This window comes from Muntiacus reevesi, chromosome 1 (assembly GCF_963930625.1).
Source record: "Muntiacus reevesi chromosome 1, mMunRee1.1, whole genome shotgun sequence".
In the NCBI taxonomy this organism is placed as follows: Eukaryota; Metazoa; Chordata; class Mammalia; order Artiodactyla; family Cervidae; genus Muntiacus; species Muntiacus reevesi.
This window is the reverse complement of record NC_089249.1, coordinates 280006383-280078471: the sequence shown is the minus strand read 5'-3', so window position 1 is coordinate 280078471 and position 72089 is coordinate 280006383.

Here is a 72089-nt window from a genome sequence, read left to right as displayed (position 1 = left end):
ATTCTTTACTGTCTGAGTCAGCAGGGAAACGCTATCTTATCTAATATTTTCTATTAGGATATTTATGAATATCATTTACTAGACCCACATATCCTATATTCTCCCTATCACAGTACACTGACCCTCAAAGATAGTCAATACCATCACATGGAAGCATATGAATAAATGAATTAGTGATCAAGCAGGGTTGCTTGTTGCAAAGAACTAAATGGTCTTGTTTACTTTATATATATCTTAGTCAGGCTGTATCTCTTAAGCTTACTGCACATATTACTGGGTGTGATTAAGAGGAACATCTGTTTTTTTAAAGAGCATGGGTGAGTGGGTGAAGTCACTCCATCGTGTCCAATTCTTTGTGACCCCATGGACTGTAGCCCACCAGGCTCCTCTATCCGTGGAATTTTGTAGGCAAGATTACTAGAGTGGTTGCCATTTCCTTCTCCAGGGGATCTTCCCGACCCAGGGATCGAACCCGGGTCTCCCGCATTGTGGGCAGACGCTTTACCATCTCAGCCATCAGGGAAGCCCTAAAAGAGCATGCTTAACATGAATTCTATTAGGGGCCAAAGGTCTTCAACCCATGAGAGGGCAGATGGACAAAAGTTTGGTTTAAGGTGCCAGAAGGAGATAGGCTTCTGAATTAGAGATTTCAGTTTGTTTTATCTTCAACTGGATAAAACTCCATATGCCTCAAGGTAACACCTTGGAAAGCTCTATTTAGCCTTGCTTTTCCTGTTCAGTATTTAAAGTTGTGCTTCAGAAGGCAAACATAGGTGCATGATTTTTGTTTAAGTGATGAATGCAGAAGTTTAATCTTTCATACTGTTACTTTATTTGAATTATTTTTAAAGTTTCTTTTCTCCTCTAGTTTATAAGCAAGCCAACGCCGTGTAGAAAACAAATATATATATATATATACATGGCTTTAAGAAAATTATGATAATATATCATGTTCAGATACTAATAAGAATATTTTAGACCACAATTTTTCTGAGTTCAAGATCAAAATACACTCCATACCTTTTTTGTGTGTGTGACTACACACTTCATTGCACAAAAAGTGAGCTAATACTAAATGAGATGGTGAAAATCTGGATTGTGTGATGTTCATATGCTTTACACAGCAGAGGCAGCTGTTGGTGCCAGTTATGTAGTAATAATCTTGAGCATCTGCCAAAAGAATAGAACTAAATTTGACTTGATAGCAAGTAAGACGTGCTGCTCAGAAATTAGGTCTCCCTGGACAAGTGGTGCCCATTTTTACTGTGTAGATAGAAATTGGAGCCAAACAATCAAATGGACAAGGACACAGTGACATCACTTCTGATTATTTTAGGTCTAACAAAAGTGTAATCTTAAATTTCTAAGTTTTCAAAAGTTCTCTGAACTTTGCAAATGACTAGTAAATGTATGATTTAGATGTATAGGCCCATTTATATCAAATCACCATGTTGAATATACACACACAAGAAATAAGCTAAACCTACAGATTGCCTCACTTATAATAAAATATAGCTACCTCTTTAGGGGAAATTAAGCAGATGTTTAAAATTTTTCAACAAATTTCAAAAGTGACTTAAGGCAGGAAATGAGTAAAATTATATCCAATTTAAGCTTTAGGAAGTCTGTAGACAGACTATAATTAACCATTATTAATGCAACTGGTGTAAATGATACAAAACTTCTATCCAGACAGATTTCTTCCACTGGCTGGTCCTTTTGAATTTCAGCAAGATGAAAAATGAGGAATCCTTTTATATTCTATGGTCATCCATCTCCTTTTGAGCTCTGGTCCTTTCATTGATTAATTTATTTGTATAAATTTAAACTTTTTTTAGATAGTGGGAAAAAATTCAGATAATTAGCCAAGGAAAGGAGTCTGATTAATAGTTGGTAATCTGAGAAATATTTAGCCAGTTGTGTCACATATTCTTATCTGTAAATTATGAAAAATATTATAAATTCAAAATGTCAAATCACACTGGATGCTGAAGGAAGTGTTTTATGTTTGTGTTGTTTTATTAAATAGGGTCTGTAAATTTCCACTTCTTTCATTGTTGGGAGGGACAGCCATGTGATGACTTTTGAAATGCCCTTCCCGATGGTTTCTTGAGAATCTACTGCTTTGCTTCCACAGATTAAGGCTGTTGAATAGTCTTCTGTATTAGTTTGCTAGGCTTTCCATAAAGCTGAATGGCTTTAACTGCAGGATTTATTTTTCTCACAGTTCTGGAGCCCGGGAGTCCAAGATCAAGGTACCAGTAGAATTGATGTCTCCCAAGGCCTCTCTCTCCTTGCCTTGCAGATGGTGTCCTTCTCGCTGAGCCCTAGATGAAAATAGAAGCCCCTGACAATTCCTTAATTTCAGCTTACTGATATATTGAGCAGAGACCCCTGCTAACACAGACTGCTCACCAGGGAAAGTGTGATATAAATTTGTGATATAAATTTATAAATTTATAAAACAATTGTTTTAAACCAATAAGCTTGTGGTGATCTGTTGCACAGTATTGAAATCTAAAACACTTCTTTTCAGACTAGACCACTTGGCCATGTTTAGATAGGTTTAGGATCATCAAAATTTGGGGGAGGGTCCTGGAATTCTACCAAGTATCTTATAATGCACAAGGCAACCCTTCAAAGCATAGGATTATACGGCCCTAAAAGTTAATAGCGCCAGGCTTGTGAAGCCCTAGATTAGGCTATTAGAATCATTTCCAACTAGAAGAAGAAGCCAGTATTTGAGTTAGAAACTTGAGAATATAAATTATTTTTTAAGAAATAAATTAGAGATTTTTAACTAGTTGCACATATTTTCTTGGTGATATCAGTATATCATTGAATACTGCCTACCAGAGACCATTACTTTTAGGGCTTCCAAATAGAATGTGACACTTCTTACATACAAGGAATAAGTTTTATTTTGATATTAATAAGAAAATTTTCACTTATATGAGAGCATAAAGAATCATATAGGCTTAGACCATTTTCCTCAGGATGTGTGAAATGTTTGATTTTTTTTTTCCCTTTGTTGTTTAATTTCTGGAAATATTCTTATACATTTTGCATAGTTTTCAGTAGTAGCTTTTAATCGGTAGAAATAACTTAACATTTGACTTCTGCATTCCCTTAGCATTTCATTCCCTTTCTCATCAAGAAAGATTCCTAGGTCCCTAGTTTGAAAAATCTAATGTATGCCACAGATTCCAAAGTATGTGGGTGGCATGAACACACCAAGAAGAGATCAGCATACCTCTTATAATTTCAAAGAAAAACACTATTTAGAAACTTGAAGACTTACATAATAGAAAGATTTGTAATAGTAAGTATATAAATAGAAACTAGAGTTGGTGACATGCTTGGGCCACTGGCCACTTATATCCCTTGAACATGATAGATTAAACATTAAATATGTTTGGAGTCCATTTTCTTCGGCACTGTTCTTACATTCTTGATACTCAGTAAGACTCTAGGATTATCACAGTTTTTTGAGGTGAATTTAAAATAATTTTAAAAGTCCCCAGGAAGCACAGAATTTCTGTGGTTACCGTCAACTGTCAGTCAATGAGATCCCACAATACAGATCCTCTGTCATTTGGTATGAGCACCAACACTCACTTTCTGACATGAACCATCAGAACATTTAATAGAGAGCAGATAAGTGAGCATGAAGAAGTCATTGTGACAGACTGCAAAAACATGTTGAATACCAAGGGGATAAAAGCAATATAGAAATCCTGATCCTTGTTATTCATGAGTCTCCACTATCAAATCAGTATTACAAAATAAGATCTCCCTGTCTTCTTAGTCATATTCTCAAATCTCTCCAAAGACAAATATCTTATGTTTTGTGGTTATTCTGTTCTATTTATAATTAGAGTAGCTTACAAGGAGAATAGAAAGGCAAATAGCAAAGAAATAAGTAAATGTGAAATTTTATCCAGAAGTGATTTATGATAACCTCAGCCATCTCAAATTTACTAAGAACCTAAAGTATCAAAAGATTTACCAGAGCAACCAAAATAAATGCTAGCATATCCATACATGAATAATATGAACAAGCACATGTAGCGTTTATTGTAAGTCCTATCGAGTTCAGAGTGCTGTACTTAGACACTAACTCACTTAATTCTCATGGCAACATAAGATAAACGTGATGTTTATCTTTGTTTGATAAATTAGATAACAGAATCAGGAAGAGCTTTGGAAACTTTTTGGAGGAGTCCAGACGGCAAAGGGGTAGTAAATATTCAAAGTAGAGTCCTTAGTTTTAATAACTTCAAGTGGTTAATCTCCAAATCTTTATTTAGTCTTTATTCAAGCATGTATTTAGTGTTTAATGTTTATGGTACCCTCAGCTGACTGCTGTGGATAAAGAGAAATAAGAGAGACATATAAACCAATAAAGACTTCCCTGGTGACTCAGATGGTAAAGAATTTGCCTGCAATGCAGGAGACCCAGGTTCAAATCCCCAGGTTGGGAAGATCCCCTCGAGAAGAGAAAGGCTACCCACTCTGGTATTCTTGTTCAGACAGTTCCATGAACAGGGGAGCCTGAAGGTCTACAGTCCATGGGGTCACAAAGAGACATGACTGAGCAACTAAGAATTTCACTCTTCAGAAATCAATAAGTCTCAGTTAGTATGTGTTGTGATGTGAACACAGAGGGCTTTATGAACACTTGACAGATAGCAAGAGGAAAAACAAGAAGGAAAATTAACATAAATGGTTCTATATATTTCAACTTCACATTGTTTTATACCATTTGTTCTTATTTATGTCATTAATTATGTTCATAATGATAGCCTTAAGTTGCCAAGGCAGATTTAATATACGTTCACAAATTTTTGGTTAAAAAAGAAGACAGTCCATTTATAAATGTTTATTCTCTATAGCTTATTCATCCTTTGGACCAAATACAATACTTATTTTTTTCTTATACTTTGGAATTGTTTTCTTTGTGGTTGCTCCGTGGCTTACCACATATATTTTTGTTTATCAGAATCTTCATATTTATATCAACTTTTATACTAAATTCCACTGAGATGTAGAAATGTTACTCATATATAGCTTTATTTTTTATTTCTACTTTAATCATATTATCTCCCTATATATTTTATTTATATATGCTGCAAAATCAACAGTACACTCATGAACTACTTTGCATAATTTTGTGTCAATTATGGAAGCTGAGAAAAGAAATGAGAACAAGTACATATATATACATTTTGTTTTATTTACCTTCTTAATTACCATTTATAGTTCTCTTCACCTTTCCCTGTGGGTTTGAGTCATCATCTTGTTCTTATCCCACCACCTTTGTGCTTCTTTGATAAACATATTACATTTCTATATATTATAAGCTAAACAGTACAAACATATACATATTATACAATATGAGGCAATTGCTTTTTTAATCAATTAAGGGAAAAGGGACAGCATATGAATTTACATCGTATTTTGTAGTTATGTAATTACCTTTACCAGTACGCTTCAGTTCCTCTTGTGGATTTGAATTTCCATCTAGATTTTGCTTCCAACACAAAGAGTATCTTTAATTATTTCCTGCAATTTCTTTGCAATTACAAAGATTGTCTCAGTTTTATTTACCTGGTAATATATGCTATCTTCACATATGAAAGGTAGTTTTACTGATTATATGGTTCTTGGTTGGCAGCTGTATCCTACAGCCCTTTGACTATACCTTCCCATATGACCACCAAGGGTTCTCATTAGAAGTCAGGTGTTAATATCATCGTAATTGGTGAGTGATTTTTCTCCTTCTGCTTTCAAATTTTTCCTCTGTCTTTCAGTATTTTTACTATCATGTATTTGTATATAGATCTCTTTGCATTGATCCTATTTTGCAATTGGTTGAGATTCTGTTATATATAGTATAGTATTTATCAGCAAATTCAGGAATATTAAACACTTTTTAAAAAATTTTTCAGTTCTCTTCTCCTTTCATTGTGGTACTTTCATTATATTATGTTGGTCCTGTTAAAGGAGTCTCACATCTTCTCTGTGGCTCCATTAAATTTTTCTTCGTTATATTTTCTCTTTATTCTTCAGATTGAATAACTTCCATAGATATAACTTCAAGTTTGCTGATGTTTTATTCAATTTGAATTCTATTATTTTGTTCCCCTAAAGAATTTTGAATTTTAAACACTGTACTTTTCAACTCTTGAATTTCCTTTGCTTTTAAAAATTATCTCTAATTCTTTATTCATGTTTTATATTTGAGGCGTTGTCATATCTTCCTATTCTTCCTTAATCATGGCTTCCTTTTATTCCTTGAATATACTTATAATGATTACTTTGAAGTCTACCCATTAAACCTGACATGTTTCTGTTGTCTTGTTTTTTTATGTGTTTGCTTTAACATGTATAAGTCATAGTTTATGCTTCTTGCCTTTCTCATAATTTGTTGTTGAAAACAGGACATTTTCAGTAATGTATTTCAGCAACCCTGGAGACTGGTTTCTTTCCTCTCCATGGCTTGATTTCTAGTTATTTGTGTGTTTCTTTGAAACTTAGCTATTTTGATAAAATTAATTTCTACTATATTGTTCAGCTTTGGTGTCCTTGGGGGGTACAGCCTTGAGAATGTACCAAGTCACCCTGAGATGGCAGTGTTCTGACACCAGCAGGCCTATTCCTAGTTTTATTTTCCTTTTTATCTCTGGTGGCCTAGATGGTCTGTGCTTTAACTTGTTGTTCTTAATTAAGCATAATGCTTTCAGTGTCCTTACAAGGGAACTTCCCCAAACTTTCTTTCAGATAAAATTGTTAACCTTGGGGATAAGTTTGGAGCTCTCTCTGTTTTTGTGGATTTCCTCTCCTTCTGGGAAGATCCTCTAAGCCACTACTGTGCATCACCTGCCACTACAGACTCTGGTCCCTGGCGGCTAGCCTCAGCAGCATGCAACATCTACCCAAATGCAGGCTGGAGTGAAGGCACTCACCCTAGTGTTCTTGGCTGGCCATGCCTGGGGTAGAACCTCTGTCCTATGTGTAGGGATTTGGTACAGGAAAGGAGGGCCTAACCTAATGGACTCACCAAGCACTTGGCTCCTTCAACTTAGTGTTAAAGGGGGTAAGAAATGCTGGTGAGCAGACCTTCACAGATACGGTAACTCCTGACTTGGGGGGTGAGGACAGAAAAATCTGTCTTCTTGGCCACAACTACCCAAGCATTTGCGTGTGTGATTTGTTCAGTCATGTCCAACTCTTGGCGACCCCACGGACTGTAGCTTGCCAGGATCCTCTGTCCATAGAATTTTCCAGGCAAGAATACTGGAGCAGGTTGCCAAGCCCTTCTCCAGGGGGCCTGCCCAACCCAGGGATTGAAACCAGGTCTCCTGCAAGGAGGGCAGATTCTTTACCATCTGACCACCAGGGAATGTGTAAGTATAGCCTCCATCATGTTAACCTGGGTGATGGGGGGCAGGAAGAGGATTGTCACTCAAATGCATAGACTTCACCTGTTCTTACAGAATTTTAGGAGACTTTCCTAAATTAATACTTGCTTCCTTTAATACAGTGCTCTTAGTGTTTCTCTAGGTCAGTTTATAGAAAATTTATTTGTATCAATGGTTTTCACCAGATTTTCTCGCTTCTTTAGGAAGAAGTACTGCAGAGCTCTTCACGATGCCATCATTGTTTAAAGAATCCTTTCAGCTATCTGATTATTTCATTAATATGAATAACAATGTCCTTCCTCAATACTGTGAGATAAATGAGGTATAACCATAAATGCATATAATCAACTTAAGAATATTCTAATTTTATTTCTCTTGATCAAAACGCAAAATAAAATGAAAGACATAATAGTTCTCTAATCCAGTTTGCTATTGCCAGCAATTGGGTTACGTATTTATAATATCATTTATAAGTTCCACACCATATCCCTGAAAATTCATTACTTGCCTATTGTTATAATTTTCACATTACATTGCCTTTATCCCCAACTGCCCACCCCATCCCTATCATCCCACCAGCCCACAGAGGTTGTTTCTTTCAGAGTACTTTGAGGCATTTTTTAATCATCACCAATATCATTATAAAAATAATTCTTTTTATCCCTGGAATTTCCCACTCAATTTATTTTTCCCCTGGGTTGGGCATGAAGAACATTCGCCCAACTTGCTTGATAAATGAATTAATAAGTATTGGTTGGGGGTTAATTTATTCTATAAACAGTGATGTTGTTCAGTCACTCAGTCATGTCCTACTCTTTGTGATGCCATGGACTGCAGCAGGCCAGGCTTCCCTGGACTTCACTATCTCCTGGAGTTTTCTCAAACCCATGTCCTTTGAGCCGGTGATCCCATTCAACTATCAAATCCTCTGTCATCCCCTTCTCCTCCTGCCTTCAATCTTTCCCAGTATCAGAGTTTCTCCAGCGAGTCAGCTCTTCACATCAGGTGGCCAAAATATTGGTATTTCAGCTTTAGCATCAGTCCTTCTAATGAATATTCAGGGTTGATTTTCTTTAGGATTGACTGTGTTCGATCTCCTTGCTGTCAAAGGGACACTGTTCAAAAGCATCAGTTCTTCAGTTCTCAGCCTTCTTCATTGTCCAACTCTCACATCTCTACATGACAAATGGAAAAGCCTCAGTTTTGACTGTATGGAACTTTGTTGGCAAAGGGACCTCTCTGCTTTTTAATACACTGTCTAGGTTTATCATAGCTTTTCTGTCAAGGAGCAAGCATCTTTTAATTTTGTGGCTTCAGTCATTGTTCACAATGATTTTGGAACCAAGAGTGATAAACAGTGTATATTTTGGAACCCAAGAGCATAAACAGTAATAGACACTTGCTTTCAGTCAGTTATTATTCTAACCACAGGAATTGAGGAAACTCAATGGGTGATGAGGCATGATTCCAGTTTTCAATGAGCCTATTTTGTGGCCAAAAAGAATCTAGATTCTATTATATTTAAAGGGAAAATTTTTGTAATGAAAAACAAAACATTTTCAAATTTTATAGTTGGTGCAAAAACGAGTGGTCAGTTTTATTTGGACTGGAAAGCTGCTTAAGAGCATAACAGTGTTGTTATATCTTGGCATGCAGCTTCAGGACTCCAGGCATAGTAGCAAGTCACAGGGAGCTTCTGATGAACAAATAGCTCCATTTGACTGATGGCTCAGGGTTATGGAAGTCGCATGTGAAGACAACAACTCTAGAGTGTTCGGCAGGGAGCAGGTTATGTTGAACTCTTCATACTTCACTAAGAATTCTTCACTTTACCTAGCAGGCAACAGGAAGCAATTAATTAATGATTTGAAGTTCACAGACAATGGGGACCACATTTTTATTGTTGTTATAAGTTTTAGATTCCCTCCTGCAGTGCAGGAGACCCCGGTTTGATTCCTGGGTCGGGAAGATTGGCTGGAGAAAGGATGGACCTCTCTGTCAAATTCTGAGAGCAAATTCATCTAGACTAGTTCATAGACTAGAGTGAAAAATCTGTGTAAGAGGCGTTTACCTGAAATAAGGCAGTGTCAGCAGAGACATGGCAGAAAGACGTAAAAATTGTTAAAAGGTAGAGAAATGGGGCTATGCTAACAGTTATGTACAGACTGAGAGGAATAAAATATTTGAAGACAAATTCTAGGTTTATGATTGTGTAACACGAATGATGACGATGTAATTAAAGTGTATTGATTTTTGGAGGAACATTAATGCTTTTAGTTGTAGACACTGTGGTTTTGATATACCCATGGGACAGCAGCTTTTCATTTCTGGAAGGCAGTTCAATATACATGTTTATACTGCAAGGGCAAAGTCTGTGCTAGAGATATATATTTTAAATATTCACACATAGGAATTCATGATGTTGTGAAAGTGAAGAAAATATCAGTTTAAAAATTTGATTTCTAAAGAATAGAATGCCAAGGAAAGCTACATTTAAGGAGAAGCCAGATGCGGACTCATTTGGAAAGTAGCCTACCTTTCCTACATTAACAATTATCTGAAGTTTTTTTTTTTTTTTCTTTTAATTCAATAATTTATTAAATGATGAAATCTAGCCCCTGATTTATTTTAATGTCGAGAACCATGATGGTACATGCAAATGCAAGTAAATAACTCAGAAAACATTTGTATGGAAACTATTCACATTATATCAGAGAAAAAATTAATAAAAAGTATTATTTTTAAAAGTATAAGTACATGTATGTATCTGTGATTAAACAGTGGCTTCTAAACGTCATACTTAAGTATATTAACAGGTATATCTAATGTATTTGCAAAGACTACAATTCAAAATGTCTTAGTAAATTCTCCTAAACAAATTAAGGCATACGCTGATCTTCATTTATGGCTATTTATTAATTCTTTGAAGACTTATATTCTATTACATTCTTATGAAAATTTTTATTTGTAAGGGAGTATGTATTCAGGAGATTAGATAAGTCATTATATGAGGTCATGTAAGTAAACAAAAAAGCTTTTTAATTTTTTTTAAATAATCGTTTGAGAATCTTAAAGTAATTAAAGTATTTTGCCTACATACCAGGCCTTGTGGTATGGGATGGTCCATTCTTGACAGTTTGCAGTTCGTTACAATTTACGATGCTTTATTATTATGTGAGATAGCATTTTTTTAACTCACCTAGACTTTGGAATTCATAGAATGCAACTGCTTTGTCTATATTTGACCCATAATAAGAGTAGCGGAGATTTTATCAAGTTGTGCTTGACTCCCAATCCCATCTTTTTCTTCTCTAGTGTCCTGACATCTAACTGGGTGGTCTGGCTATAGATAAGACCAGAAGAAACAAAGAGAATGTATGTAAACCATCCTCAAAAAATCCCTTGTGCTGCTCAAAACATTTATTACATATGGTTTTTCATTAATAATAAGGTTTCTGAATAATTGTGACATGGCCAAATATTTCTCCACTGTTTGAAGAGCTAGCAGGTTAAAATTTGACTTGTTCTCTGAGACTAGATAGGTGAATATGGGTGTGTGCATGCGTGCTGAGTCGCTTCAGTGGTGTCTGACTCTGGCGTCTCAGATGAGCGGAGAGGTGGGAGGGAGATTCATAAGGAAGGAGTATATGAATCGACATAGCTGATTCACTCCTTGTACAGAAGAAACTAACAAAACGTTGTAAAGTAATATCTCAATAAGTTAGAATATATATGCATATATTATGTATAATATATATGTTTATGTTTATACATAAGCAGGCTTCCCTGGTGGCTTAGCTGGGAAAGAATCTGCCTGCAATGTGGGAGACCCAGGTTCCATCCCTGGGTCAGGGAGACCCCCTGAAGTAGGAAATGCCAACCCACTCCAGTATCCAGCCTGGAGAATTCTTTGGAAAGAGGAACATGGAGGGCTACAGTCCCTGGGGTCGCAAAGAGCTGAACACAACCAAGCGACTAACACACACATATCCGTAAACATAGGTGTAGGGGTTTAAACAGAACCTTTGCTATAGTCTTTGCTAAGTACAAATACTTAAATGCCCAGAGGTTGACTGCATTATACACTCTGCCAGACTGCTTTTCCTCTGCAGAACTGAAGCTAATGTATCAAATGTTGTTAAAAGGAAGTAACACTCTATAAAAAGACTTTCTAAGTATTACAAAGTAGGAAGTGAATTAGAACAAGAAATGAGAGAAGAGATTTTTTTTCTGCTAGGCCTATTCTAACTTCCTTACTCTTCCTAGAGTAACACTTTTGAGACACTAGAGGCATCATCTTGGGACAGTTGTTTTGAAAAGATTTATGTTAAAAAGAACACTACCCTTAGCGCATTTATTTTGTAATAAAAGTTTTACTTTCAGCACAAGTATTGTCAAAGCTGGATTAGAATAAATTTTGTCCCAGTTATTCTCTTATGTAACTGACTGAATTAAATAGAACTAGACACATTAGGGGAAAAGTGTGTGTGTCTGTGTGTGTGTGTGCACACGCCTATATGTGTGTTAAAGAAAGAGGAGTACTATAATATGTCAACTGTTCCAATACACTCTTAGTATCTGCAGCTGTAAAAATATAGGTATAACTAATTACCTTGCAAATGTTTGAAATTTTGCGTTTGTATGTAGGCTGTACACTAGGATACTTTTTTAGTGAAAACAGAACTCATGACTGACTAAAGGAAGTGTCTTGATTTGATGAACATTCTGTTTGCGCTAAAATACATGATATGATCAAGGATGAAAATTTGAAAGGGCTGAACTTTTAACGATAAAATAAATATACTTAAGTTACAAGACTCAACCTTCTTCCTTTTTGAGTTGGAAGATTTCCATAAGTATGCTTGAATTTGAAGACCGCACAACGAGGAACGATTTTCTGTAGAGGCTTTCTCAGAAATTCTACACAGAAGAAAAACATTGCATGCCATATATGGTGACACAGCACATTGCCTATTTTTGAACCAGATAGAATAGAGATAAAATGATGAAATGCAATAGTACTAGTATACTTAGCAATATGTCAAATAAAACTATTAATATACTTTCATCCAATTATTTTGTGTGTTGAAAATTATTCTTGCTGGGACAAAAGGATTTGAAAAACGGGACCTGACTATAGAGGTTTATGAAAAGGGAACATTTTTTATAACTAGTGTTATATCCTTTATCTCACCAATGTGAAGTGATGACCCTGGGGATTGCAGGCTGCCCAAGTTTTCCCAAACAATACCTAGAAAGTAATGGACCAGGGTCAGTAGTACTGTGTAGCCAGAAACATTGTTTCCTGTTCCCAGCCAATGAAGTGTGTTTTTTTTTCCCCCTTTTGGAAAATATGACTATTTTCCCTCATGATGCATAGCATATGTTTTTGAAAATTACAAGATGAAATAGCAATTTTAAAATATCTTGAAAGAGTTCTTTGTTATAGTATTCCCTTAAGGAGTTTAAAATATTTTTTTTTTTACTATTGATATGTCATATCTATATTTCTGTATATAAGTATTCAGTTCAAGAGGGCAGCCTGATTCTTTGCACCTAGAAATCCTATTTCATTTCTTGTCCTTCACTTACCCCTCTCCCCTTCAATTGGTAAAATGCTGCTATGATGTCTAAAAATTCATCCTCAGGTCTTCATGATTATTATGTTCATGCTAAATAATTTATGATTCCAGCATTTTTGCTTGTTGACCCATTCTAACGTTCCATAGTTTGGGGCACTTTCACTGGTTATTTTCTTAGCTGAAGTTCTCCTGCTTTTCCTGTCAAGTAATTTATCAAAAGCCATTTCTATTTATGAGTGACCTTATGGATTGTAGCCCACCAGGCTCCTCTGCCCATGGAATTCTCCAGGCAAGAATGCTGGAGTGGGTAGCCATTCCCTTCTCCAAGGCATCTTCCCAACCCGGAGATTGAACCTGAGTCTCCTGCATTGCATGCATTCTTTACCATCTGAGTCACCAAGGAAGCCCTCTCTTATGAGGATTTCCAGATTTTCTGGGTTTTTCTCCTCCTGTGTGGTTTTATAGCCCTCTACACATGCTTCTGTTCAGCATTTTTATGCTGTCGTCATTATGTGCCCAGGTGTGTCTGGAACGCCTAAGCACCTGGAATACACACGCTACTCCAATTCCTGGGCATAATTCTGGGTACCAAATCGGCGGTGAAAATGCTCAGTGATGAATGAAGGAGAACAAGGCATATGTAAAGAGAGAGGATTAGTGTGCATGATGGAGATTTGGAGAGCACTCATAAAGGGACCGCGTTTGAAAAGATGAAGCCAGGGTGCAATTGAGACTTGGCCCACTATTGCCTGTTACCTAGATTTGTCTGTGGAGAAGAGGCTATTGTCAAGTAGAAAACACTGTTTTCTTCTTACACCTGTAACTTAACCTGTGTTCTTTAATATAAGACAAATCAAGACATAATATTTCAATCAGTGAATAATGTGTATAAGAAATTCATTGAGTAGAAAGCATGTTTCCCCTTACAAAGAAGGAAATTAGAAAAACTAGATTGGAATTAAAGTACATTTCTATGATAATTTCTAAGGACATAATTTATTAGGAATGAATCATAATTTAGATCCATATGTTTAAATCTGGAATTAAAATGGCCTATATGTTTTAAAGCCTAAAAACATTGTGTCAAATACATCGCTAACCTAATGGAATATTCAAGAAATGTTAATTTAAATAAAAGTAATAAGATTTTGAAAAAAACTCAGTGACCCCCAGAAAGACACAGGCTGTGTTTTTCTTCCACTTGGTTATCTAAGTATGCCTCATGTGTTCTAAACTCTCTGAATACAATTTGACCCTAGTCTATGATAGAAATAAGAATGCATATAAACAAACTTAATATAATTTGGTAGTTTCAATGCATAAAATCTAGAAAATATGTATTATGTATACCTATATATCTAGTTTCTATGGTGACCTGGTCACTTGGAATATAGTTTTGCATAAACAATAGTACACAGTCATCACTTTGAATTTCCTGACCTATCTTTTCTGCTTAAATGCTGCATTAGCAGATTTTAGTAGCTACTGTTTAGCATATCTTATAAATTCTGTTAATGTTGTCTGTCTGGAGCTCGACAGTTACTTCAGAAAATAAAAGAGGTTTTACTTTACTTGAAAAGTTTTACTTTAGCTTTAAATAAACCATGAGATTACAGAAAAATAAATATGAAAGATGCTGTAAATTGCACATTTTATTTAATTGCCCTAACTTTTAAACTAAAATGAAGAAAAAAGCAAGCATTTCTATACAGTATCTATGACGTTATGGAATAAAGGCATTTGAGGTATTCTTTAAAATGAACATGGTGTTTCTATAGCTAGCCTTAAACTTTCATATTTATAATGTCAATATAAAGTTTAGAATGTCAAAAAGAACACTGGACCAGAAAACCGGAGTCCTAATGTCAGGCTTATGTCACTTATATTTTATGACACAAGACAGTAAACTTTCCAAATTATCAGCTATTTTATCTATAAAATGATGAGCAATAAAACCATAAAACATTTTTTTCTACCTCTCTAATTCTGTAAGTCTAAAGGCCTATATAAACTTCAAGTGAAAATATGTCATGTATTATTAAAAATCGTAAAGACTGCATGTTTTAGAATACCAAAACTAGAGTAAAAATAAATATCCCTAGCAATTGAGGAATGTTACATGATCTATGACATATGGTGTAATAAATATTTTGTTAGTAAGTGATAAATATGTGGATTGTGTATATAAAAAGAAATGTTTGTGTAGAATAGCATGTTAAAATGCTACAAAGATTGATCACACTGAAGACATCTGTGTAAAAAATCAGAGCTCATATACTAAGGTTCAAAGATGTTGAGTTAAAATAGTGTGTTAAAAGTGTCATTTGCTTTTTACTGCTGTTATCTGTTCTATTATACTTGATAAATATGTAGTTTAAAAAAGAATGCTATAACTGATGTCTTTTTTGCAATATTAATAGCAAGGAATCGAGGCAAAATAAATTGCCATGTTTTTAATTGCTGAAAAAAAAGTACTGTGAGCTGAGTTTATCCTCGACTGGGATACACGAGTAGGAAAATACAGTATCTTTAAGATCATAAAACAGTTAAGAGGATATATGTCTGTGTCAGGCTACACGTCTGACTACCTAGGTGAATACAAACAAGTTAGTTAATCACCATAAAGGTTGGCTATGTCATATGAAAATGTGGAAAGTAACATAAAATGTCCCTCTAAAATCAATTTGAAGCTCCTAGGTAAATGAATGTGATGTTTTTATCATAAAATAAAAAGTAAATACTAAATATCCAATAATACATGTATGTATGCTTGATCGCTAAATTGTATAAAACTCTTTGTGACCCCATGGACTGTGGACTGCCAGGCTCCTCCAGCCATGGGATTCTCCAGGCAAGAATACTGGAGTGGCCTGCCATTTCCTTCTCCAGGGGATCTTCCCGACCCAGGGAGCAAACCTGTGGCTCCCGCCTTGTCTCCTGCATTGCAGGTGGCTTCGTTACTGCTGAGCCACACGGGAAGTCCAAATATTCAATATCATACTACAGTTCACTGGATAGAAGATAGAGGATAGGTGTTCTTGCTTCTAGAGATACAGAAACACAAATTTTGTGATACCATCCTAATATTAAATAAATCATTTGTTTCATTCAGTTTTAGTGGCTTTTGCTACGTAACTGTTAGAGAAGTGGGTGAAGTTAGAGTGGGTGATATACGTAATGATGTTACAAACATCATTTAATATATGGAACATACAATGAGATCTTCTTGACTTGGCTTCTCTATATATTGCCAAGATGTATACAGATGTATACAGTTTCAAATGTATTTGAAACTGAAAGTCTCCGTGTCCGACTGTTTAAAACCCATGGACTACACAATTCAGGAATTCTCCAGGCTGGGATACTGGAGTAAGTAGACTTTCCCTTCTCCAGGAAATCTTCCCAAGCCAAGGATAGAACCCAGGTCTCCCACATTACAGGTAGATTCTTTACCAGCTGAGCCAGCAGGGAAGCCTTGATTTATGAAGCACTTACTTCCCTGGTGGCTCAGATGGTGAAGAGTCTGCCCACAATGCGGGAGACCCGGATTCAATCCCTGAGTCAGGAAGATCCCCTGGATAAGGAAATGGCAACTCACTCCAGTATTTTTGCCTGGAGAATCCCATGGATGAAGAAGCCTGGAAGGCAACAGTCCATGAGGTCACAAAGAATCGGACACAACTGAGCAACTAACAGACTATAATGTATTTATAAGGCAGGAAAGCATGTGAATACATATCTGCAACAGTCATAAAGAAAGATGCCAGTAACTCTCAGAATTTGACTGATTTCCTTAGGAATATTGGATGAAGTGAAATGGCTATAAATTGCAATAAAGGAGACTTAGTAACAAGAATCACTTGACACCAGAACTATATAAAAATGCCATGCAGTCATTTAATCCTGAAGTTTTGTTGAAAGGAGTAAATGAAAATATAAGATTGAGTGACTTAATTTGTTAGTACATTCATTATTCGGGAATGAGAGAGTTTATGGGTACGTAGGCAGAGATGGTTAGGAGAAAAAATAAGATAAACTAAGAATTTCTATCTATACCTGAAATAAACCCCAAGGGATCTAATATCTTTATATTTTTGTTACTTAAATCTTAAAAATCCAGAGTTGCACGTGCGTGTGTATGTGTAGAATAGAGTCAATTTATTAACTCCTGGAAATCAGCCACTTTTTAAAAGAGAAATGCAGAGGAGAATAGATAAGGTTACAACTTAGTACTTAAAAGTAATCTTCTTGGAAGTATAACTATAGTTTGGGCTCCCTTCATCATTCTTTGTGTAAGAGAAGCAAAGGAAGAGAAATAGACCCATTGGAGATAACGAAATGTATGTGATAATCAGAAAACCAAGGGTAAAGAATTTTGTATCTCCTTGCACATGATCCATCTGACAGAATGGCATTATTAAATTTTCATCAGGAGTAAAATTTATAAAGTGACTGGGAAAGACAATGTACATAAATTAGGCATCTATCTATCTATCTATATATGTATTTTTTTTTCCCAAATACAGGGTATTTAATGCTTATTTGCTTTGTTTAAGGAAGAAAGAGATAGCTCAGGTAGACGTGCCTTGTTTTGACTAACAATATCCCAAACCTTCTGGGGCTCTACATGCTCAGTCACTCAGCTGCGCCCAGCTTTTTAGGACCGCATGGACTGGAGCCCGCCGCCAGCCTCCGCTGTCCATGGAACTTTCCGGGCGAGAAAACTGGAGTGGGTTACCATTCCTACTCCGGAGATCTTTCTGACCCAGGAATCAAACTCATGGCTCTTGCCTCTCCCGCAGTGGCAGATGGATTCTTTACCACTGTGCCCCCTGGGAAGACCCTCTGGGGCTCTATTGGTATCTCCATATTCAGAAGTTACAAAAATGTCCTATCTCCTGTGTAGATAGTCAAAGAAGGCATTTTTGCACCGATCTAAATTCCTATTGCTAACAATATGTTAGAGTTCAGTGACATTTTAGGTAATTCAAAGGTGTATTATTATTTTTAAATCTTTGAAAATTGAAACTCCAGATAAGCACTGTGTGTTTGTACTCAAGTTAGAGCTCTGTGCCAACAGACTTAAGATCTCCATTGAAATATCGCTTTTACAGACAATACAAGAGCCAAATCCCATTGATTTATTTGTCAATTATTTTATTCTACTGAATTCTGATGTTAAATATCGCCTTATAATAGCTTAAATATCTAGATGGAGAATATAAAACTCCAGTTCATAGAAAATCATCATAGTGATTGTGTTGATAGTATTTGGCTTACTTTTGAATATTTAAGATTCAGTGGTCAAAATGTATAAAACATTTATTCAATGGAGAATTAATACTAATATAGATGACCAGAAGGAACCATATGTATCTTGCCTAGAAAGTTCAGAGCACAAGTGAAATATGCTGTCATTTCAGTTACATCCAATTCTTTGCAAGCCTATGGACCATAGCCCACCAGGCTCCTCTGTCCCTGGGATTCTCCAGGCAAGAATACTGCAGTGGATTGACATGCCCTTCTCCAGGGATCTTCCCAACCCAGGGATCAAACCCATGTCTCTTACATCTCCTGCATTAGCAGGCAGGTTCTTTATCACTAGTAGCACAAGAGTATAGAGGTATATATATAACACATTAATTCTCTATCTAAACTCTGTAAGTATTATTCCATTCATCCCTTCCAACCCAAAGATGCCACAGTCACCAAGAAGATACATACTGTTGTATCTGTATACATCTGAAGATGTATCCTGCCATACCTTTTTTAGCATTGTGATCACATCAACAAATGGTACTATATTGGAAAAACTAGATATCCATGTGCAAAAGAATGAAACTAGACACTATCTTACACCACTTGGAAAATTAGCTTGTAAAGGATTAAAAGACTTAAACATAAATCCTGATACTGTAGAATCCTTGGGGAAAACACAGTGAAAAACTCCCTGATATTGGTCTTGGAAATAACTTATTTTTGCTATGTCACCAAAAGTCAGGCAAAAAATCCAAAGTAAATAAATAAAACTACATCAAACTGAAAGACTTCTTCACAGAAAAGAAAACCATCAACAAAATGAAACGTCAGCCTCCAAAATGGGAGGAAAATATTTGCAAGCTATATATCTGAGACATTTGAAAGAAAAGACTCATATATTATATATTTTATAGTAGTGATTTATATTTTGGACTTAAGTCTAGTGAGAAAAGAAAATGAATGATTCTCTATATGAAGCCACATTAGGATAATTTTGCTTTACAGTATAAATATGAAATAATTCAGTTGTGACTAACAGTTCTTTTGAAGTACTCCTTGCTTGAACTAGATGGAAACTGATATCATAAGAAACAACAATATTTGTGGGAGTAAAGTGGGTGGAACACCTCCTTTCTAAACTTTTGTTGCTTATGTTTTTACATTTTCTAGTTGTCCCGATCTACCTTTTTACCATATTTTAAATAAGTCTGAGTTGTTCTGTTTGTTAATTAGTTTTGCTTCTTTTGAAACACCCACATTTGAGGAAGAAAAAAAAATTGACAATGTTTAATACTTCATTGTTCATATCTTATTTTAGGCTGAGTAAAATTTACATCAGGCAATATTTTTCCTGAAGGCATTGAATAATTTTCTTCATTAGCTTGCCCTCCTGCCAATAACTAAATGTTCCTATCTGTGATCTTGAAAAATATTGCAATTTGAACATCAACATTTTCTTTGCATATATGGAAGTTTTAGTTTATTCCAATTATAAAGCATTGATGTATTCCAATCTCCTTTGACCTAAATTATAACATTCAAGTTATGTTCTTTTTGGATGACACTAAACTTCTGAGTGTTTAATTACTCTACTGATGTCTAGCTGATATAATTTTCTTTATATCAAAGAATTATATAATTTGTCAACCTTTTTCCTCCAAAATTACAACCTAAACAATTGTCCCTAAGTAACTGTATACTTTAAATAGACTGCTTATGGCTATCAAAGCATGAACTTAATTAAAAGCAATATCTCAAAACCGTAATGTAAGTGGGTGGGAAAGGATATGAATGATTTTACAAAAGTTTTTTGAACAAATGCATCTCGTTAAATCAAGCCAAATAGTTCTCAGCATGGAGGGTTATTAAAAAACATCAGAACTAAAGACTAATATTCACAGAATATAAGAAACATGCCTTAGGTATACTGGTGAGTAATCTAACAACCAAAAAAGAAATCAAATAATATGACAATTAAAAAATTAAGAAAAAATATTTGCAAGTGCTAAAATGCTTACTTTATGAAATGTTAATCACATCTACCCTTAAGAAAGGGCAGGACTGTCATCAGATATTAGTTCTTTTGAAAATTGTCATACTTCATCTCTCTTTCTCTCATCTGTAAAATGGGAAAACAAGAATCACCTTTTATAAGAGCCAAAAATGTAAACTGGAAATGCAGAAAATAATAACTGATGTGTATCAATATGTAGTATTTAAACTTTGGTAAGTGCTTTTACAGATATTGTTACTTCCTTTATAACTGCAGCCAAAAATGTTGCTGCTGTTTGTTAGACTTCCACTTTTTTGCACTGAAGAACCATTTCTTTGTAAACTAACAAAATGGATAATTGCTTAAAATTCAAACAGTCAAACATAGTTGTGGGTCTAGCCTTCGGCCCTTCTTTTAAATGCTTTCTAAAAAGTGACATAGAGTTAGTGGGGTAGTTTTTATAGTCCCTTAATGATCTCTGAGTGCTAAATTTAAAGTCATACGAAGATCTGCTGTGTTAAGATAAATTTTATTCTCTGAATCCATGTAGCTTAAAGTTATATTCCTAATTATGACTTTGAGAGATACAGAATAAAGAGTGTAAAATGAACTCCTCTTTCTATTGCTTGATTTTATAAACGAAGGAACAAGATTCAAGGTTTAATCACCTGAACAAAGTGACTATTTCTAAACCAAGGTTAGAATTAACCACTCCCCTACAACTTGATTCTTTCAAATAATTCAGTGACTGCCTAATAATATGAAATTTTGCTTTTATCCACTTTGCCTCATGATTATGCATTGGCTTAGGCTATTTCAGATATGCAGACGACACCGCCCTTATGGCAGAAAGCAAAGAGGAACTACAGAGTCTCTTGATGAAGGTGAAAGTGGAGAGTGAAAAAGTTGGCTTAAAACTCAACATTCAAAGACTAAGATCATCGCATCCACTCCCATCATTTCATAGCAAATCGCTGGGGAAACAATGGAAACAGTGTCAGACTTTATTTTCTTAAGACACTTGCTCCTTGGAAGAAAAGCTATGACAAACCTAGACAGCATATTAAAAAGCAGAGACATCTCTCTGCTAAAACATGTCTGTCTAGCCAAAGCTATGGTTTTTCCAGTAGTCACGTATGGATGTGAGAGTTGGACTATAAAGAAAGCTGAGCGCCGAAGAATTTATGTTTTTGAACTGTGGTGTTGGAGGAGACTCTTGAGAGAGCCTTGGACTGCAAGGAGATTCAACCAGTCCATCCTAAAGGAAATGAATATTCACTGAAGTCCTGAATATTCATTGGAAGGACTAATGCTAAAGGTGAAGTTTCAATATTTTGGCCACCTGATGTGAAGAGCCAACTCATTAGAAAAGACCCTGATGCTGGGAAAGATTGAAGGCAGGAGAAGAAGGGGACGACAGAGGATGAGATGGTTGGATGGCATTGCCAACTCAGGGGATGTGTGTGTGTGAGCCAGCTGCAGGAGATGGTGAAGGATAGGGAAGCTTGGCATAATGCAGCCCATGGGGTCCCAAAGAGCTGGAGATGACTGAGCCTCTGAACAAAAACAACAGACTATTTCTGATTCATCACTCTCCTGTTAAAGGGTAAGATAGCTTTAACTACTGCAGTGAGTAAAAGAGATATCAACAGCTTTCCTGGAGCCATTTTTTATCAGAACACTAGACGATACAGTTATCCATACTCCCCAGAGATGTGGCTTTGAGATACCATCTCAAACAAAACATTGCCCTCTAAGTCATTGAATCTTTCAATATTCTCTCATTTCCTAAATATTAACTCTTTTGGATTTCATACTTCCCAAATGCATCTCCAACTGAAAATATAATTTGTATTATTCCACCCTTCCCTGATAGCTCAGTTGGTAAAGAATCTACCTGCAATACATGAGACCTCAGTTCAATTCCTGCGTTTGGAAGATTGGCTGGAGAAGGGATAGGCTATCCACTCCAGTATTCTTGGGTTTCCCTTGTAGGTCAGCTGGTAAAGAATCCGCCTGCACTGTGGGAGACCTGTGTTCTATCCCTGGGTTGGGAAGATCTCCTAGAGAAGGGAAAGGCTACTCACTCCAGCATTCTGGCCTAGAGAATTCCATGGACTATATTAGTCCATGGAGTCACAAAGAGTTAAACACAACTGAGCGACTTTCACTTACTTACCCAATGAAAAACAAATAAAAGTTGAGCTTGTATTTCATTAAGATATTATCAATTTTTCAATTTTTTTTTCAATTTAGGAGAAGAGGATGTTGCAGAGAACTTCAACTATAAATTAATCTTAACCCTAATGAATCACTTTATACATTGTTTACTAGCAACAAATGAGACCCATGGTTTCAAAATATTATTTTCAGTCATATATGTGCATTGAAAAAAATAGTACATATATAAACAAAAGCATTATCTGAAATCTCAACCAAAAAAAAGTATAAATGACTATTATTTTACATTTATGGTATGCCGACTTGAGGGACCATATGGTTCAAATGAGTCAGACACAACTGGGTGACTGAACAACAATAATGGTTCAGATAACATTGACAATTTACTATATCCTCATGCTGTGATTGGTAGTTCATGCCCTCCTTGACTTGTCTCATTTCTTAAAAGTCCATAGTCAGATAAATATATGGCAGGTAGGTAGACAGATAATTGTCATCAGATGCCTCCAAATTCTTCACTTATTTCAACCACAGAGGTAGAGTTTTCTTTTTTTCTTTTGTCTTTGGACTTGTAGAATTTCATAGACTTATACATACATTGACCACATTCTTCCACACTCAATACATTGGAACAAAATTGTGAAATTTCCTAAGCCTTACAATCAAGAGAGAAATGCGCATCTTTCTACTTTATTACTGTCAAGGTGTCTATAAACAAAATTTCTACTGATATTAACAAACAATAATTTTAAAGCTGTAATTTGGAAATTAAAAGCAAGAATGAAGTGTAACTATAGCGGCTAATAAAAAAAAAAAATCCATACTGATCTAGGTTAGAGATCACGATTTTGACAAATTTCATCTTCTTCAGATATATTTCTAATTCTATAGTAATATTAAAATTCATAAAATTAATAGGTTTGCCTCAAAACTATGATTAACATATATGATATTGTACTTCAACAGATATCAGGATTGACCAGATTATGTTGTGGTAAGAATGCCTTTCAGCTGTTTAAAAGACCAAAAGGCAATTCCTTGCTTAAGCTAAATGTCTGTCACCAGTCAGTTAGAAAACTGTTATTCATATACTTGCTTTCTTTAGTCTGGGATTCAAGCTGACAGAGTGGCCATTATTTCTTAGGTAGAGCGAAAGAGGGTGGTTGAGCATGCACTGGCTTTTTAAGCTGCTGTCTGGAATGGACACATATCATTTCTGTTTGTGTTCAGTTGGCCGTATAAAGTCATATACCATAACTTCAAATGAGTGAGAGAGATGAATTCTACCATGTGCCTGAAGAGATATATATAACCACATGTGTAGGTAAACAGCAGGTCATATTTAATTTGTTTTTCTCACAGTTCCATTGTTTTGCCCCATTGCCATTATTTTTTTTTTTTCGTATTCTTTAGTGGTATTTTTAAGAATATATACCACAGTTTAACAGATTTCTTAGATTTTTCTCTAAACCTCATACATGCTCAGTCAGTCTTGTCAGACTCTTTCCCACCTGTTGGACCGCAGCCTGCTATAGGACTTTCAGATAAGAATACTGGAGAGGATTGCCATTGCCTCCTCCAGAGGAACTTCCAGACCCAGGGATTGAACCCATGTCTCCTGTAATGCACACAGATTCTTTACCAACTGAGCCATTAAAGTGGTAAAACCCTAAATCTCATACACATTCTTATAAATTATAAACAATACTGCTGCATACGTTCTCTCATATACATACAGCTGTATAAAATTATTCTCTTAGGCTATATAGTTCTAGAAAAAAAAATGCTAAATTAGGGAATATTGTCCAAATCATTCTTCATCAGTTTCTTCGTTTCTTCTCCAAAAACGACCACTATATTTGTGTTATCTTTGTAACTCCAATACGTAAGAACTGTGATTTTATTTTTTTATATGTATTTTGTCAATTACTTGGGAGGTTTATATGATCATGTGCATGCAAGCTAAGTTGTTTCAGGCGTGTCTGACTCTGTGTGACCCTATGGACCAGAACCGTCCAGGCTCCTCTGCCCACGGGATTCTCCAGGCAAGAATACCCGACTGGGTTGCCATGCCCTCCTCCGGGGGATCTGCCTGATGCAGGGATGGAGCCAATGTTTCTTGTCTCCTCTATTGGCAGGCTTTTTTTTCTTTTTTTAACCACTACTGTCACCTGGGAAACCCTTTTTATGTTTAGTTTTATTTTCTTAATTTGGGTTCCCTATATTGTGAGTTCTGCCACATTTAAAAGCTAATTTAAATCAAGAATTAAGTTTATATTTTCATGACATGAAGATAGGTATAAATAAAGTATTGAGTGCATACACAGCATATTAACTGTTTTAAACTTACATAAAATGAAATCACAAGAAAGGACGCATTTTATAACATAAACAGTAGTAAAAAAATCACTGAAGAAAGTCCACTAAAAAATTACCATGAAGATTTACTGTTTCATGTGGGTCTTAACTTACTGAAGAAACTTTAAAATTACAAGTGATTCTTGAAAAGCATAGGTTTGAACTATGTGGGTCCAGTTATACATGGATTTTTTTTTCCAGTAGTAAATATTTTGGTACCGTGTAACCCGTGGTTGGTTGAATTCACAGAGGAAGCAAAGCAGATGTGGAGGAAACATGTATTTAGAGGAACCTCATACACTGATGAAAGTGAAGGTGCTACTTGCTCAGTCGTGTCTGATTCTTTGTGACCACGTGTACCGTAGTCCGTCAAGCTCCTCTGTCCGTGGAATTTTCTAGGCAAGGAAACTGGATTGGGTAGTCATTCCCTTCTCCAGGGGATCTTCCTGATTCAGGGACTGAAGCCGGGTCTCCTGCACTGCAGGCAGATTCTGTACTGTCTGAGCCACGAGGGAAGCCCACATACACAGACTATAAATTATAAGTGGGTTTTTGACTGAGCAGAAGGTCAGCACCCAACCCTCTGTTTCTTATCTAGATATAACCACCTGAGGATACATTTGGATGAAGGATACAAACGCAGAGAAAACTGTTCTGTTATGCTCATGTGATTGTTTTTGCTCATAATTGTTAAAGTTTTTCGTTCATGTTAATGTTATAGAAAGATGTTTCCTTTCAAAAAGCTTGAAAGCATACAGTGACATCATAAAAATGTCCTAAGTTTATACATTTTGTAAGAAAAAGAAAGTGCTAATGACTCAGTTGTTTTTGACTCTTTGTGAACCCATGGACTGCAGCCTACCAGGCTTCTCTGGCCATGGAATTCTCCAGACAAGAATACCGGAGAGGGTATGGGTAGCCATTCCCTTCTCCAGGGGATCTTCCCAACCCAGGGATCCTGCATTGCATGCAGATTCTTTACTGTGTGAACCACCAAGAAATCCGGGACATTTTGTAAAATTGGTTTTAAAAAGTGTCCTGTATATTTCCTGAACTTTGTTGAAGTTTAAATAATTGGATATTACCCTAAATATTACAAAACAAGCAACATTTATTGAACCATTTTCATGCACATGGTCAACATTCCAGCAAATGGTATTTTCTCAATAATTTGCAAATAACTTACCTGCCATAAGGCCCCACTTCACCACCAAAGCTGAAATTCACAGACCTTTCTTTGAAGCATATGTATATGTGTGTGTATTTGGTGCAGCCTCAAGAATATCCAAAACTGGAGTTATAATAACTATCTTCTTAAGAATCATACACATGCTGAAGAAAAAGCCAACATGATTAACCTCAGAAATATCTACATATAAAAGGTTTTAGAACACAATCATGTTGCAAAGCAGCGTCAGAAGAAAAACTACATAGCCAAACTGCATAAATGATTTTATTATTTTTTGTCTAAAAATCTTACAAAGATAGAAGTGTTCTAACAATTGGGGCTTTGCTGTATCACGCCTCTCATTCATAAGATTTGTTGAAGTCTGTATAATTACAAAGTACAAAAAGTATGCAACATGTTTATAAAAATATTAGCAAAGCTACATGTGTAAATTCATTTTGAAACATGTGGAGCATAAATATGTGAATTTAATGAATTTATTTGCCTTTATCATCTTTATATCAAGCTAAAGACGTGCTTGTATTTTACCAATCTAAAGACAAGTTAAAGATACTTGCTATAGACTTAGCTACGTGTGTGGTAGAAACCTGGGGTTTCTTTTTTCTCTCTATGTGTAGAAATATTATCTATGAGCAACATAAGAAACCACTCAAGAGTTATCCATATGTTTATATACATTAGTGATTTAAAGGAGGAAGTAGACAGTGACTAAGTGAAATTGGCTCATACTACTAAAGTGCTTTCTACTAGTTAAAAATGTCTTATTTATAAGAGGTTACAAGGAAGTCCAAATAAAGTCAGTAATATAGGCCACATAATAACATATAAAAAAAAATCCTATTCTGTATAGATACAGATATGCTGTTAAAATACTTTATTGTTTTCTTCCCAAAATTAGATATGTGAAGATCTATTAAAAGAAAAAAAACCTGAACGTCTTTATAAAATGGGTTATGGGTATTATAGATGTCTCAGTGTGTGTGTGTGTGTGTGTGTGTGTGTGTGTGTGTGTGTGTGTATGTATATGTATATATATAACTTGATCTTAATGTAAAAGCAAACCAAGTCAATGTACTGCATTTAATTTGGTGGTTGCAGTGAAGGAATATGTCACCAGGAAAAAAAATATTCTGAAAATGTCAGTACTCATAGTACCATTTATAAGAAATTATAGAAATATATTAAAAAGATTCAGTATTTCCCTGTTTTCCAGATATAGGAAATGAAGTGGAAATTAAATGAGTCATGAAAGCTTAAGAAAGATGTAGTAAAAATTGATTAATATTGTTTCTTTACTGTTTTTACAAAGTATGTATAAACAACTTAGAAGAACTTAATATCAAATGCATTTGAGCAAATAGAAGGAAATACTTCACACAGCATTGTGGAAATATATTGCCTTCAGAAGGTTACAGAGTCAAAAACTGTAACTGATTAATAGGACCAATAATAATATTTGCATTGGCCAACATGAGGAAGTTGGGGCCAGCTCCATGCTAGCTTCAGGGACTTTTCTCTGAACTCCATCCAAAAGCACTTTCTAGCCTGGGGGTTGACTGTGCTTAATTAACTCCATCTGACCCAGTCACACAGAGTAAAGTCATCAATCTATCAGATTTGGCTCACTTTCTTCCAGGGAGTTGTAGATGAAGGTCTTCCACCTATTTCTGAACTAGCAAAAGCAAATGTCTCCTCTTCACACACACACACACACACACACACACACACACACACACACACACACACACACGTACACGCACACACCCCAAAGAAGAAAGCATGGCCTGGTAAATTCACACTTTGATCTCCACTGATGAGCCCATGAAAGTTTCTGCCTGCCTCTATGAAGACTTTGCAGTACAGCTGACAACATGTAGACTGGAGTCAGAAAATCAGGCGAAAAATCAATGTCTTCCTTCAGTGACTATGTGACTTTGGGCAAATCACTGAACTTCTCACAGCCTTCATTTTCTCTACGAAAAACATGGAAACAATCATCGTAAAACTGTTAAGGATATAAACCCTAAGTCATTAACAAAAATTAATTATCTTGCTGAAAAATATATTCATAATTGGAGAACTCTGTAGCACATATGAATATAAGACAAAACTTATTCTGGACACTCCCTGTCATTTTTTTTTTCCTTTTTCATGTATTTTCACTTTCCCTCGATATTAATGCTACTCATCAAATGCCAAAGTCTGTACTGCTTCCTGCCCTAGCAGTATAAGTGCACATCTATTCCACATTATTTTATTTTTGCTCATGCAAGGATACTGTTGCTTCAATTAATAAAATAAAGTTAAATAAAGGAAGGTTGATAATGGGAAAAATGACCCACCAAGAACAATGTTTAACTTGGCTTCATATTCTCATTTGTCATTCCCAAGATTCACTTCCTCCTTGCATATTTCCTTCATTTTTCCATGATGACTTCAGGGGTTGATTGTCCCAAATATAGGTCATGAGAAAATAGGTATATTTTTGGTAGAGACAATAAAATGGACAACAAAATCTTATTTCCTCTTCCTTAACATACGTGAAGCATTTACCCAATTATCCCTTCTTCTCCTCTGGTTTCCAGACGTCCAAGTGCAGACATGTGATAGAAAAATCATAAAATGAAAAATGTCTCTAAATAACCACATAAAGGAAATATGCTTGCCAACTTTCACATTTATATTGAACTACTTTAAGAGTTAGAAATAAATTTTTATTGTGTTAAGCCACTGAAACCATGGGGTTTACTTTTTAAACCTACAAACATCACTCTAGTAAATACCTGATTATACAGATTATATTAATTTAGACCATGCAAACAGACATTTATAAGTGCTGAGAAAGCAGAAAAAAAAAAAAAAAAAACGGGGAGGGGTTTGAGATAGACCGTGGAAACCTGAACTCCCACAATTGCACTTTACTAGGGGTTACAGACAGCGCTTGGCATCCTATATGTTGGTCAGCTTCCATATGAAGGGTCCCATCTTAGCACTTTCTCTTCAGAAGCCAGGTATCTACCCTCCCAAAGACAAAGCCTAAAAGAGTGAAGACCAAAGAGGAATGGCTATTTACCTTGAAATGTACAGCTTACATTATGCATTTTCATCTGATTATCAGACTCTTCTCAATGCGAATGAAAGGGGAGATGATTCCCCCTTAAAAGAAATACTAAGGCTACCCACAAGGTAATGTCCTAATCTACAGATAATAAGATAATTTACTCTCTCAACATCTCTAGAAATTCCAACATTCGAATAAGGGAAAGATTTAAAATGTGCAGAGTCAGGAGTACAATTTCATGACCACTTATTTTTCTTTTATTTCTAAAATTTTGTGGTCTCTAAGACAAAGGTCAGAATTTCTTTTTTTTTTTTTTTTTCTGTAAAGGGCCAGATAGCAACTGTTTTCGGCTTGGCAGGACATACCACCTCTGTCACATCTCTGTCCTGACTACTCAGCCTTTCCACTGTAGCCCCAACACAGCTGCAGGCACTCCATAAACTAATGAGTGTGGCTGTATTCTTAAAAAACTTTATTCACAAAAACAGGCAATGAGCTGAATGTGGTTTTCAATCATAATTTACCAACCCCTGATTTAAGAACTTAATACACACAGTGCTCTAATTTTTCATTCCTATTCTTTTCCAGTTGCCACTCTTATAATCACAGGTTGATTTCATAAAACTCTAATATCTTTCAGTGAGACAAATGATTATGAGTGGGTAGGGCTTGGTATTTTTTAAATTATTTAACTACATGAATCAAACGAAATGTCTTCATAAAATATTTTTTAAATTCTCTTGTTCTGCCTTAGAACTTTTGCATCTAATATTTTAAATCAATGTATAACTAAGAAAAAACACTGGAAATAACTCTTGGACACACTTTTTGGAGTCATTCTTTGGTTTTGGCAAGCTACACATGTAAACTATGAATTTTCATAAATAGCAATATGCAAGATCAGTGGATCTTATGCTAGAGAACCTGGCATAGAGTCAGCAGCCTATAATCTCTTCTAAATCACCCTCACCCAACTCACTCACTGCCCCTAATCAAAAAGTACTCATGCTCACCTCATCGTAACAGTACAGCTGGGCCAGAGGTCAGCATCTGACCCAGAAATAGCCAGTCAGTATATCAGCCAGCCCCATGTGGTCTGGTCTGCAGAAGAGGCTAAGCCAATCAGACATCCTTTCTCTGAAATGGAAAGTGGGCAGTTATGGATGGGAGTTCAAGGTAAAACTTTTATATAAGCATTCATAGCATCACAATTATTTGAGAAAACGTAAGTTGCAATTATTAAGAGGTAAATTTATGAGTGAACAGAAGCTGTACATTAAACACATGCCTTGTGTGGTGGAGGAAAGTGGTGCCCCAAGAAAAAGGAGAAAGTGTGTAAGGAATGATGGTGAATGCTAGCAGCAGAAATTAGACTAAAAAACGTAGCTCTGTTCCAATGCTGTTAGTGTCATTCTTGAAGCTAGGGTGTTTGACTTCTTCTCATAATACACCTGGAACTTTGTTCTTCACAAGCACATTAATTTAATTACATCAGTGACAAGATACAGATATCTTTGAAGTCTCGGATAAGCAAAACAAAGAAACAGAAAACTTTGCATCTTCAGAACAATGAAGTGAAATGGGGAAACTCTTTTTCAAACTAACTAGACGGTGAAACTGAAAGTCTCAGTCCTGTCTGACTCTTTGCGACCTCGTGGGCTGTACAGTCCATGGAATTCTCCAGGCCAAAATACTGGAGTGGGTAGTCTTTCCCTTCTCCAGGGGATCTTCCCACCCCAGGAATTGAACCCAGGTCTCCCGCATGCAGGCAGATTCTTTACGAGCTGAGCCACAGGGGAAACCCATTAATGTTGGAGTGGGTAGCCCATCCCTTCTTCAGCGGATCTTCCGAACTCAGGAATCAAACCGGGGTCTTCTGCATTGCAGGCAGGTCTCCCCACCAACTTGAACCATCAGGGAAGCCCACTTAGACAGACATAGAAAAGTAAATACAGCTAGTTTTGGTGCCAACCACATATCCTTCACTTTGTAGCTGTGAGATCTTTAGAAAGCTACTTAACTCCTTTTGCATTTAATTTGACATCCATAAAATAGAGGTAAAATTCGCCCTTGTTTCAGAGGGTTAACGGGATGAATAAGTGTTCTTACATCCGGAGTGCTTAGAGGACTCTCTGAGGCACACTAAGACACCAGTGAATGCTACTTTTATTTATTATGTCATCATATGTTATTATGCGCTTTAAAATACTTGTCATCTGCACATTTCACCACAAACACTGTCCTGATTTATTTTTGTCAGAAGATGATGCTCTTGCATAATAGCTGCATAAACACTAATAATGTTGTTTGATTCTATACAAATTTATTCAAAAAATTATTTGTGTAGTTTGAGTGCAAATAGAGTCAAGGTAAAGATTCTTTGTTTTTTCTAGTAGAGGTGACCATGGAAATAATATTTTTAATTCTCCTTTGTAGAGGAAGTAACTAATGACTGCAGTTCAAGCCATGAACAGACAGGTTGAGCAAAAAAAAAAAAAAAAAAAAAGTGCACAGTATTGTGTCTCAGGCATTTCACCCTACAGAAGAAATGGAATCAAAGGGACCATTTCCACTTACTGTGCTATTTTGAACTACTCTGAATTACTTCCTTCTAGTAAAACTTAGAATTTGAAAGTTAAATTTTCCAGTTTACTCTTGAATGTATGGTTGCTATATAGTTCATAATTTAATTTAAAATTAAAGGTCTAGAATTTATGAGAGAGAGAGAGTTAGTGAATTGGAAAGAACGAGAAAGGACAATAAAGCAGATTTTCTATTTGGTTACCTTTAACATTTTCGTTTAAGAGATTTATTTTTTTTAGGGGCTTCTTTTTGATATGTTTTTGTTCTTGGACGCACTTTCTTTCTTTAGTGAAGTATATTCAGCAAAGACACTGGAAGGAAACACAGTGGCTGTGAAAGGCTTTATTGATAAATATCCTTTCCACTTGTACTAGAATCAGGAGGCATCTTTAATCATTTAGGGTGTTTTACCAGTTTAGGGACAGTTAAAGAAATTAATTATTTGACCACTATGTATAGCTTTAGTTTAAAATTCTGGGAAATAAATTTATCATGAAGCTTAAATATGATAAATTAGAGCATAGTCAATTTTGAATATATTTTTAAAAGGCTATAGCAATGAACATGTTCCAGGAGTTGCCATTCGCCCTGCGTCTGAGTTTACACTCCTATTGGTTAAATTAATCTTTGAATTATTGATTACCAAGTAACTTCGTGAATTGGTCTTCTATAGCGTGAGTCTAACTACCATGTTTGCTTTATCATTAATCTTGTTGGTCATTATATCATTTACTGTTCGTTATAGCAAGAGATAAATTGCACAAATGCTTAATATTGTTAGTTCAGCTTGGCTGCTTTCTTTAGTGACACTAATTCTACAGAGCAGTTGGGCAAAATCAATGTCTTATGCACCATTTATATTAAATTATGCTTGTTATATGATTGAATCAACACTACATAGAGTTTTCTCAAGTTAATTGATCAACTCCTACGAAATAAATTAATATGATACATCAAACTTATGGTATTGTCTTCCAGAAAGAACATAATAAACATCAGTGCTGAGAGAAAACTAGTATTCCTTCTGGGATCCTGCAATTTTCAACCCTAACCAAATGGCTGGCTAAAAGTAGTAGAAGAGAGAATGCTACTGTAAATTCAGAGGGAAATATTTTTACTTTTCTAGAAGGATTTAAGATATTTATGTCAAGTAATATAATTATATTTGTTGAAACACTACAGTGTTTGCCCCTCTAACCTCCTGCTACTAAAAAAAAGTATCTAAAATATCACTTAGAAAGCTTTTTTGTTTTTCTTTTGTTTACTTTTCTAGTTTAAATATCTATTGTTTGCCATTATTAATCATCTTCTGAAAGTTGAATCTTAGTAAATATTTTATTAAAACACCTTCCATGGTTTAGCAAATTAACTCAATATTAATATTGTAAAAATACATTTCTTTTGGAGAACATGAAGTCAAATGTATCCAACTGTGTAAAATAGTACTATGTTTTATAATCATTAACATAATCACTGGAGTTCAACGTGGATTAAGGGTTAGTTTAAAATGATAAAAATATAAATAAATATTATGTCAATGTTTAAAATAGTCTAGTCCTTGGATTCTTATAAACTTGAGACTTTGAAATTTTGAGCAAATGCAAAGTCCATACACACACACACACACACACACACACACACTAGAACAGTTGAGTCTCATTTAGATACATATTTTATAAATAAATTTTAAAATAGCGAGTAAGTTCTATGTGTTTATTGTATGTTACTTGAAATATATTTAATTCTACAGAAAATATTTTACTTTACATACAATATTAAGTTTGACCATCTGAGTGTACTTAAAGTAGCAGTAATAAATAAGAGAAGAAATGAAAGCATTTAGAATAAAGAGCCAATGGTATCTAGCTAAATATGTGGTTTCACATCAAGGAAATGAGTTTAAAATCAGAGGAAAACAAGTTAGGCTACTTTAGCTATGTTTTGCAAAGATGAGTACTTGGCTAGTCTTCTGTTTATCTATGTTTGTGTAATAAAGATAGACTGACCTGACTCTATTTATTTATTTAGAGAATGGGTCCTTTCCAGTTCTTTCTTCTACTGTATGATATAGCATTTCCTTTTTCTCCCAAAAGTGTTCCTTAAGTGTTTAGACTAGAACCCTTAAGAAAGGATGATAGGCTGATAGGTAATGAATTAGTCCTTTCAATCTTTTCTGATTAACACCCAGTTAAAAACTAAGTTTTCTGAAAAAAATAACCACCAAGAAAATATCTTCCTTTTAAAATGAGTGATGGATTATTAATATGTTCATTCTGTTAATTGGCATCTGTTGAGTGGGAGTATTAATTCCAAACGATGGTTTTCTGATTGTGTTTTTGGAAATTTTATGGAATTAAATTACCGAAGGACACAGATTAAAATTATTTTGAGCAACTGAGTCATCAAGAAAATATTTTTTACTCATCATTTATTTAATCATTGTATTTATTTATTTGTGCGTTTTTCACTGTGCCCGGTCGCCATTGCTGTGCAGGTTTCTCTGGTTTGGGAGAGTGGGGGCTATTCTAGCTGCTGTGCCCATCCTTCTCACCGCGGTAGCTCCTCTCGCTGTGAGCACCGCCTCTAGGACACGCAGGCTTTGGTACTTGGAATTCCCAGGCTCTAGTGCACAGGCTCAATAGCGTGGTGCACAGGCTTAGTTGCTCCATGGCAGATGGGATCTACCTGGCCTGGGGTTCGAACCTGTGTCTCTTGGGTTGGCAGGCAGATTCTTCACCACTGAGCCATCAGGGAGGCCCAAGAAAGTTAATTTAATACATTTTAAAAGCTAAAAACCTACCACGATAACCTCTCATGCTACATAGCATCAAGGATCTCAATAAAAGTTGAGTGGATATAATCTTCGTAACTTTTGTCCACAGATTCAAACTTCAATTTATTAGGCAAATGATCTTTAGTTTATTTTAAAAGTGTGCTTGAAGTTTAATGATGTTAAGTTGTATTGCATGCAATGTAAAATGTAGCTAATGTATTTATCAAAAGAATTGACCAAAATATGTCTATACTGTAAAATTAGTAACTGAAGATTAAAGATATAAATGAGAAATGTTGTCAATATTGTAAAAACATTGTGCTAACATAATGGTAACTCAATATAATTTTGCTGTGAAAGATTGACATTCTTATCTATATGGCGTTTCCATGAAATTTTATGGAATGCTTACTCTTATTCCTCATAAAATTAATTGCAGAAGGTTGAGCTACCATGGCCTTTTGCTTTCACAGTGCCTGGGACCAGTTGTATCTAATTCATAGACATTGTAGGACAATGGAATAAATTAAGTCATTTAGGACTCAAACACTTTTATATACCTGTAGTATTTTCGTCATTGTTACTAACTCAGGTATATTTCCTAAAATTGGCCTTTTTTTCTTTAAGATAGTCAGTAGGAAAATGAGGCAAGGATTAATTACATGATAAAGAACAAATCTCATGTGTGTATCTTCATAATGTTAAATCCCACAGATTGAAAACACAGAATTATTTGGGCAAACCTTTAAAAAAAAGTGGATGTTTTCTGTCACATAAACACAATGATTGAGAGACATTTCTTGTCCACTGACTTTTAATTAAGGGCTTACTTTTAGTCTATAAATTGCAACTCTGAAAAACAATTTGGCATGAGTAATTAATGTATTGTCTATTTTTGTCGCTGTTGTAAGAAATGTGGCTAAAGGCAGTCTGAGGCTGCGGCGACTCCACGGCCCTGTCGGAGACCCAGGCTCTCTGATGTTTTAATCGCCTGTGGCTCACTTCTGACCGTTGACTTGTAATTCCAAGTTGGTGGCTCATCCCTGGGCATTGCATCCGTTCTCCTGGCAGCAAGGAGGGCGAGGGGAAGACGTCCCACAGCTGTGGAGTCATCCACCCTCCATCCCTTCACTCCTGCAATTTAAAGAGCTTGTCCATGGTGTCGTCAACAGCTTTTCTTTTTCCATAGAAAAGCATTTTATTGTAAATATATCAATGTGCACGTCAATCCCAAACTCCCTCTCTAGTCCCACCCCCACCTACCCCTGGTAACCATAATTTCACTCTCTATTTCTGTTTTATAAATAAGTTCATTTGTATCATTTTTTTTTAGATTTCACATATATGTGATATCATATGGAATCACACGATATCAGTCTTTCTCTGTCTGACTTACTTCACTTAGTACGATATTCTCCAGGTCCATTCACGTTGCTGCAAGTGGCATTATGTCGTCGTTTTTAATGGCTGGCACCTTTCTTGTACATCATATTGATGAGAGCTGCGTTATATGGACACTCCAGGATACAAGGGAAATTAGCAATTACTGGCTTATTACACTTGGTAATGCAAAGAATACTTTTGTGGGTGAAAAAGGAAAAGCAAAATGACAAATGGCAATGCTTGCCAAACTCTATGCTACAGTTTTACAGAATAAATTTATCATCAATATTACTATATAAAATCGTTTTCAGGGCACACCCTGTCTGGAAGCCAGCGTAATATTCCGAGGGATTTTGCTCCTGAAGGAAAGTGTCTTAGCAGGGTAGAGTCGGCATGGATGGGGCCTCCCCGGTGGCGCAGGGGTAAAGAATCCGCCTGCGATGAAGGAGATGCAGGAGCCACGGGTTCAGTCCCCGGGTCGGGCAGATCCCCTGGAGCAGGGCATGCAAGCCACCCCAGCATTCTTGCCTGGAGAGGCCCGTGGACAGAGGAGGCTGGCGGCTGCCGTCCGCGGGTCTCAGGCAGCTGACGGGGTGGCTCAGCGCAGCTCGGCCCAGGCAGCTGAATTTGTCTCCTGGGCTTCCCCGGTGGCTCAGCCGGTAAAGAATCCACCTGCGCTGCGGGAGACCTGGGTTCCATCCCTAGGCTGGGGCGATCCTGTGGAGAAGGGAAGGTCGACCCGCTCCAGTATCTTGGCCTGGAGAATTCCGTGGACTAGTCCATGGGGCCGCAGAGTCGGACAGGACTGAGCGACTTTCACTTTTGTCTCTTGCCCAGAGATGCTAACTGGGCGATACCCTGACCTGAAGTTGCTTCAATGACCACATACTATTATTGGATTAATTAAATTAAATAATGAATATAATCCATTCAATAATAGTATGATGAGCATGAAGCATCCTTGGCACTCAATAATTGTTACTCTCCTCCTATCACCTCTGATTTTCCTTTTCATCCACATAGTACTTTTAAAATCTTTCTTTCTAAAATTCAGTAAGATATTGTTTCCAAAAATGCCATAAGAATGGAAAATATTTCACAGAGACAAATCTTTATACTTGCCATTATTATTACTGCAATGTTTTTCATCATTATTAATAAATTAACTTTCAATATAGAACCCAGAGCTGTATGACTGTTTGCTCAAATCTCAAGACACCATAACTGACAAAACCTTTCAAATTTAAAATTAATTTGTAATTATCTTTTTAGATGTTTTAGTTTCCCAGACAACTTCTATAGTCTTCTGAGTCCCAGTTTTTTCTGGTGACCATTTTTTATTGTTATCAGGATTTTCATTTGTTTTTATGATTATCATTCTGTTCTCTTTATGAGACCTCTGCATATCACGTCTCCACCAAGACAACTATTACATTGCTAACAATTTGTATCTTTAAAAAGTATATCTTAGGGTAAATTGCTTAGAAAGAATATTACTTAAAGAAATGTCTAAAAAACTAGACATATTTCTTAGTGATCCTTAACTATAAACCTTTCATACATTTCTAAATTTTTGATAATATTTTGTATTTAAGTTTTGAAATATTTCATGCTCTAAAAATAATTTTCCATGATTGTATTTAAAGTTGAGAAATAATTTAGAATTTTTTCAAATATTTTACAAAATTACACTGAAATATGTAAGTATGTTGAATTTTAAACTGAGAGTAAAACAAAATAAACAATTTAAAGTACAAAAATGAATATGAATATTCATTTTAATCTCAGAACAAACTAAAAAAAACTTTACATTTTATAATAATGAATGTGAATGTTAACAGTAGAATGAAATTATTTTATTAAAATTAAATATCAAAATATCAATCCTAGAAAATTTTATTATTATTCATTAAGAGAGTGTTCAATCAGCAGAAAAATATAAAGTGTAAGGCATAAAAGATTTGCCTAATTCTTGTATAAAATGTATCATTTGATGTTTAATCAAGTAGGGCAAAGAAAGTATTCTGAAATATATATGGTATATGTCTATATTTCTTGGCTTTTTTTCTTCCAAAACTTCCCAAGGCTTTTTAGAAGTCAGCCTTACTTAACAGTGAGGTCTTGAGCACCCTGTTATTCTTCACAAACCCTCTGATTTAGGTGGTCCAATCAGCACAGTATGAAAATCTCCCTCTAAAGAGACTTTTCTTTTTTTTAAAGCACTGCTTCCTACCCTGGTATAATTCTTGAGAGGAAGCCTCCCTGAATTCTTCAATTTGGGGGTAATTTCCTCAGACTTCATAGACCACTTCTGGCCCCTGCTGTTCACATTCTCTACAGAATTTGCTACCTTATAATATTTTTCATTGCATATCTGTCTCTTCTCTGCAACTAAATCACAAACTACTTATGGGCAGAAGAAACTTCTTATCTTCAAAAAATATCACGTGATTTATTCATGTTTATTGTTTCTTATGATATAAAGAGAAATTCCAGCAAAAAAAAACAAAACAACAACTTATGAACAAAATCTGCAAGGGTGAGGCATAATCATGTAGGCTTGATAATATATAGATGGTTGATGAAAAATAAAAGAAAAAACATGTATAAATCAACATTGCTTCAAAGATAGTTCGTGTAAAAAAGATATAAATACATCATCTCTAGCCATTCATGAAAACAAGTACTTCCTCAGATTCCTCAAGCTACAAACAAATAAAATGAGACTTAGAATCCGAAAGAAACAGCAGGCTCCATATCTGCTTAGTTTAGTTTACTTAAGAAGATGCTCTGTAAGATTATATATTCTGTGGGCAGATAAGATGATTCCTCTTCACATGGAAGACCAGAATGCTGAACTTTGCTTTGGCATAACTTATAAAACAGGAAACTTATCAGCTGTGTAAATTCACATTGATATATTTTTACCCCAGATGGGTTGAATTAACTGAGAGTAGAAAGCAGTTCTGCTACATCTCCAGAAATTTTCTTATCTTGTCTCACCTTTATCTGATCATAGAGATGCCCAGGGTTGATCAAGTTTAGCTGCAGCATTTGTCACAGTTAAATAAATAAATCATTGAAAATGTCTATAGAAACAGACGAACTAGAAAGCTATCTATAGCATACTGATATAAAATATCCTTTATTTCATATATTCTTAAAGGAAATAATTGACATTGATCAGTTTTCCCTTTAAAAGCTGGAACTATACTAATTGATAATTTTTGTTGTTGTTAGAAAATAGCATTTTGGGGTTCCTAAGACTAATGGGAGATAGTCATGGGCCAAATGTAGTTGCTAAACACTTCTTTGAGAAACCGTACATTCCTTTCTAATGAAGTGACATTTATGACAATAATTTGGTGGAGGAAAGGAGAAATCCAGCTTTATTTTTTCACTGTTTTTCCTTCAGTTTTAATTTTGAGCAATTGATTTGGACAGTACAAGAAAGCAGGTGAGGTAGATACTTTTGACTTCAGTGATATAGTCATATAGTTTGTTTAATTTATCATATATGGAGATGGTTTTCTTTTCATTGGTTTAATATGTCCATCCTGACACATATAACATCTTATTTAAATACACATTTTTCTCATGATGAAATCATTTCTGTTATGCTTTTTACTGAAATCTCTTTTCTTTTTTCCTTTTGATTCTGTAACAAAGATTAAGCAACAATCTAGAGTATGAAAAAATAGGTCTGCTAAAGAAAACTGTAGATTTTATTTTCTTCATCTTGAAATGGAATACTATAAAAGGATAGAAAAAAAAGCAGAAAAAAGTTTGCTTATGTATTCTCCAAATTCAAATTATATTCATTAAATTTTATCTAGAATCCATATGGATACAAAATTTAAAATGTCATATCACATCATTATGTGTTATATATAATAATGGGCAAATATTAACCAATATATCAAATATGTCTTCTTTCATTCTTTCCTTAAACTTCCTATAATATGCCATTTTTCATAAACTGAATACTATTTTAACTGCTTACATACTAATAACTAACATGGTGTCAACTATCAATAAAAATATAAATAAAGACAGTTCTAAGATGGATTGGGTCTTAAAGACATCATTTTTCAGATGCTCACCCTTTCAAAGTTGCTTGCCATTCTTCATTTATTTCCTTTAGACATTGTACCACATTCTATATCTACTTTAACCATCTTATATTCAGTAGTCATCAGACTTGAGCTTCTTCGCTTTTGTCTTCCTTTGATACGCAGTGAGAAAGCAGAGAAACCACATTAGCATCACTGAAATTTTTTCACATTTTCCTGTGCCTTATTTCCCGATGTCCAGAAGAAAACTAAACTCTTTGTAAGAAAAGTGCTTCAACCTTTTAAATATCTGTAAAATGTTCCTTTTGATTTTGAGTGTTTAAAGTATTGATTCAGATATCTGGGGATGCAACTTTTTTTTCCTTAACCTTTTTCTATATTTTGTAGATCTTTCTGATATAAAATTTATGTATCTTATTCTTTCTAAAGCAAAGCTTCTATTGTTTATTGCAAGATATATAACCTTTCATTTTCTGTTTTAGCATCTTCTATAATTTAAAAATCAAAACCTCTGATATGTTACTGTGTGTCTTTGTTTTCCTCACATATATAATATATTAACATATATTAAATATATTTGCTTTATTTCTTTACCATTTGATCTGCATTCTTGAATGTCTCTTTAACATTGTGTCCTATCATTTTTTTGAATTTATTTCAATCATCATGATTCTAATTCGGATTATTTGTTTCTTATTCTTCAAAGAGACTTCTTTTAGCATCCTTTTCACCTCAAAATTACGCTGCTACCTCTCATAATGATTTAAGAATTGTGAAAGATCTCTTGTTTCATCAAGCATTAAATGTTTTGTTTGTGTGTTCAGTCCCTTTCCCACATTATATGTTTTCTTGCTTAAAGTGTGGTTATTCTTGTCGGATCGTTAAGAATGCGGGATCTTGCCAGAGTAGTTAAGAACAAAGAATTATAGATTTTTCTAGTTGGTTTGGGTGTATTTCCCCAGTTGTTTTCACATTGGTTCGTTACCTATTAAGCCTCCCTCTGGATTAGGAAGCCTGATAGTTGCTCCTGTAGGGATATGAGTGGAGAGGAGAAAAACTGACTTTGTGTACTGGTGGGTTTCCTGACATTTTGAAGAAAGGAGGTCAATCAAGAGGAAATTTTAAAAAAGACTTCAAGCTTATATGTAAAAACATTGACATTGTGTGTTTGTTTTATAGTGGTTCAGTTCAGCTCAGTTGCTCAATCGTGTCTAACACTTTGTGCCCCCATGGACCGCAGCACGCCAGGCCTCCCTGTCCATCAGCAACTCCTGGAGTTTACTCAGACTCATGTCCATTGAGTCAGTGACACCATCCAGCCATCTCATCCTCTGTCGTCCCCTTCTCCTCCTGCCCCCAATCCCTCCCAGCATCAGGGTCTTTTCCAATGAGTCAACTGTTTGTATGAGGTGGCCAAAGTACTGGAGTTTTGGCTTCAGCATCAGTCCTTCCAATGAACACCCAGGACTGATCTCCTTTAGGATGGACTGGTTGGATTTCTTTGCAGTCCAAGGGACTCTCAAAAGTCTTCTCCAACACCACAGTTCAAAAGTGGTAAGTATTTACAGATGGCCTGAAAGTCCATCACAGGAAATGGGCTTATCCTTAATGCATGCTATGGAGAGTACTAAAATAGATATATACTAATAAATACGACTGATGCTGAAGCTGAAACTCCAATACTTTGGTCACCTCATGCAAAGAGTTGACTCATTTTAAAGACCCTGATGCTGGGAGGGACTGGGGGCAGGAGGAGAAGGGGACGACAGAGGATGAGATGGCTGGATGGCATCACCGACTCAATGGACGTGAGTTTCAGTAAGTTCCGGGAGTTGGTGATGGACAGGGAGGCCTGTGTGCTGCGATTCATGGGGTTGCAAAGAGTCAGACACGACTGAGCGACTGAACTGAACTGAACTGAATAAATATGAGAACAGAAAGATAACTCTTAAACGTATTTTGATTTCAGTAAGGACTAAAAGATAGATGGTAAATGAATATAATCAGCGTAACCTTTTGAAACATAAATCACGCAAACCTCTATTCCATCCTGTTTTTTTGTGACATGTACATTCTGCTTGTTAGTATTACAAATTGTATAATCATAAAACTCACACTTCACATTTTGTTTGCCTAGCTACCTCTGATAAAGTGTCACTCTGTGAACTCGCTTGCCTCCTCTTGTGTACATGCCTGGTGCATCAAAGGTAAATCATAGGTTTTGAAATGACTCACAGAGAGGTGCCCTCTCTTAGGCCAAGAAGAAATCTCCCAAACAAACATTGGCTGCCTAAAAACACTTTACATGGGGGTATTAGTTAATTTCTTTGAATTTCTGGGGACACTGCATGGTGATTGCAGTGAAGGCTAATCATTCAACTAATCTTCACTCTCTGCTTATACGCACCCAGCCCCTTCCTTACAGAACAACAGTCTGCGTCTTGTAAGATCCTGTAGAGCAAGTGTTTACTGTGAAGTAGCTTAACAGTCTGGGTTAAGAGGAGCAGCACAATTTGCAACCCCCTTTTCGCCCCAACTGTCAACTTCAGAATTAAAATAAAATTAGATCGTTGCCATTTGACTAATATTGCATAATCAATGACTGCACTAGTACCCAAGGGAAGAATGATTTATTTTGCATACGTGTTTCTAAAATTATCTTCAGCGACAATATCTGTCTCTCCTTTGTCTCTCTCTTTACGTTCTAACCTACCAGAGTGGGAGATAATAATATTACTAAGAAAAAATGTACTTCTGGATGTTTTCTTATGCATCAAGGACTTTAAAATTGGCAAAGGAAGCCAGGGCCACTATTCACCTCATATTTGTACTCTTACACTTGTGGAAAAACACACCTATACCATTAAGTAGTAAAATAAACATTAGCTTCAACTTTTGTGTGCTTTCCCCTCTTCTCTGATTATGAGAAGCATGTTTTAATTAACAAAACTAACAAAAATATTCTAAGTACTCTATGGAATTGACTCCACTTCCTCATTTTCTCTCATTTACTCGTTTTTAAAGAAACATCTCCATGTGGTAAACTCAATGGCGATGCCTGCCACTGGTGAGCCTCAGCATTCCTAGCTGCTCTGGATACTTGCCTTCCCTCCTCTCAAGTTAGGAAGCAGAGGTCCTCTTGGAAGTGCACCGGGGTTAAGATGCAGTCATTTCACTTTGAATGATACCTTTTGTTCTAGCAGCTGAGCCCCATTTACTTCTTTGCCTGCCAAAGACAGCATTTTTTGTACCCAATCCATGGCATACTTTTCTCTTTTTTCTTCTTCACTTACCTTTTTTTTCTTTTTATGGACTAAATTGGCTCCACATTCTAAGTTTAATGAGTATGTACAGGTTGGCAGGCAAGAAAGAGTCATTTATCTAGAGGGTTGAGCCAGCTGCAAGGTACAGAACTTTCGTTTCATCTTGAGGAAATAAAACAAAAAAAAAGCTAATATTATATTAATCTTCATGTTCACATGGTAAGCATTTTAGGAATCTTTGGGAAATATGGAATAGATTAGGAACACGATTAAAATTACCAGCATACTGCAATGGTTGACACCTATTATGAAGTAGTATTCAGAAAAAGTGAAGGCATTTTGTTTAAATCTGTATCAAATAGAATGTATTAAATAAATGCTGTTGTGGAAGCAATCAGTTTGTAAGTATTGTTCCTCAGCAACTATGCTTTAAATTTTAAATTCAAAAAGGCATTAGGCAAAGAGTTACATGATGATTAGAAATGGGTCTTAGGACTAAGGAAAGCTTATTGAAATAATCTGTTTAGTTACCATAGTGACTTTTGTTTATTTCTTTTAAAATGATGCTTTATGATGTTTTCACTATTAATGATTTAAGAGAAAATATTTTTATTTTATATATTAAAAAAAATTGAGAAAGTTGTAAACTAAAGGAAATTTAAATAATTAATGTCACTAATCTAGGAAAAATACATTATCAGAAATAGAAACAAACTCACACAAAATATAGCTGACTCTAGTATTACTTCACATTCATCTTATATAAAAATGAGGTAGCTATTACCTATACCAAAGCTATATATTTTAAACTTCTTCAAACTAAGAATTATTTACAATACCCAACTCAACAAATAGTTGCCCCAAACCTTTCTTTTTGTGATATTTGCATCATGTTCCAGTGACCGTATAACTAGTTGTTGAAATACGAAAACGAATTTGTCTTTTGAGACTTGTGAGACACTACTTACTATATTTGACTATGCTGTCCTTCCTGTTGTTTTTACTTCTTTCTGTGCACTGAATACAAGTTAAGTTGAACACAGAAAAGACTCGCTTAAAGACCAAGTGGATTGGTGCATCTATGTGTCTCTCTCCACCGCCCGCACCTTTCACGATGATTTCCTGAGTCTGTGGTCCACCGTTAGCTCTGCTTCTCCTCCCGGTGTTTTCTTCAGAGAAGTCAATTCATCTCACTAATATTTCTGAGCACTTAAAACCCACAGTCTAATTGCTGTCCTAATGAAGTGGCATGTTTCTGTATGTAGTGTGACCTAAATAACCGCAGTATACACGCCACTATTACCTTTGTTGATGACTAAGTCATTAGTCATCCGGAGAAGAACACATTGATTCATTGCATGTGCCAAAGTTAAAAGTGATTATTTTAATCTTCCTAAAGCTGTATCAGGGTCAAATATAGGAAATATTTAGATCATTCCTTCCTCTGATTTGTACCAGTTTAGCAGGACATTCAAGGTATTTTTTCAGAGTCCTCCTTAACATAACGCTCCCAGCAGACAATCAATATTAATTGTACAAAACCTCTGATAAGATAAAAATTATTGACATTCCTGCCATAAACAATGGACAGATTGTTTAATAATAATTGCAATAATGAATAAATTACTGGGGAATTAATATATTTTGGTTAAGGTCCTTGTGGCCCAACTGGTAAAGAATCCGCCTGCAATGCGGAGACCTGGGTTTGATCCCTGAGTTGGGAAGATCCCCTGGAGAAGGGAAAGGCTACCCACTCCAGTATTCTGGCCTGGAGAATCCCATGGACTGTATAGTCCATGGGGTCGCAAAGAGTTGGATATGTCTGCATGACTTTGGCTTGACTTGACTTCACTGGAAGGTTAGCGCGTCTGAGCTACTCTTCATGACTGTTCCCAGATTGCTCCGCATTCCTACTCTCCTCCATGAGGCTCAGCCACTGTCTCCAGGGAGTGGAGATTTAGCTAGATGGGGAATGAAGGAAAACAGCTTTGCAGGACAAATTCTGCTTGCTAGATCTTTAGCTTTCTCAATGGTTAGAATAATCTATGATCAATATTTAGTGATCACTGCGTTCCCATCGGAAAGGGTAGACGTGAGAGTGCTGGTCACTTAGTCCTGCCTGAATCTGCAAACCCGAGGACTCTAGCCTCCCGGGCCCATCTGTCCATGGAATTCTCCACGGACTCTAGTCCACCAGGCTCTTCTTTTAACGGACCTCTCCATGGACTCTAGACTGCCAGGCTCCTCTGTCCATGGAATTCTCCAGGCAAGAGTACTGGAGTGGGTTGCCATTCCCCTCTCCAGGGGATCTTCCCAGCCCAAGGATTGAATTGTGGGCAGATGTTTTACCATCTGAGCCTAGAGGGAAGCCCTAATTTAGGTCTACAGCATCACAACTCAGTGTCAACGCAATGGCTCCTGGGGGGCATTATGAATTAGGCTTCAGGTTTCACACGTTTGAGATTCTAATATTTATTATATTTTTTACAGCTTTCATAGACGCAACTGTGTAGTTATTACACATCATAGTTATCATGATGATGCCTTTGCTAATGTGATGATCTGTTTGTGGTGAAATAGAGTTGCTTTTACTCCTACGTGACTCCTGAAAGAAACCTACGATTGTGGGTGAAATTACACTATTGCTAACAAAGTATTAGAATAATTCTTGAAATATATGTTCATTTCAAAATCGTTTTCTATACACAAGTAGAGTATAGCAGTGCGTTAAAACTGCAGAACTGATCAATTCGGGTCCAAAGATCCGCTGCCTTCTTGTTTCTTCTTTTTTTGAATCCTTCCCTAAAAATAAGCTTTTGTTTTTGAATTATGAAGCTCAAAGGAAGTGGAAAGGGTTGTCGTTTCATTTTGACTAAATATTTCCTGTTATTTGGATTTCTTCAGGGGAAAATATATATGATACGCTATCAAAGAAAAAGTGAAGCATAAAAATTCCACCTGTATAAACAAATGCATAGAAAAAAGTTAGAAAGAAAATATATCAGATGTAACAGTAGCTGTCATTGTAGCTACCACGGGTGATATGTTTTTTAATATAAATTTTAAATTTGCCTTAATATTTTAATACTTTTTCTGTAACTATAAGTGATTAAATGTCATAAATAAAGTTTTAATAAATACGTTAAAGTGAGTCTTATTTAGAAGGCATGGGTCTTCTAAAGGAAGGAAAGAATGAACAAGGAGGGAAGTTTCTGAGTTCCATTGTGTGCACAACACAGGAGTTCTTTTCCTGGCACACACAGTGTTCTAGTTAAATATTATTTCCCATCACTCCATGTATGTGGCACTTTCTTTAAGGCTTTTCTTCCTGCCCAGCCTTTTCCTGCCTTATTCAGAGACATTTTCCCTTCTTCTGTGCTCCTACTTCACTCTTGATTTTCTCTTATGTTTGTTAACAAGTTCTTCTGGCTTGTGACTTCTTTCTTTTTGCTGGCTTGTCTTATTACTTCAAAGGAGAAAATGTTTCTTCCAGTTATTGCCCAAGTTTTATTTCCTTTTTCCATATCTCTGGTTTGTTTAATGTTAACTGTATCGTGGTGAATTTTTTTATAGTTCTTAACTTTACTTGAGGGTTCACATTTTCTCACTCATAATGTTAAAGAAAAAAAAAAAAAGAATGGAAAACATCAGCAAAGTTGAAAACGCACATTTTCTACTAAATGCACCCTTTGTCATAGGTAGTAGAAATTCTAGCCATATCCCTTGTTTTCTTTAACTGTGTTATTATCATTTTTTCCCCCTTGGGTGGGATGTGTGTTACACAACCTGTTTGTCTTACAGAGTTCTCTTAGTAAAAGGTCTAGATAGTCATTTTAAGTGTTGATAAAAATCACAGCAATGTAAATGCTAATAAATCCTTGCCTCAGAAAGTAGCACCAATAAATATTAGCAGTGAGCAAAAACTTTTGACTAGCAAAGGGAACTCTCTTGATTGGTGACTCTAGGTTTATTCAAGCTATGAAAATAAGATGTTATTACCATGCTCTGACTTTGCTCAGATCAATGGTGAAAGATCTACTATGGGGAACATTAAAATGCTTATGATACAATCACACAACATGTTTAATCTTTAGGAAAGGCAAGTTTTTCAAAAACTTTTACGACTTCCTAAGAAACTGTAGCATTGAAATCAAATACCACTTAGCCAAACATATCCTAGTTGTTCAACGATGTGTTTCTGTGTTTCACAACTAATGACTTACAATGGGAAATGTTGGGAAAAAACTTAGAAGGTCATACTGAGGTCCCTATTTTTTTTTATCTTTCATTGGATTTTTTAATAACATGATTGAAATACATCAGTGTTTGGAGGTAATATACAGTACTAAAATCAATGCTTTAATTCAAATCTTTTAAATTATAATAATATAGGCACTGTTTCACAAACTCATAATGTTTCTGTATTGTTGCTGTTCATCTTTATTTTCATTTGGAATTTCCATAACCAGGCATTGAAGTGTTTAAGACTAATTTTCTTTCTTTTTTTTTTTTAGCAAACTAAAACAAATCCCTCACATTATTTCAATTTCAGCCTATTTGTACTTAAAATAGTTTTCTCAAACTTTAATTTCATCAGTATATTTTCAAAAGTTTACTTAGTAAAGCAGTGTCATTTATGAACATTTTTTAAAGCATAAAAAGTGTATTTGCAATGAAAAATCATAATAATATAATAGAATGACTATATGACTCAAAACAACGTTGTAAAAAAACCTCTTATTTCTAGTCTGACTTTGTAACTAGTCCTTGTTTGCAAGATACTTTTAAATAATGTATGTATAATAAAATTTGCAAGTTTAGCCAAATGCGTAGTAACATAACTAACACTAATAATGATACAGAACATATATATCATGCCAAGTGTTTCTCTATACCTCCTTACAGCTAACCCTCCTCCTCAACTATTATCCTCTCAAAAGCAGTTATGCTCCATAATTTTGCCTTATCAAAAATTTCATATAAATAGTATTTAAAAATATATAGTATTGTATCTATACTTTCTTTCACTTAGCTTAATGATTTTGAGGTTCATTCAAGTGGTTGCGTGTATCTGCAGTGTGGGCTTTTTTGTCGCCAAGAAGCATTCTATATCGAGGACACACCAGAATTGGGCTTCTACTCTCAGATGAGCATTTGGATTGCTTCTGTTTGGAGGCTTATGAGTAAAACTGCTATGACTGCATACAGATCTTTTTATGGACAAATATTTTCATTGACCCTGAGTAGATCAAAAAGAGTGAGATTGCTGAGTATTAGGGGAAGTATATGTTTAAGAGTATGCCAAAATATTTTTCAAATATATACTATTTTTCATTCCCTCTATCAACTAATGAGGTATTTAGTATTGTCAGACTTTCTAATTTTACCACTGTTGTGTGTACTAATATTTTGTCATGTTTTAAGATGTATTTTCATAAAAACTGATGATATTAAGTATCTGTATGTGTGCTTATTCTATATTTGTAAATCCTCTTTCAAGTCTATGCAAGTCCTTTGTCCATATATATATATATATATATATATATATATATACTTTTTTTTTTATTTAGAGTTATTGTCACCTTATTATTGCACTAAAATTTCTTTACTGTTCTTTGTATCCTGGACCCAAGTCTTTTCTCAAATTTATGTTTACAAATTCTTTCTACCAATACGTTGCTTGAATGCTTAATTTCTTAAATTTTCTATAAAGTGTAAAACTGTTTTCAAGGTGAAAAATCCAATTTGTCATCAAAACTTTTTTATAGTTCATTTTTCTTATTCTCATCTATTGCTAAACCAAGATATATAATATTTTCTCTTTTGCTTTCTTCTAGAAGTTTTAAAGTTTTATCTATAATACTTAGGCTGAAGGTCTCATATTTTGAATTAGATTTTGCACACGATGTGTGGTAAAATCAAGTTTTTGTCAATATATGTCAAATATATATGTAAATATATTTATATGTATATTTGTATTTATATATTTAATTGTTCCACTGCAATGTGTTGAAAAGGCTCTTTCCTAAAGTAAATTATTTACACTGGCATTTTTTTCAAAACTAGTTGATCATATATGTATATACATATGTGTGTGTGTCTCAGTCTATTTCTAGAATCATAATCCTTTCTAAGTGATTTTGTATCTCTCCTTACTGCGATACCATGCTTTCCCGATTACTATATCTTTAAGTAACTTTTGCATCAGCAGATGGGATGCTCCCCCCCCCCAGCTATTATGAATAATGCTCTTATTAACACTAGTATAAAATTATCTATTCAAATTCCTGGTGTCCGTTCTTTTGGTTATATACCCAAAATTAGAGTTATGGGAAACATTGTAGTTAAATTTGATTAATGGTTTTATAACAATTGCATCATTTTGCCTTCCCATCCACTGTGCCCAAGGATTCAAGTTTCTCTTGTTCAGTTGCTAAGTTTTGTCTGACTCTTTGAGACTGCATGTACTGCAGCATGCCAAGCTTCCTGTCCTTCACTGTGTCCCAGACTTTACTTAGATTCATGCCCGCTGAATCAGTGATGCTATCTAACTATCACATTCTTCATCACCTTCTTCTCCTTTTGCCCTCAGTCTTTCCCAGCATCAAGTTTTTCGCCAATGAGTTGACTCTTCACATCAGGTGGCCAAAGTTTTGGAGCTTCAGCTTCAGCACCAGTTCTTCCAATGAATATTCAGTTGATTTTCTTTAGGATTGACTGGTTTGATCTCCTTGCTGTCTAAGGAACTCTGAAAAGTCTTCTTCAGCACTGCATTTCAAAATATAATTTCCTAGCTGCTCAGTCTTCTTTGTGGTCCAACTCTCACATCTGTATATGACTGGTAAAACCATAGTTTTGACTATTCAGACCTTTTTGGCATAGTGATGTCTCTGCTTTTTAATATGCTGTCTAGGTTTGTTATAGCTATCCTTCCAAGGTGCAACTGTGTCTTAATTTCGTGTTTGCAGTCACCATTCACAGTGATTTTGAAACGAAGAAAATAAAACCCGTCACTCTTTCTGCTTTCTTCTTTTTTATTTACCATGAACTGATGGCCTTGGATACCATGACCTTAGTATTTTTCATGGTGAGTTTCAAGTCAGTTTTTTCATGCTCTTGTTTCGCCTTCATCAAGAGGCTCTTTAGTTTCTCTTCACTTTCTGCCATCAAAGTGGTGTCATCTGCATACATGAGGTTGTTGATATTTCTCCCAGCAGTCTTGACTCCCACTTGTGATTTGTCCAGCCTGGCATTTTGCATAATGTTTTCTGCATAGAAATTAAATAAGCAGGGTGAAGATATACAGTCTTGATGTCCTCCTTTCCCAATTTCAAATCCGTCAGTTATCCCATGTTCAGGTCTAACTGTTGCTTCTTGATCCACATACAGGTTTCTCAGGAGGCAGGTAAGGTGGTCTGGTATTCCCATCTCTTTAAGAATTTCCAACAGTTTGTTGTGATCCACACAGTCTTTAGTATAGTCAATGAAGCAGAAGTAGATGTTTTTCTGGAATTGATTTCTCCATGATCCAACTATTGTTGGCAGTTTGATCTCTATATCTGCTGCCTCTTTTAAACCCAGCTTATACATCTGGAGGTCCTCAATTCATACTCTGCTAAAGCCTTTCTTGAAGGATTTTGAGCATAACCTTGCTGACATGTGAAATGAGCTCAATTGTACAGTAGTTTGAACATTCTTTTGCATTGCCCTTCTCTGGGATTGGAATAAAAACTGACACTGCTGAGTTTTCCAAATTTGATGACATATTGTGTGCAGCACCTCAGTAGCATCATCTTTTAGAATTTTAAATAACTCAGCTGGAATTCCTTCAACCTCCCTAGTTTCTCTACATCCTTAAATAAGCTTGCTATTTTTTATTGCTATATTTTTCTAGATAATAGCCATCCTGATAGGTATGCTGGGTAATCTCATTGCAGTCTCAATGTATTTGCCTAATGATTAGAGGTGTTTAGACGCTTTTCATGCACTTTATGGTTATATGTGTATCTACTTTGGAGAAATGTCTGCTCAAGTCCTTTGCATATTTTAAAGTTGAATTGCTTATTAATATTGTTGTTGGTTTGTAGGAGTTATTTACATATTAAATCCTTTTCAGATACATAATTTTTAAATAGTTCTTTCATTTCACAGGTTGCGTTTTTACACTGTTGTTTATGTCCTTCAGATGCACAGAACTTTTAAATTTTGATATAGTCCAATGTTTCTACTTTACTGGTTGCCTGTGATTTTGATATCATATCCAGGAAATCATTCCCAGATCCAATGTCACGAAAAATTTCCAGTATGACTTCCTATAAGAATATGACAATTTTAGTTATCACATTTATGCATTTAATCAATTTTGAGCTCATTTTGTATATAGTATAAGATATGGGGGGCTTCCCTTGTAGCTCAGCTGGTAAAGAATCTGCCTGCAATGCAGGAGACACCAGTTTGAGTCCTGGGTCAGGAAGATTTGCTGGAGAAGGGAAGAGCAACCCACTCTAGTAGTCTGGCCTGGATAATGTCATGGACTGTATATCCATAGGATCACAAAGAGTCAAACATGACTAAGTGATTTTCACTCACTCATAAAAGACCACCTCATTCTTTTGCAAGTGTATATTGTTTTCCCAATACTATTGTCTGAAAACACTATCATTTTTACATTTAATGATCTTGCCCACCTTGTTGAAAAATTTGAATGTATAAGGGTTTATTACTGAGATCTTATTTTAATCTATTGATATAAATGTTTGTCTTTATGCCATTCCTATACTGTTTCAAATACTTTAACTTTATAGTAAATTTTACAATGAGAATATGTGAGAAATTCAACTTTGTTATTTTTGAGATTGCTTTGGCTATTTGTGGTCCCTTGAGATTCTATTTGAAATTTAGAATAGGTTTTTTCTACTTCTGCAAAAATAAAAATAAAAAACACTATTGGGAATCTGATAGGTATTGAATTGAATTTGCAATTTGTTTTGGAGTATATCACATTCTAAATGTTATATTTTTCAATCCACGAATACAGAATGTCTTTCCATTTCTTGACACCTTCTTTTTTTCAACATTATGTAGTTTTAGTTTTATATATGTATATGTATGTATATATATACTCATATATATGTATATATATATACTTTTTTATATTTATTTTTCAAAGGGAAAATGTTGAGGCTATTGTAAATGGAATTCATCTCCTGATATACTTTGTGAATAGTTTCAAAATTAATGTATAAAAATAGTTGATTTTTGTGTTAATTTTGTATTCTGAAAATGTGTGTCCTTATTAGTTCTAAGAACTTTTGTTTTGTTTTGTTTCTAGTGTGAAATCTCTAGGCTTTTCTATATATATGATCATATCACATGAAAACAGATATTTTTGCTTCTTCCTTTATAATTTAAAAGCCTTTTGAGAATTTTTCCAGCTCAAGTGTTCTGGTTAGGACTTCCAGTACTATGTTGAACAGAAGTGGTTAAAGCAGACATCTTAGTTTTAAATCCAATCTTAGAGGACTAGCTTTTGAATTCATATTAATTATTGAATATGATATTAGCTGTGGAACACTTAATTTTAACCTAAAAAATAATTTACTGTTTCTTTATTTTTAATGATTTGGAACTATTATTTTTACACCTTTCGTGACTCTATAAAATTATTTTTATAATTTTTAATATATATTTTTCTCAAGAACATGGAAGAAAGTTTAAAATATATATCAGCTGTGTGCATGTGCTTAGTCGCTCAGTCATTTCTGACTGATTTTGACTAAAAAGAAACTGATTTTGACTAGAAAATCAAATTTTCTTCAGTGGGATTTCCCAGGCAAGAATGCTAATAACTAGAAGATGTCCTTCACATTATTGAAAGCACAGAATATCAGCACCCATTTTGTCAAAGTCTAAGTGCCCACATAAACTGTACTAATTGTTTCCCTTTAATAAATGGTTACTTTTGTTCTTTCAGATTTCCTAACGTGCCCTTTGAAATTGACACATTCCTGAAAGTATTATATTCTGCATTTTTAAATAAGACTTTCAAAACGAAACATACTGCATGGGAATTAAGTGCTTGAAGATTAGCGCTAAACCTGGTAGCGCTTGCAATCTTAAACTCAACGCTATTTTCAATCAGAAAGAAAAGCAAACCTGCCAAAATTTGCATATTTAATTCCGTTGCTCTATATTGCAGCGCTAAAACCAGTAGGAGAGGGCAGGAGGTGAGGGAGGCCCAAGGTAAATATTAAACTTCAGTGGACGATTAAGTCATGTGTTTTGTAGCCATAGTTGATTATAAACTCCAGAGCGTTACGCTGATGTGTTTGAGACTCTCAAGGCAGATAAAAACATTATGATAGAGCAGCCAACTGGGCAGTTTTTAGACTTAAGTCGTGATTGATTTCTAAAATTTTAAATATAATAATGAACCCTTGGGTCTCTTCTTTTGTCTGACTTAAAGTATACATTCATTGTCATGTTTTAAAATATTGATTTTGGAGCAATTTCCAGGACGGTTGTTGCATTGTCTAATAGCCCTTATCAGATATTCCCTAGGGGAGATTTAGGTAAATACAACCATGTATAAACTCTTAAAATGCTCATTTCCTAGTACACAAAAATAATTTTAGGATCAGTTTTTCTGTGTTCATACACTTTCTTAAGCAGTAGATTAAAAAAAAATAATGATAGGTAATACATGGGTTCCTATTACAGTAAGATTTTACAACAGATAGTAAGAAGTATACTTTAGTGATTAAATCTATTAAGTGGGCAGGTTATCCCAAATAGTGTATGTTTGGTTACAGCAAAAGTTCAGTAGTCATCATCCTAGCAAAACCTTGAAGAATGGAATAAAACCATTAGAGTCAAGAAGATGTGTTAGATGCCATGCATGAGCTCAATTGTTTTAATCAAGGCATCTTTATACAGAACTGATAACAGCCCTCAGTTACAACCTGACATGTTTGCCTAAGTATTCTTTTTTTTTAAACCAAAATGAATAGTATATTCAACAGTAATATATTATTGAATCATAGACCATTTACACATACATTTTTTTTCTTCCACTCAACTGATGCCAACAAAGTAAAACAGGTTACTGCTAATCTTTTAAAATTGAATATTTAGTCTAAAATTGAAATTCAGGTAATTAGGAGCCTAGTTTCTTTCTTACAAATAATTAAAGCCTTATTTCCTGATATTTACATTCTGTAGGTAAACTTACTACTTTTCCTATGTTTTCCTTTCTTTCTCCGTCCCTCCTTCTTTCTTTCCTCCTTTCTCCTCTTTCCTCTTTCTTTCTTTTCATTTTCTGCCTTCCTTCATTTCTTCCATGTTTAATTTTTACATTAAAAAAGTAATTACATATTTAGTTAATTATGAAAAATTACAATAAAATATGCCAGGCATTTGTCAATAATGGAAAAAACAAGTCCACTGAAGAAAGAGCAGAAAGAACACCTCAAGTGAGAGGCGGGCCAAGCCAAGAGAAGCACTGGCCCAGAATGGTGAGTTACAGAATTTTTCAAGACAGGGTTTTTACCTATTCATCCAGGCAGGCATGGACGGACAGTTTCGATTGACAGTTTCATGTTACATAACATCAGGCTGTATTGTGCATGTCTTTCCCATAATTCAGTCTGTTAAAATCATATATATGTATGCATAGAATATTTATGAACCCTTAGTAGGCCCCTAGCTGCCCAAAATCACGTGAGGACACAGTCGTGCATCAGGGGCGCATGTACCAGAGTTGGAGAAACCTCTGTGGTCAGTTTCTGTTCACTGCGTGCCTAGGTTGCAGGCATCATTGGAAAAATCTCTGTGGTTCTTTTGTAGCATATCTGTGAGCTCCCCTGGGCTGCCTTGGGGCCTGTCTGGGGTGGGGTTTAGAGATCATCTAGGCCATCCTTCGTTGCTCATGCCTAACTTTCTGCCTAACGGGTCCCACTATTTTTCTGGAAGTAATTGTCCTTTTGCTCAGTGACCTAAGAGCCCATCATAACAGCTTCACGTGTGCACGCTTAGGCACCCAGTCCTTTTCCGCTCTTGCTGAGCCCCTGGGCTCTAGCCCGCCAGGGTCCTCTGTCCATGAGATTTCCCAGGCAAGAATGCTGGAGTGGGTCGCCATTTCCTCCTCCAGGGGATCTTCCCGACCCAGGGATCAAACCTGCATCTCCTGCGTCCCCCGCATTGCAGGTGGATTCTTTTCCCGCTGAGCCACTGGGGATTCCCATATAGCTTCGCAGTTCTCACCAACTCTTCTCTTGGCATTCCTGTCTTTAAACTTTTAGTTTTGCTTCCCATTCTTCAGCTCTTTAAAGATTTTTCAATCCTCCCATTCCTGGTCCTGCACCTTGGATGCAGTGTACCTCTGTGCTCAAGGTTTTAACTCTGTCAGACCTTCATCTGCTTTCAGCAGGTTATTGCATTAAAAAAAAAACCCACACTGACCTCTCACAAGGCATCTAGCCCTCTCTGCCAGCCCCACGCTGTATTTCCCATACTCTGCACCCTGCTTCTCACTGCCAACCTTTGTGACACCAGCTGTAAAAGCGTGTGCCCCTTCCTAGGCTCTGCACCCTTCCAGCGAGCCTGTGGTTTTTAATCTGATATTTTAAGTTACTTATTGTATTGTTTCTCACTTGTTTCTAGATTCTCCTTCTTCTTTGTTTATGAAATGATTGAGGAATTTGTTTCTTAATTTTCCAAATCTTACTACCTGGACTCCTAATCTTGGAAACTATGATACAAATTTTCAACTCTAAGGTGGTATAAGGTATATCTCTCAGGAAAAAAAAAAAAGAAAGAAACAAAAAGAAAATTTAGAGGATCTAGAAGTGTAGGGCTCGACTTTTCTTTCTTTTCTTTGTAATTATGATCTCTTTCAGGGGTGTTTGAATTCCAGAGACTGCAGAGGAGTTCTGGACCGCCAGAGTCAGATGGGAGTGTTTTCTATGTAACTGGTTGATTTTGAGTTATGGATAAGGCATCTGTCCATGGAATGAGAATGCATTCCAGGAGAGGCAACTGTGACTCTCCATTAAGCAACTGGGAAACATATGAGATATTCAGGTAGTTCAGTGTCATGGTGAAATTGTTGAGTTTTGTATATAACAAATAACTAAATTTTGGGAACACTGGTAAAGTGAAAATGTTGTGGAGTTTGAGTGAGAAAAATCACAGTTTAGGTGGAAGTTGTGTTCCTAGCAACAAGGCATAAATTGATTTGGTTAATTCCATCATTCACTTTACTGAATTTTAGTTTCCTTGTATGAACAAAAAATGAAAAAGAATTATGACACTGAAAGGATAGTGAGAATATTAGAAGAGCTGTATAATATCAACACCTGAAACACAGCATTCTCTACCCGTGAGCTCCCTTCTCTCCAGTCCTCTTTCTACCTTATTAAACTCCTTTAATATGTGTGTGCAGTATGTAGTTTTCATGAGGAAAGCATTTACTTACTTAGTGAAAGAAAAATTTAATGAGTATTTAAATGGTCTCTGGTGAGGTTTATGTGGAAAAGCTGAAAGCCAGACCTCTTGTGTGTGTGTGTGTGTGTGTGTGTGTGTGTGTGTAAACAAATCCTAATGCATTGCAAGGAAGGGCATTATGGATGCTTCGGGAGGAAAGCGAACGGATGGCTCACAGGACTGGGATGGAAGCAGGCATCTTCAGGCGCTCCCAGAAGCAGAGCCCTGTATCACATGCAGCTTGGACAGAGGCAGAACTTTAAGGGAAGCTTTTGTGCGGCACGCTTAGGGAGCGTTGCCAGAACTGTTGCCCACACCCACGATGCCTTCACTAGTATTAGAAAAGGCGTCTTTTCCTTCAGGGTGCAGTCAAGTACCAGGGCTAGTGGTCTGGTGAGTGGAGGCCTTCTCCTCCAGGGCCCGAGCCTCCCACCAATGTAGAGCTACATGGGAGGATTTCTTCAAAACTCCTAGGCCCCAATCTTTCAGGGAACGATGACCGCCACTTTCTGAGGGCACAGAGACTTCAGTAACGACCATGGAGTCTGACCATTATGTATTAGAAACTTGCAGCCCTTATCTGATTTTTGATGATCATAAAGCCACTGATCCCCAAAGATCCTTGAACAACTTCCCCAATGTCTTAAAGCAAGTGCTGTCAACATGCTGGCCTGATTGGCTGGCATTCAGATTTAATTACATTTAAAGTAAACACCGTATTGCAAAATTTCTTGCACATCTGAATTTCTAGAATTTGCTTTATAAAGTTGGTAGGTGAGTTTAAGCTTTTTTGATAGTTAAACTACATCTTGTTTGTCATTTAGAAAGAGTTTAGTCAGAATAGATGAAACATATATTATTTTTGAAGTAATGACAGGAAACATATATATTATTTAATTTTGAACTTCAAGGGTTGGAGTTTTGAAACACAGGGAGTCTTATTCAGGAGATACTACACAAATCAAAACTTTTAGGAAAGACATTATAAAATTATTTATATGCAAATAAAGATGCTTTTACCCTAGTGCCATTAGAGAAAGTATATATTAAATGATTATTTTTTTCATATTGTTGGACTGATGAGCTTGTAATCATAAAAGAGAAAGCCATTTCATGAAGAAGGACTTACTACATAGAAACTAATTTATAATATTAATACATGGAGAGTTCATAATATTAAAAATGATTTAGGTCATTTCTCACTGTCTTTAAATTTTACCTTTTTTTTCCATATTATGTTGAATGAAAAATTAAAAAAGAAATAGGTGTATATATACAGTAACACTGTCACTGAGCTAAGCAAGACAAAACGAACTCCACTCCGTTTATGTTTTTATTGAAACTGCAGCAAACCAAATATTTCACAGGGATGTTTTTCACTTAGCTCATTTACACAGGCATATTAAGCCTAATTAGTATTTTTTAGTCATAAGTTATTCTTAATAACCTGAGGACTATTGCATTAGTGTTACAATTTACGGATTTATAAGAAAAGCAGTTTCAAAAAGGGACAATCCCCTAATTTGCATGTGCTAATTAGAAGTATATTAATTCTAATTTTTAAATCAGTAATGTAATTTTTTGGTAAACTAGGACAAGATAGTAATTCTAATTAGTTATACCAAATTGTTACTAAATGAAACAGATTTAATAGTCCCTTTGAACCTGTTTAGAAAATTTGGTTGTAATAAATATCTCTGTGTATTGTTTTGACCTCTGATTCAGCTACACAATCCCAATTTGTTTTAAATGTTTTCCTAGGTACAGGGCTCGATGATTAATATCTCTTGCTGTGTTATCTCTGCTGCTAATGAAAAACATTGGGTGTTCTTTCACTTCACAGAATGCAAACGCAGATGAAAAAATTTCACAGGTGAACTCCTTATGAACACTTCTAATTGCTTAGGAACAGTGTTTGAAAATCTCAAGTAATTTGCCATTATTATAATGAATAGCATAAACTGTAATTTTTCATAGTAATTAACTTGTGTCAGCACCATTATTTTTCATTAATTATAAATGAGAAAGAATGAAAGAACACCCGCAGGAACAGATGTGCGAAATTGTCTCAGGTTCTGTTTTAGATTCTGTTTTGTTTTCCTACTCAATATACTGTTTTGAGTATACTATCAAGCTTGGAGAAAATTTAGATGGTAATGCCTCTTTGGGGCAGACAGGGACAAAGGGTATTTAATTAGGTCGTTGCCTGTGAAGTTCAGTATTTTAATAACAAAAATTTGTTACTGACGTGCCAGATTAAACTGCAGGGGAAAAATAACATCTTACTTTTGGTAAATGCATCTAATTTGAGAAACTGTATTTTAATAATTTTTCTTATATTAGGAAAAAAATTCACTATATAGTTTTGCCAGATTTTAAGCCTATAGTGTGCTAATTGAATTTATCTTTCTTTTTTAAGAAGAAGGGAAGAAAGGAGGAAGAGAAGGTAAATCTTATATTTGGGTGGCTGGATGTCTTTGTTTTATAATTTTATGCAGCAGCCTTCATGCTGTGTCCAGAGGACAGAATACAGGAGTGTCTTGGGTATTTTTGTTTTATATCTGTTTCTTTTAATCTCTTGTAAAATAATTAACTGTGTTGCCCTTCTTGATTTTTATACCTTAGACTTGTTATAGGCATAAAAACCTTAAACATCATTGTACTATAAATTTGCTATGACTTTGTTTATTAAGATATATCCTAAATAGCAGAAATCTAGAGATATCATGCTTACTTTTGGCTTTTTACAACTTCTAGTCAGTAATGTCCTCTGAATCATTTTTACTGCATGTTGTCAAAAATGACTGAGCTGCCCATTATATCCAAAGTGAGTTCCTCTGGAAAACAAATGTTAGATGAAAAAAAGAATACATGGCCAAATACATTTAGGATAAGCTGATAACATTAAGCGAGAATTTCTTGACCTAACAAGTTTTCAGGGCTTATGAATTGGTGATACTCACTGTGACTCTCCAGAAGGAAATGAGAACAGTCATAGATCATTCACTGATTTTCAAACATTTTTTGATCCCGTGATCATACTTTCCTTAACTTGTGTATCTCACAGTATGTATTAGAAATACATACTTATGACTTTCTCTGGAGGAAGTTGTGCTAAAGAAGAAGGAATTTTTCTGATCTGCTATCAAACGCTGTTTATCCCAATGGAATCAAGTATGATGAGTGCAGATGCTTGAAAATGGGAACATTTGCTCTTTATTTTATCATACTTCTCAGCTTTTATCCATTTATGTATCCTCAGCTTACTGAATCCATCTAGGTGGATCCTATATGTTTGAAATATCTTTTTACTCACTAAACTCGATTAATGTGTTTCTGCCTGATGATATGATTTTGAACAAAACTTTAATAGAGGAACTTCAGATAGGGTAGTAATGAATGGCAACCCACTCCAGTATCCTTGTCTGAATCCATGGGATTCATGGACGGAGGAGCCTGGCAGGCTATGGTTCACGGGGTCGCAAAGAGTCGGACACGACTGAGCGACTTCACTTCACAGTGAGCTTTTATCAATTGTTAATGCTGAATCAAAAATTACCAACCCAGATAAAATAAAGTTAATTTTAGTCTTATACCAACACTTGCTTACATTTACGATTATGATAATAATTAAATGAGATGACAACACGTAATATATGAAGAAGGGTAGCAGAATTCCTATGATTCAGTAGTTATCAAAACTTATTCTATTTCACCCCACTTTTCTTTGTATTCTGAGGAGTATTCTTTATGCTCGTTCATTAACATAAACTTAATAACAAAAATAACAAAAAACTTAATAACAAAAATCAGGTAAAGATATGCAACAAGGTAAAATATTTCCCTTCATGATTTATATTATGGGATTTTAATACTTCAGTATCCTACATTTCAAATGTTTCTGCCATAACATCTTTTAAGTGAAAAAAGGAAAGCTACCCACAGAGATATGTGGGTACTTGCTACAGTTGTAAACATTTTCTGAAATCTCCCCAGTAATTCTAAAATTATGAAAAAAATTGGTTGCTAAAATACCACATTAATTATATTTTCTTCAAAATTTCAGGCAAACTTGAAAATGAAAAAGAAATCTAAACAATGTTTATACTATAACTCCCATAATAGTTTCCTTGAAATGCTATAACAAAATACCACAAATTTGGTGAATTAAAGAACGCAAGCTTGTTGGCTCACAGTTTTGAAGATCAGTTAGTCAGTTAGTCAGTTTAGTCGCTCAGTCATGTCTGACTCTTTGCGACCCCACGGACTGCAGCACGCCAGGCTTCGCTGTCCATCACCAACTCCCGGGGTTTACTCAGACTCAGGTCCACTGAGTTGATGATGCCATCCAACCATCTCATCCTCTGTCATACCCTTCTCCTCCAGCCTTCATTCTTTCCCCAGGGTCTTTTTCAATGACTCAAGTCTTCACATCCTTTTCCTATTTGGAACCAGTCAGTTGTTCCATGTACAGTTCTCACTGTTGCTTCCTGACCTGCATACAGGTTTTTCAGGAGGCAAATCAGGTGATCTGGTATTCCATTTCTTTCAGAATTTTCCACAGTTTGTGGCGATCTAAAGAGTCATGGGCTTTCCTGGTAGCTCAGACAGTAAAGCGTCTGCCTACAATGTGGGAGACAGGTTCGATCCCTGGGTCGGGAAGATCCCCTGGAGAAGGAAATGGCAACCCACTCCAGTATTCTTGCCTGGAAAATCCCATGGACCAAGGAACTTGGTAGGTAGCAGTTTGTGGGGTCGCAAAGAATCGGACACGACTGAGCGACTTCACTTTCACAGAGTCAAAGGCTTTTGCATAGTTGATAAAGCAGAAATATATCTTTTTCTGGAACTCTCTTGCTTTTTTGATGATCCAGTGGATGCTGGCAATTTGATCTCTGGTTCCTCTGCCTTTTCTAAAGCCAGCTTGAACATCTGGAAGTTCACGGTTCATGTATTGTTGAAGACTGGCTTAGAGAATTTTGAGCGTTACTTTTCTAGCATGTGAGATGAGTGCAATTGTGTGGTAGTTTGAGCATTCTTTGGCATTGCCTTTCTTTGGGATTGGAATGAAAACTGACTTTTCCAGTCCTGTGGCATCTGCTGAGTTTTCCTAATTTGCTGGCATATTGAGTGCAGCACTTTCACAGCATCATCTTTCAGGATTTGAAATAGCTCAACTGGAATTCCATCACCTCCACTCGCTTTGTTCGTAGTGATGCTTCCTAAGGCCCACTTGACTTCCCATTCCAGGATGTCTGGCTCTAGGTAAGTGATCACGCCATCGTGATTATCTGGGTCATGCATATCCTTTTTGTATAGTTTTTCTGTATATTCTTGCCACCTCTTGTTAATATCTTCTGCTTCTGTTAGGTTCATACCATTTCTGTCCTTTATTGAGCCCATCTTTGCATGAAATGTTCCCTTGGTATCCCTAATTTTCTTGAATTGATCTCTAGTCTTTCCCATTCTATTGTTTTCCTCTATTTCTTTGCACTGATCACTGAGGAAGGCTTTCTTATCTCTCCTTGCTATTCTCTGGAACTCTGCATTCAAATGGGAATCTCTCTTCTTTTCTCCTTTGCTTTTGGCTTCTCTTGTTTTCACTGCTATTTGTAAGGCCTCCTCAAAGAGCCATTTTGCTTTTTGCATTTCTTTTCCTTGTGGATGGTCAGGATTCAGAAATTAGGGTGTCTAGGGCAGCCCCTTCTCTGCTGACAACAGGGAGCTTTCTGCTCTTTGGCGCGTCACACTTCTGGTTGTGCCAGACATCCTTGGCCCATGACTGAATCACTCCTGTCTGCTTCCATGATCAAACTGCCTCCTCCTCCTCTGAATATTCTCTTTCTGTCTCAATCCTCCTTCTATCTTTCTGCAGTAAGGACACTTGTCATTGGATTTAGGGTTCCCCTGCATAATCCAAAATTAGCATATTTCAGAATCCTCTGATAAAACACATCTATAAAAGTTTGTTTGTTTTTTTTCTTAAATACTAAGACATTTATAGGTTCCAAGGATTTGTCCTGGATAGCTTTAGGGTCATGAGAGGCATTTGTTGACCTACCACAACTTAATGGGCTCTCAGCTATTGGAACTTACCTTGGATATAAGGATTTCTTGTTATCTTGACATAGTCTATAAGTAGGACGTGAAGGGATGACTAACATGGAAGCCAAGTAAGAGGAACAGGAATCTTTATTCAAGATTTGATCCTGTGAGGATAAATCTTTATCATGTGTCCAACATACCCAAAATGGACGGGCAGAGGAAACACATTTCTCCTCTGACCATGCTTACCATGGTATACGTAGGAGATTTATAACCATTTAAGAGATTTATACCCATTTATTTATACCTATTGTGTTTAAGAAATTTTTACCCATGTTGAGAATTGCTTAAGGTCAAAGTCAGTGTACCACAAGTAACAAGCTAACACCTAGAGATGTTATTTGTACTGCCTTATTTGAAACACCTTAATTTCTGCAAAATGACATTCACACCAAATTTGTTATAAGCTTATGACAGAAAAGTGACTAGGGCGTGAGTGTGATATTTCTATAAATATATTAATCTCTCCTATCCAACATGCTGATAAGAAGTGATAAATACTTGCAGGCTACTTTCTCAATAAACAAACAGTAAAAATGTATCTTTCTTTTCACATAGAATAATAATAGGACATCAGAAGCATATATACATAGGTATATAGATATAATTTTATTTAGCTATAGTTTCTATAGTCCCATTTTTTGGTAAAATATGATTAAATATTCATCTTAGGTTAATTAAGAAAATACTTATATAAATGTTGTTTTACAATCAATGACATTCCCTCTACCTGGAATGTTTTTTCCCTAAATATTTGCAAAGTTTGATCTTTTGAATTCTTCAAGTCTTTGCTCAGATGACACATCCTCAGTCATACCCTATTTAACACTGTAAATTTTCCATCATTGGTACATGTTTTGCCCTGTTATTACATTAATTTTTCTCCAGAGCATTTACTGCTTTCCAATGCAGTACAATATATAACTTATTGTCCATATCTCTGCACTGAAAAAGTTCTCTTTTTGGAGACAAGGCCTTTATTGTTTCTTGTCAAGTTCTCTGATATGTTGTAAGCACCTAGAACACACTTAGCACTTAGTAGGATCTCAATAAACACATACTGAATAAATTTACCAAAAATATCTTATTGAGTCCCTTGATGTTGTGGTTCTCAATGCAATTGGTCATACCTACGCCTTCAACCTCACATTATCTTTCAGTTTCCCCTAGAAATGTAAAAATGTTCAATTTGAAATTTTCATTATACGTTTTCTATGCTGCTGCTAGCTTAAATGACATAAATAAATATTTATTGAATGTTTAAATAAGGAAATACTTAAATAAAATGACTTTCAACTGAAATTCTGTACCTTGAGATGTATTTTAAGTTAGCTTGTGCAAAATCATGATCAATATTATTTTGAAACACATTTCAAGATCATACCAACAATGATAAAATGCAACTGAGCTGGCAAATCACAAACTTAGTTTAAACATCTTTCTTTTGTGGAAAATAATACTGTAACTTCTGTAGGTTCTCAGGTATATGAATTAGCTCAGAACTGATGTGCAGTAATCGCTCAGTGCTTGAGGTATTCATAGTCCTTACTCTCGGGATGTTTAGGTAAATGGTTATATGTATTCATAACTTGATGGAATGAAGGTAAAGTCTTGCGGTAGGTACATGCTTGTAACGCTTTTAATAAGTTCCTTCCTTAAAACAAGAAAACCATTTATGTACTCTGTGACTCTGAATTAACACACATCTAAAGAATAGGGCAGACTGCTTCTGGCTTAGTATTGCCATTTAGACATCTGGTTATTCATATTTGAATGTTGTACGTTTTAATTATCCATTCTGTTGTTTTTTGGCATGTAAATCACTTAAGATGTCAGTGAAATTCCTAGAGATTTAAGTACTAGGAATCCCATAATTAATTAAAATGATCTCCATTAATTAATATGATCATTTCCAAAGATCTTTGCCCACCCCAATTCCTGTTCTACATTTTGTCTTGTAATTAACCATGATCTCAGGGGCTTCCCTCCTGGTAAAGTAACTGCCTGTAATGCAGGAGACCCGGGTTTGATCCCTGAGTTGGGAAGATCCCCTGGAGAAGGGAATGACTACCCACTCCAGTATTCCCGCCTGGAGAATTCCATGAACAGAGAAGCCTGTGGGCTCTAGTTGATGGGGTTGCAAATATTCGGACAGGACAGAGCAGCTAAGACTCGCTTTTCTCCTTGTTAGCTGCGGTGGGCGTCCCTCCTCCTTGGAAAGCCATTCAATTGTTGCCTTCTCCCCAGCCTTCCCGGCCTAAAGAAAATTGCGAATTTGGTTTGATCTGTCTATTTGCATGTTGCCACCTTCCTCGCCATAGTAGATCACAAGGAAAGAAAGGGGGGAAAGTGCTGTGGGGGTACCCCATGCTGTACCTTAGCCGCTCATCGGGTCTGACTCTCTGTGACCCCACGGACTGCAGCCCGCCAGGCTCCCCTGTCCATGGGACCCTCCAGGCAAGAGCACTGGGGTGGTTGCCATTTCCTCCTCCAGGGGAACCCAGGGTTTGAACCCGCGTCCCTTATGTCTGTTGCAATGGCAGGCGTATTCTTTACCACCAGCACCACCTTGGAAGCCCCTCTTTTGTATTATACAACCTCAAAATCTATTAGAGCCTAGGCCAGTTGCCAGCGTCTCTGCAGAGTGCTCCAGCATCGATATATCAGTTGGGCTTAAACTTCTGGTTCATTTTACATTTTTGGACACTTTCAAAAGTCTATTTCTACAAATATTCCTACTTTTGAGATGCTTTTTAGCCAACTTGAGCAGCTTTTTCTGGCTATACCTTTTCTGTTCCTCGAATTTTCTTCATTTTCCTCCACCTCTTCGTGATCAATCATGGTTGAATTTAAATTCTGGCTCCAGGCTAAGAAAAAAAAAAAAATGTGGAAGATTCAGGGACATTGAATTTGGTTTTATGAAAAAAGAGGGGGCTCTACAAAAGGAACTATGCAATGTGCTATATTTCGAGGAGTTCAGTTATTCTTGTTTCCCAAGTCCTCCAAAGCTTGTAATGTTATTATTACAATGACAGTGTGTATGTGTGTATCTGCTCAGTCATATCCCTGACTCTGCGACCCCATGGAATGTAGCCCACCAGGCTCCTCTGTCCATGGGATTTCCGAGACAAGAATACTGGAGTGGGTCGCCATTTCCTCCTCCAGGGAATCTTCCTGATCCAGGAATTGAAACAGATATTTAGATCTCCCTAATTTCCCCCTTAAGTCAGGATGAAGTTATAAATTAAACATGTAGGCTTATTTGGCAAGTAGCTATTTACTTATTTACTTCTGAATGTTTGCGTTCTCAATCCTGTCCCCAAAGCAGTTAAGTGATTCTTTCAGAGTGATTATTCCTTGGGGCAAGGTCTAGATTACATCTGCCTGTGTGCTCAGTCCAGTCCGACTCTTTGCAAACAACCCCGTGGACTGTAGCCCACCAGAATCCTCAGTCCATGGAATTTTCCAAGCAAGAACACTGGAGTGGGTCGCCATTTCCCAGTTCAGGGGATCTTCCCTACCCAGAGATCTAACCCATGTCTCTTGCATCTCCTGTGTTGGTTAGCAGATTCTCGACCACTCTGGCACCCGGGAATTTGAATTTATCACATTAAGTTATCCAGTGTTCTGCTGCAGCCAAATCATCCAGCCTAATCAGTGATCAGCTTAGTTGACAGCATTTGTATTAAACTGATGGAGAAAAGTTTCTAATTCTTGCAAGTTTCATTCTCAGTCTGCTTACATGATTTTACCATAGTATGCCAGTGGCTGAAGGCTTCTTATTCCATGTCTTTTATGATTTTTCAATAGTCAAAGTGATGTATCAGCCTTGCCTATATCTAGTCTGGTACCAACTTTGATCCAAAAGAGGATTCTTTGATTGCAATCAATAAAATGTGACTTGATTTATTCAAATAAGTATAAAATTCAAAAAGAATTGCACTTTGGGATATATCCTGGGTAGCTTCCAGAATTTATGAAAAAGAAAAAAAAAAATAATTCTGATTCAGACATTAAATGAACCAGAGTAAGATTCTGGCTATCTTAGCAATAGAGACCTACTGGCAGTCCTTAATGGATCATCATCTGAGTAACATAGTCTCAAAAATTATCTATTTATAAACAAAGATTCAATTGCCCAGATTGAGAACAAACATATAATAATACTAAAATTACTGTTAATTGACTTGACAGCAATTAACCAAATAAAATAATTATATGGGCAAAAAACCCATTCTAACATTCTAAGCAATTCACACATTTTACTTTGTATTTAAAATAACCTTAGAAGGCAAGTCTTGCTAATGTCTCTGCATGAATGAAGAGGGAATCGGAGCTCAGAGTGATAGGGCAAATGGCCCAGGTCACATTATAAAGCAGCAAACAAGTCTTCATGCAGAAATGCTCTCATTCAGCTCTGGTTTCACCAGTCTTCTATGTTAGAAATTCATGGACTAGAACTATATTTAGGTTTTTTACAACTTTTATTTCTCATTTTATTTTTCTCATTATGTTGGGTAGGATCTCTTACATAGCTACATGCATCTTTTTGTATCCAGGAGGTAGTTCAGATTCTGCAAACACAACACTTTGAAAATTTTAACTTAAGCAACTGATCCAAACTATGATGAATCATTCTAAGCAAAATTTTATTAATAGAAGCAGTTTATTTACTTATTAATTTCAAAGTTATTGGTTTCATTGTGGAATCATTTTCATACTGAGGTCTGAGAATGTTTCCTAAACATCTAATTTCATATTTTATTGAGATTTTCTGTGACCTGAATTTTAATAATAGCATAAATGCCACAAAGGTATTCAAATGAAAACAAAATTTCTCACACTGTAGGATGAGTCTTTGACCTGAGTTTAGTGGAATAATTTATTTTAATCAGATCCGTTGGAAATACTTATTTATTCTCTGATAAGTGGTAGTAAAATTCTCTAGTCTTTGCAGTCAATTTCTTACACAATTTTTTTACTTATATATTTTGACACTTTGCTTTTTGCTGTACTTGTGATGTTTGTCAATGTGTTTATGTTAAATTAAGATAACTGTCATTAATCACTCATGGATACCTTTCCCAACAAAATCCTGCCTGTTCGTTCCCATTACCGTCAAATTTAGTTTCTTTATTTTTGAATTTTCTGGATATAACTGTTTTAAAATTGGATTTTTATTTTATATATGTGTGTGTATATATATGTGTGTGTGTGTGTGTGTATATATGTGTGTGTGTATATACACACACACACACATATATACACACACATATATAAAATAAAAATCCAATTTTAAAATATATATATATACATATATATATATATATATATATATATGAATGTATATGACCAGTATTTTGGTCATCTGATGCATACATATGACTCATTGGAAAAGTTCCTGATGCTGGGAAAGATTGAGGACAGAGGAGAGGGGGGCATCAGAGGATGAGATGGTTGGATGACATCACCAATGCAATGAACATGAACTTGGGCAAACTCCAGGAGATGGTGAGAGACAAAGAGTTCTGGTGTGCTGCCGTCCATAAGGTTTCAATGAGTTGGCCACGGCTGGCTGACTGAGCAACGACTGTATATATACATGCCTTTTTAATATTCAATTTGAAATCTTGGACCATATTATGAAATTTCAAGTCACTTGGCCATGCTAGACAAGATGATATAGTTGCTCATACTTATTTGATCTTATGATTTCTGTTTCATTACAATGGGTTTATTTTATTTTAATGCAGAATTCATTTGTTTTATTGATTTATTTTTGTAGTTGTTTGGGAAGTATTCATTTAAAAATTCTTATAATTCTATGAGATATTTTAATTTAATTATAAATATTAATAGTCGAATAGCATTTTATCACATATTAACAATATGTGTCAACTCTATAAAATGTAAAAACTAGTAATCTGTACCCTCCCATATTGTTGTACTGTATTATGCTATACTATGCAATATGCATTTAAGATTCCTCCATTTTTTTTATGACTTGTTGGTGCCTTTCTTTTTATATCTGAATGATATTCCATTTTCTGGATGTACCATACTTTATCCATTCACCTGCTGAGGGACATCTTGATTGCTTCCAAGTTTCTGCACTTGTGAAGAAGACTGCTGTAAACATCTGTGTGCATGTTTCTTTAAGGGCATAGATTTTTCACCTCAGTTTAAATACCTAGGAGGGGGATGGCTGGGTCTTATAGTAATAGTATGTTTAGTTTGTAAGAAACTACCAAAATATCTCTCAAGGTGATTTACGATTTTGCTTTCCCACCATCAATGAATGAGAATCACTACGGCTGCACGTGCTTGCCAGCATTTGATGTCCCCACTGTTTCATATTTTAATGAGTGTGCAGTGACATCCCATTTTAGTTTGCATTTTACAGATGACATGAAATATGGAGCATCTTTTTACAAGCTTACTTGGCATCTGTATATCTTCTTTGGTGAGTTGAGGTATTTGGCTCCTTTTTTAATTAGTCAAGTTTGACTTTTTTCTTTGTACAGAGCAAATACAATTTATCTTGTTAGTAATGAGTGGTTAACAAATACTTTGGAAGGTGATTAAATGGACTTGACAGGGGTTGGCTAAGACTTGGAGCTTTATTTATTTATTTATTTTTTATTAGTTGGAGGCTAATTCCTTCACAACATTTCAGTGCGTTTTGTCATATATTGACATGAATCAGCCATAGAGTTAAACGTATTCCCCATCCCGATCCTTATACAGAGTGAAGTAAGCCAGAAAGACAAAGACCATTACAGCATACTAACACATATATATGGAATTTAGAAAGATGGTAACGATAACCCTATATGCAAAAAAAAAAAAAAAAAAAAAAAAGACTTGGAGCTTTATTTTTAAAGTAAGAGGCAAAAGCGTGTCAATGGAGGCAGTTGTACATGGCGATACGATGCCCGCCAGATCGTCAGCTAACGCTCTATCAGGGCACGTGATTATTGTTTCTTTCTCATGGCGAGAACATGCAGCATCTAGTCTCCTAACAGCTCTGCATACAAGAAAGTACTGTTGACTATAGTAACTATGCTGTGCATTATCTTTTAGGTGGAAGTTTGTGTTGCACCTAAAAGCATCTCCTCAATTCCACCAATTCCAGGCCTTGGTAACCAGCCTTCTGCTCTAGGAGTTCATCATTTATAGATTCCACATACTAATGTTATCTTATAGTAATTGTCTTTCTTTCTGAATTAGCTCAGCATAACACCCTCAAAGTTTATCCATGCTTTTCAAATGGGAGGATTTCCTTCCTTTTCATATGTGCATATATATATATATATGAGCATGAGAGTATTAGATGCCTAATTGTGTCTCTTTGTGACCCCGTGGACTGTAGCCCACCAGGCTCCTATTTCCATGGAGTTCTCCAGGCAAGAATACCATAGTGGGTAGCCATGCACTTCTTCAGAGCATCTTCCCTATCCTGAGATCAAACTTGGGCCTCCTGCATTGCAGGCAGATTCTTTACAATCTGAGTCACAGGCAAGCCATACACACACACACACACACACACACACACACACATACATACAGGGGAGCATCAGATTATCGATATCTTTTAAATATACTGTTTTCATTTTCATTTTCTTTGCATATATACCCAGAATTGGGATTGCTGTGTCATATGTCATTTCTATATTTAATTTTTTTGAGGAAATATCATACTTTTTACCATAGTGACTGAACCAATTTACCAACAGTACTTAAGATTCTCTCATCTCTAGATCCTTCACAATGCTTGCTCTCTCTTGTCTTCTTAATAATTGTCATTCTAGCAAATATGAGATGATAACACATTGTGATTTTTCTTTGCATTTCATTGGTAGTAGTGATGATTAAGGTGTTAGTGAAAGTATTACCTGCTCAGTCGTGTCCCCATGGACTTTAGCCTGCCAACCTATTCTGTCCACGGGGTTTTCCAGGAAAAAATACTGGAGTAGGTTGCCAAACCCTTCTCCAGGGGATCTTCATGACCCAGGGATTGATGCTTAACAGTCTAAGCCACCAGGGAAGCCCAATTAGAGATGATGAGCATCTTTTATTCAAATATTTTTGTTATTGATAAGTTATATGAGCCCCCTTTGTATATTTTGCTGTTAGCTCCTTATTCAATATATGATTTATAGATCAATATATGATCTACAGAGTTATAGATTTATTTCCCATTTTTTGGCTTGCTTTTTCATTTTGCTGTTGGTTTCTTTTTCTGTACAGAAGGTTTTTGTTTTTTTGTTTTTGTTTTTAGTTTAATGTAGTCTTGTTTGTTGAGTTTTGCTTTTATTGCATATGCTTTTGGTATCTTATTAAAAAAAAACAGTAATCAACACTAATGTCAGGTATTGTCTTCTCTATGTTCTTTTCTAGAAGTTCTATGGCGTAAGGACTTATGTTTAAGTCCTTAATTTGCTTCAAGTTAATGTAGGTCAGTGGTGTAAAACAGACATTCAATTTAATTTCTCTGCATTTGGTTATCTAATTTTCCTAACACCTTTTGATGAAAAGACTATTCTATCCCCATTATGTGTTCTTGACTTTCTGTCAAATATTTGTTGGCTATATAAGCAACAATTTTTGTCTAGGCTTTTGATTCTGATCCATTGGTTTATGTGTCTAACTTTATGCTGGTGCCATACTCTTTTAAATGCCAAAATTTTGTAATATAGTTTGGAATCAGGAAGTGTGATGTCTTTAGCTTCTTTCTTCTTTAATAAGATTACTTTGGTTATTTGGGCTCTTTGTGGTAGCATACAACTTTATGATTGCTTTTTTTTTATTTATGTAAAAAATGCCATTTGAATTTTATTAGGGATTGCATAGACTCTATAAATAGTTTTGGGTAATATGCACATTGTAAAAATATCAATTCTTCTGATAGTGAACATGGGATATCATTCCACTTATTAGTGTTTTCTTCAATTTTATTTCATTAAAGTCTTGTAAGTTTCAGTGTACAGGTCTTTCATTTCCTTGGTTAATTTTTTTCCTAAGTGTTTTATTGTTTTTGATACTATTGTGAGTGGCATTTTTAATTCTGTCTCAGATTTTTTTTGTTGCTAGTGCATAGAAATACAACTAACTTTTATATTTCTACTTTGTAAATTGCAGCTTTACTAATTTCATTGATTATTTCCAACGACTTTTCAGTTGAGTCTTTAGAATTTACTATATATAAGATGATATCATCTGTAAATAAAAACAATTTTACTTTATCTTTCCAATTTAGACATATTCTATTTATGTTTTGCTTGACTGTTAATCTATCTGGAACTTTCAGTTCTACAGTGAAAGAGAGTAGTGTGAGGAAGTACCCTTGTCCTGTTCCTGATTTTAGGGGAAGAGCTTTT